Source organism: Ylistrum balloti, unplaced genomic scaffold, assembly GCF_031769215.1.
Source record: "Ylistrum balloti isolate Yb309-2 unplaced genomic scaffold, AGI_CSIRO_Ybal_v1 Utg369572, whole genome shotgun sequence".
NCBI classification, from domain to species: Eukaryota; Metazoa; Mollusca; class Bivalvia; order Pectinida; family Pectinidae; genus Ylistrum; species Ylistrum balloti.
This window is the reverse complement of record NW_026781867.1, coordinates 713839-785927: the sequence shown is the minus strand read 5'-3', so window position 1 is coordinate 785927 and position 72089 is coordinate 713839. Positions and strand designations below refer to the sequence as shown.

The 72089-nt window shown below is 35.0% G+C and overlaps 1 protein-coding gene across 1 annotated transcript; it reads right to left on the bottom strand.

The window, feature by feature from the left end:
* Nucleotides 1-22867: 22867 nt before the first annotated feature.
* Nucleotides 22868-65921, bottom strand: LOC132565175 (uncharacterized). The gene is made up of 18 exons (XM_060229806.1): nt 65415-65921; nt 63732-64021; nt 59650-59712; nt 58620-58694; nt 57831-57879; nt 55581-55777; nt 50180-50312; nt 49730-50004; nt 49200-49452; nt 47495-47751; nt 47271-47394; nt 46134-46307; nt 44412-44570; nt 41876-42044; nt 33734-33884; nt 31281-31536; nt 30590-30686; nt 22868-27547 (listed from the first exon to the last, which is right to left on the bottom strand). The coding sequence occupies exons 2-18, from the start codon at nt 63843-63845 to the stop codon at nt 27220-27222; spliced, it is 2874 nt and encodes a 957-aa protein (XP_060085789.1). The 5' UTR covers nt 63846-64021; nt 65415-65921; the 3' UTR covers nt 22868-27219.
* Between the last annotated feature and the right edge of the window lie 6168 nt (nt 65922-72089).

The window sequence follows — 72089 nt, the reverse complement described above, 5'->3', positions numbered from 1 at the left end:
ACAGATACAATGAACATCATTTGAGTTCAACATTGATAATCACATTACCCGGCAGTCTTGAACATCACCGATTCTGCGTTTGTTTATGAGCGACGTATTTTACGAATAATCGATTCAAACGTGTTCAAAGCCACGGCGTCTTTTCATTGGACAGCAACTTAGTCCAAAATGGTGTAAATGCCAGCCGCTATGGCGCTGTGTTCATGCTCAAAAAGCGCTTCTCTCGTTGGACTACTAATATCATATGTATCATATGTACAAAGACATTTCTTTGAGTAATGTATACTTTTTGAAAATTTTAAAAAGTATTTAAAACGTTTTCAAGAAGTCGTTTCAAGTCAAAGCAATCCATTTCAATTTTCTAATACGTCCAAATAGGCATCGTCCTTGAGTTAAGGAGCAGAATGATCTTATCTTAACTGAGCTAGCCTGTTCGAATGTTTACTCATATAGATAATGTAGGTTTACATTTCCAAAGCTACCGCTTTGGTCGGCACATGAACTCTATACATATATCTATATATCAATACTGCAGCAGGTTTGCTCAGACATGAAAGAGTTAAATTTCATGCACGGAAATGTCTTGTTTTTTAATGCAAATGTATTTCCTTTGATACAAATTGGCCGGGTTACATTACAGTGTCGCGGTTTCTGTTTGTATTGGACGGGTAACTGTATGAATGGTACGTGATATTGGCTTGGGTTTAGCGTTAAACATTATTTTCTCCGTCAATAATTCGTAGATATTAATTGACGTCATCAAGAAAAACAAAACTTGTCAGTTATTTTCTTACACTTTGGTTTTCCCTGATTGCCAATGTGATAGCGAGCGAGTAGCATACGGAAATCGGCCGTAAAACTCGGTGAGTCTGTATACTTCTGGTCATAGCACTCTACCGAACTATATGAACGTCATTCTGTAATGACCCCTGCGGTTTTGAAACTTTCATCTGCTTGATTTCAAATCTAAGACTGGATAGTCATACAAGTTACCTATCATTGATGATAAACATAATGTAAACGGTCATAAAAGAAAACAAGACAAAATTTGACTGAAATGCGTAGTACGTACCATAAAATGTTTCCTTAGATAGTCCTGAAAAGTAACACAATGACCAGCTGTCTCAATGCACATTGGTGAATAATAGATTCTTTACAGTGTCTGCCATCATTTTAAAAGACCAATATCGATATGTGTCCTCCTCAGTCTGCTCCCCCTCTTGCTGTACCTCCTCCTCAACGTCAAAATTATGACCTGTTCTGGTATTGACTGGTTTTGTGTGTGTGTGTGTATGTGAGTGTGTTTGTGTGTGTATGTGTGTGTAAGTGTATGTATGTGTGTATGTGTGTGTATGTGTGTGTGTGTTTGTGTGTGTGTATGTGATTGTGTGTGTGTGTGTGTTTGAGGGTGTGTGTGTGTGTGTGTGTGTGTGTGTGTGTGTGTGTGTGTGTGTGTGTGTGTGTGTGTTTGTTTGTGTGTGTGTGTGTGTGTGTGTGTGTGTGTGTGTTGTTTGTTTGTGTGAGTGTGTGTGTGTGCGTGTGTGTGTTTGATTTTTATTGTTTTGTTGTTTATGTTGTTTGTTTTTTGCATAAGTAATAGACATATAGACAAAACATCTGGCTACTTTCTATGTTTATATGAAAAGAAGTTTGTGTTTCCAATGATGATATTAAATGAGATATCAACACATGTGACGACAGAGAATATCTCAACATACCATTTAATTATTGCAATCATGTGGAAGTCACTTCAGGCCGAGTCTGAAAGAAGTTACTTCTGCACAACATTGACAGCTTCCAATAGCCACTTGCTTTGAGAAGAGCACCTTTGTGTCTAATGCCTCTTGGCGGTCGGTGGTACAAGCTCAAGTATATCATAGGCCACTTGAACGTTTTTGATGTTTTATGTCGAATTCACGAGTTTGATATTAAATGTCCCTATTGACCTTTTCATTTATTGTGTGAGAATCATCTCATTTATCACGTTAACTTCATCAGCACACTGCGTATTTATGGTAGGTAGGCTATTACGTACGAATATGTCACGTTTTACATCCCGTTTTAGACAAAGGACAACCTTGATTAATTGAATGCAAATAGTTCTATTGATAGTTTGTAGGGCCCTCGAGGTAAAAAGTATTTTATGTCAAAACATTGATATGTCTAGACGTTAAACTGGTATTTTTCCTGTACGTTCGTGCAAGCATATTCGTTCATATTAACATTATATAAGAAATGAATGATCAAATTCATACAGACCTATTCAAACTTGCTGCTGTAATAATCATTGATCAAACGTTAATTACCAGTCCATAAGATTGAAAACACAATCTAAATACGTGTCCACTCAAAAAATCCTGTCATTAAGATAATTATTTATCACTAAGATTAGCATGTCTGAACATCTGATTGGTAGAACGCCTTAAAGCAGTACGAACAATAGACAATGCTAAAAACCTGACATTGTATTACAGATTCTAGCTCTACTTCGAAAACATACGTAAACTCCACCGATGCCCGAGTGCTAGCTTATCATCTTTTATTATGAATCGAAATGCACCATTATTGTTCAATTGCTGAATTTGCCGTCATGTACGGTCATGTTCCTTATTTTAGAGGAGTGTCCATAGAGAAACATAGGTAAAACCGTTTGTTTTCCTCTATTAATCCAATTTATAATTAGCCTTTACGGCTGTGAAAAACGCAAATTTAAAAGAACGATTCACTTATCGTGGTTGCAATAACAGAATCACCATTTCATAATTCTGTATATCGAACAGCAATGAAACAGCTTACATTTCTCAGTTGTAACAACAGGATTGTATATTTGTATATTGACCTTTGGAATTCCTTATATTCATACTTCATGCACTCATCCGCAGTCAGAAACTGTACGTGGATAACCTATTAGGATTGCTTGTGTTTGACGTATACTATTTAAACCAAATCCCAATATAATTATGCATACGTGTTAAAGTGCAGAAAAGTGCACATTATCAGTTAAATTTATTGGTAAATTCAGAACAAATATCTCTCTGATTATTGTACGACCAATCATGATACGATACGGAAAGATTTAACGTATCCTCCGAGATAACATAGCAATATCGGTCTCACTTTAAGAAACTTTACGGAAAACCTCGTATGTTGAAGGGATAACAGCCGTGTTTTTGTTAGTAAATATTAGGAAGGTGTCACAAGACCATCTGTTTGGTATCTTATACTTACAGATCGTTCCCATATTGAATATTGGAGATTCCGAGCTTCATTTTTCACCTACTTCGTTTCCAGAGAAACAGACATTAAACCGATAAAACTACAATTCCGACAAACGTTTTCTGTTTTTTCTTGAAGTGACTGCAAGCCACGTACAAGTAATCTTACATAGGGTAAAAATCGGTTGATAGATAAATTTTCATCATTAAAGTTAAAAGTTGTTCCGTGGTGATAAAATACCTCCTAGCTTGGAAGTGTGAAGCAGGTGCGAGAATTCTTTCCGTTATCACTCCTGAACAATATATGCATACAAAGTGACCAAAAACTACGCCAATGGCATGTTTTAAAACTTCCTGAAATAAATGCTTAATGTGGTTTTATAAATTATGTATCTTTCTCAACACAAATATATAATTAAGTATATGGTTTAAAGTGTTTCTAAACTTCAGATAAACGCTACTCATTATAATTCTGTCTACGGCCAAAAGTTGCCAGGTAAACTCTGCAAAACAGATAAAGCAGAAACGGCATGGTATGAATTTATCTGCACACGGGATGTCCATAGATGACTGCGATATCCCAAACCATCAGAAAAGAAATCTCAGACCATAAGTGATTCTTTATGAGGCGAACTCGAAACACTTGACCCCGGAGCATCCTCCCATATTGCTGTAATTACTAAATCAATGGAGTTTCATCTGTATTTGGCTATCTGTAAGATCGTGTAACTGTTTATCAAGTAAAACGTTATCTTCAGATTTGACTATCATCACTGCTGTCTTCAGAAAGAGTACTGACGGTCTTCCCTCTGTGTATGATCATGGGTTACAAATTGGCCATCATACCCTAATGACTGTCAGGAGCTCGGTCCTGCAATCAAAAGCCAAGATAACTTTGTGACGTCGTGTCTTATGAAAAAAATCCTTAAAGCTAAGTGGTATCTTGTAATTTTGGGCCTTAATGCCTCTTAATACACTACATATGCTTGCTCTCCTTATCAACGCTCGTTGGGGTATCCGATTTGATATACGATTTGGCAGTTTGATTTTTTGAAATTAGTCTTGAAGTTTGGAAATGTTTGAGGGCAAGGAAGGACTATTACTAATTTGTGGCTCTGATGTATCTGTTTTTATGTCTAAAAGGGTGGGTTTCTCCCTCGAGCTGTGTGGTACTTCACCTGCATTGTGGATGTAGGGCAATCAGACGATATAACGACCAAAAAAATAGAGTTTTATCGACGTCAGCGGGAGTATCATTACCCCAAATTGTGTAACCCAGATATATGGCATCTGCCCATTTTGGATAGGTCATACACTGATCTTCGGCTTCCATCATTAAACCAGTGCTGCACACTTCAGTAAACGGTCCTCCAGGAACTATACTCATGTTCAATAGGTTTACCATAAAATTAATGTTCTTTTATTTCACCCTTCAATATTTGATTCTTTTAACTTATCTTACTTATTCTACGTACAAGTCTATTCAATATTCGTTTCTGTTATTCATGTATTGCGTAATTCTGGCTTAATATATGTACAATAACATTTCTTTTTAATATGTGATCGTGAAACAGCACATCGGTTTTCCATTTGCACTCATTAACCATGCAATGGAAGGAATTAATTTAAAAATCGAGAAAATGACATCATCGTCATGGCATCAGCATAGAAAAATATGCATTTGCAGTCGTACGAAAGAGTTAAAATACAGTAACAACTGAAGATATCAGGAGACCTGGATATTTCCAATATTTTAAATCGCATCTCAATGATATATTTCCACGTCTCTCGATCTAGTATCATAGTATGATTTAAGATAAAAGTTCTAAGCTGTCCTTTTTTTCAGTAATACATATCATGGCTTTCAATGTGACAATCTCGTCACAGTGTTAAAGACAATATTATATTGGTAAATACTGGATTTGTTACTAAGTTATTGAAATTTGATATGATTTGATTTGAATTCGAAATATTATTTAGAAAGAAAATCAAGGTATAAGAAACGAGATACCAGGGACACTCTCTACTTATAACAGTGTTTTCAAACTCCGTCAGTCCCTTCAATTTGCATTTTCACTTACAAAAATTAAAATCTCATATCATGTCTGTATTTTCTTACTTGTAAGTAATTCGAATCCATCTTTTGAATCGTCATCACGTTGGGTTTCGTAAATTCACGTAATTCAGTTACCTTATCATTCATGAACACTTTAGGAAGTTTATTTGCAAAATTTCGTAGCATGTGTATGGCGATATTTGAATGATATCGTACTAGTTATTTCATTACATAAATACAAGTATGGTTTGTAATGATATGCATGTAAAATGTCGTTTAAACTTGAAAATATTTGAAATAGAATTTGAAATATCTGCTGCTGATTATCAAAAGACAGTACACTATTATCTTAAATTAACACACAATTCCAAACCATTGAGGTTACGAAAGCTCCGCCGGTAGGTTATCGAACATTGCAGCCCTTTGTGAAAAGCCGGTATGTTTTGGTCGTTGTTTACTCGGCGCGGGTTGCGTTTCAAAGGAAGCTGAGATAACGTAAAGTCCGGGATGTTGTGTCCTTGGCAAGGCAATTGTTAAGGACGTAGTTGTTCCCCAGAATGTTGTTCATTGAGGTAACCACGAGTTTGACCTTAGCTGACCTCTAGGCAGCAACCGTGACGTTGTGTAATTTGAGTATCAATAGTATTTCTAACATGAAAAACATCGCTTGTTACTATGGTTCTTAAACTGACCCAAAACTTATCTAACATGTACTACTGTGACTGTATTTAAGACGTACACATTACATAGCGATACCAGTAAATAAAAGATTATCGATTAAGTAGTGTTTATATCGTAAATTCAGAAATTCTTTCAATATACTCTCAATTCTTACTCCTTTACTATTTACTTTCACAATCACGTTGGTCATTTCCTTATTTCAAACATTCTTAGATAAATTATAGATCGCATTACTTAAAATGCATTATTACAATTAGTCGTTAATGTTAGCTCTTTTCATATTTTCAAAACAATCCGTTCCCTGATAATACCAGAGTGATTCAGGTACTTATGTATATACAAGGATACCAATTGGCGCTGAGAAGGCGAAATGATGCTCGCTTTCAGTATCTGAGTCCAGGTAGGCAATTGTAATGCAATAGCGCTGAAATACTATGTGACGTATGATATTAGGAGCTGTTCATCTCAAACAACAACAAACATGTTAAGATCTTTTACAGTATACAACTGGTAAACAATGTGACGTATTCCACCTCAGCAAAATATGCGACTTGGGGCTCATTTTAAAAAGGTATTTACTTAAGCAGGAATTCGTTGAAATATTTAGAAAACGTTTCATGTGCTTATCATCCATATAGTTTTGGCAACCATTTATTCTACCTGTACATAAACATGTGACCCTCTGCACATTTTATATCAGCCAACATATGTACCTTACCTGACCTACTGAAGGACTTTATCGCAATCCTCATCAATGTTTCCGCGGAGTTCCTCGGAAGCTATGGAGTAGATGTATGAATTCGGTTAGATCAAGTTTAGTTGCTCCAGCAGTGAGAATTGTACTGTAAGATAAGAAATGGTGTAGTATGAATTAAAAAAACCTAATCATTCTGTGGATTAACAAATTTTCTTGCGCTTTAAAGTGATGGGATACTGTCTCGATAGCAATGCGGTGTGTGGTTTCTAGACAGATGGCCTACACATACCGTTTTGAGCTAGATAGTAGTACAACACCACACTAACAAGTGCGAGAAAAGCTGGAAAACCTTATATTTTCAAAATATGAAGCTTTTGTTGCATGCTTTATATTACAGTTATTACAAAGTAATTAATTGTACAATGTACAGTATATTATTTGTATAAAAATATATTCGTTTTTTCTCATTACAGTAAACATTGTATCTTTTATTCTTCAAAATTACTATTTATAATAATACAATATATAACTTAGAAATAATTAAATTAAGTGGATCAACGTTGATGAAATAGGCCATACCGCGACTCGATTATTTCTGTAAAAGTTTTGGACTCTGACATCCATTGACATCAAATCGAAATGCCAGGTCAACCGAACGGGCCCGCCTAGGTGTTGATAAATGTCAGCACATAAAAACATCACATGTATCATATATACAACATCAGCCAACATTTCAACAAATTTTCACACTTTATCAGAGTGTTCCATCACAGTGAGGCACAGGCAACCCGGGCGGCATTCGTACGGCCCACTAGCAATACAACCGCCATTTGGGTAGTGTCACCTCAATCAACTGTACCAATCTCTGCCCTAAAAAAATCCCTGTCAGTGACGGCATTCAGTAAACTAGGAACTTTGCAACTTTAGAAAAATCAAAGAAATCCATATTAAATATGATATTATTTGTAAAATGCGTTGAAATTCACAATTTTATCCTCCGATGCTAACGTTTGATCAGTCATACCTGTTACCGATATTTGAAGAGGGGTTTGGCTACACGTTGTAAATAATTAATAAAATAATCTGATAAGTCTTCTCAGTGTGAAGAATTAGATATAATTACTCCAAGCCTAACAGATAAAATAGGTATCCTTTTATATGTTTTCTAGTTTTTGTACGTAGAAGACACTAACTGAAATACTGCACATAGTAATTGCTTGGAATCTATTCCTTTATTTTCCTCTTTTCTCCGCGTCCAACTATCTTGCTATGATGATTCTGCTCTAGTAACTAGTCTTTTTTCTGCTTCCGATTCTCTTTTCGATCGTACCTCCCTTGGAACACGTCTTTTTTGTTCTGCTTCCGACAATCTTGTTTTGATGGGACCCCTCCTAGGAACAAGTCTTCTATGCGTCCGATTTTCTTGTCCGATGTTTCCTCCCTTGGAACAAGTCTTTTCCATGGGTCCTCCCTTGGAACACGTATTTTCTTTGCGTCCGACTCTCTTGTTTCAATGGTTCCTACCTTGGAACAAGTCAATTTTCTCCGTCAGTCTTCGTCTCTTTTCTTTCAATGGTTTTTCGTGGGGAACGTTTTTACTCCGTCTGAATCTTGTTACAGTGGTTCTTTTGTGGACTTAATATGAATTAAGCAGTCGTGAGAATGCTTAACCAAGCTTAACCATGTATGAAAACAAATCGTATGGTCATATATCAATGGTTATTTTGTAAACAATAAGAATAAGATATTATCCTGGTATAGCTTTACCTAACTTTAAATGAATTCTCTATCAAATTGTCATGGCAGTATCCTTCAATAGAAATGGTCTTTGTTGCGTTTCATTCCATTCAACTTCTGGAAACATTATTAAAAAGCAAGACAAAGTATTCGTCTCGAAGAAAATGACAAAGATCAAACAATATTTCTATCGCATTAAAGTTCTTAAGATGGGTGTGCTCATGATATTAATTTTTGACAAAATGTGTTTACTGTAGAAGCATACCATGGACCATGTTAATGCTAACTTATCAATTTAAATAGGTTTAACTAATACTGTTTTAGGCCATATTTTAGGTCATGCTTAGCTGCTTCAGTGTTATCTCTTCCTCCTACCGACTGTAGACACACGGTAACCATACGCCACCTCTTTGTGATAAGGGCCGTCGTTTGCCTGTGTAATGCGGCGAGATATGACCAGACAAACTCTCGCGAGAACAGGGGTTATCACTATTAACTATCTATTTCAATTTGCGACGTCCCTGTGGTAACGGTAGGAGGGACTATGGACATGGATATCACACTTGATGAAAAGACTTTGACAAATTTTGATAACCATGACAACTGGTGCGCGTGCCATATATATTTATTGTTTTTAAAATGGTGAATAGGCAGCTGCAGAAGTTTAAGAAACGAACAAACACACGTACACAATAAGTTTCAAACTTGATAACCTCGATGTCTGGTTAAAAACAATTTTATTATTATTACAAAATACCCCTTGTGCACCAAAACCAATACCAAGAATGAATGTTTAGACCAAAGACCAACACTTGACCTCCTGTGTATGTTACACTATATGAAAGCCTTCCCCTTCCCCCTTTATCGTACTTTCAAAATATGTAAGCATTGGCCAGTTCGATGGTGAAACGAAAGCATGATTTTATTTTGTATATGAATTGTCCGTACGCGTTGCTTCAATAACACTTTATATGCAAGGTTTTGAACGTTCCACGTTAAATAGAGGTCACCTGTCAGACCATACGGTAGCATAATGCATATGTTTTGTTAATGAATTGTGTGACTGACGTAAAACAAAGGTTATTCTAAATCACACGAACATTCCTGTTTCCAACTTAGACAGTAAAATCTACACCTGACGTAACTTGGGAGTGTTATTCTTTGATGTCGAAAACTCTTCACCAAATGAAAGTTCGTCAAAACGTGACGAAAACTTCATTTCTCGGTAAATTCTTCCACAAGTGGAAACCTCGTAAACGTCGCATTGTAAGCGAGAAGGTCGGATGGTACGCTGTACTGTGTTACCTCCTCGAACAAAATATGAAGAAGATGGCGAGAAAATATCACTAAAACAGGGTTTGTAATCAGTATTTGTAAATTGTAAATTCTTTCTTGAGCCTTTCCACCCATGATCTTGCCAATGTTTGGATTTTTGGACCGAGGATGTGCTTTAAGCCGATCACGGAATAAGATACTACAAATTACTAGGCAATTACGCTGGCAACAACAATTTGTTGTGATTGGTAAGATGTCTGCGAGCGAGTGATTTCACTATAAAGGAGTGAAACGCTAGTAACACACGCGGCATCGAGCTTAGGCTGCAAGGAGGAACAACCATTAAAATGCTACACGATAATATGACTGCTTCAAGGAACTGGCAGAGCTTTTAGCAGCCATGGGCGTGTCTTTCCTTTATGAAGCTCGTGTAAGTCAGTTCGATACTGTAATCAAATATGATTTAGTTTTTTCTGTTATCACGCAGGCCAATATTGACTTTCTGTGATGTAAATCGATACAGATAAGTGAAGTGGAATGCCCTATCTTTAGCTAAAACAATAAGATAAAAACACGCTGTAGGTAAGATTAGTATACAATAAGTACCCAGAGACATGCGTACAAAACGCTTCCACATTTAAACACTCCAGAGCTCTAGCGCTACTTACAAATCATAAAAGGACAGAGCGTTCTTGTGGTACAACACGTAAACCACATGAAGTTCAAATTACATAATGTATGACGAGAAACTACCGCGATACAGGTGTGTAAACTCTGCAAGAGGGGTTAAATATGTTGAATAGATCAACATGTAGCCATATTCTAGTGATGGTGTATCAGGTTGAATTCATGGACAAAGAAAGAATGGTACGTCACATAACTAAACCGATTGTTTTAAAATTATATAAAGTGGAGCCAAGTTATGAATTCAACATCAAAAATTGAAATACAGGATGCGACCCAAGGAAATTAGAATTAATGCAAATAAATGTATTACTACATGTAATACTAGCTCCATAGTCAAATAAATTTTACATTTTCATAGTGTTGAATTATTTAAATGAATGTCAAGTATATGTGTGTATTCTCAACTGTGACTTAAGTATGTCTGACTGTATATTCAAATTGAGACAAAGTTTACTAGTTAGTCTCTAAGGAGATGTCTTCTACAGGAATATTTTACCGACTTATTCTCAAAGTCAATTCCTTTTGTCCAAAACCTTTTGAATATGTAATATTTAATACAATATACGTGAACTTAAAAAGGCACACTAGTCCATCCTATCCAAAACACAGCACACTTATCCATTCTTATGACCTCCTCTGTCCTAAATATAATACACATCTACCCAGAATATACTTACTACGTGCCATCAATATATACACAGCACCACTAGACACTTGTCCCAAAGATACACATTATTACAGTGACATATATTCCAGATATTGCATTACATATGACCTAGATACACAGCATACGTTAAAATCATCAGTCTGGCACATGGCAACGTTTACGTACATTCATCAGCATAGCCAACAACATATTCGACAGAAGCATATAATTTATAATTCTCAATTATTTTTTGACTATCCATTATCATTTGCTGTGATTATTTCATTTTGGTTTAGATTAACTAACTCTTTCTGTTTAAGAAAACCGTTTAACCCCTTTCACTTGTACAGTCACCTTGAAGGAGTACACGAAACCTAATTATGATAAAGTTATAAATATATAGTGCAAGGTACATCTGAACCGGTTCGAGGCCGAACATTTTGACATGGACGTATGGTTTACAGCAAGTATTAGATCAGTTTGGTATCTAGAAAGTACGAACGCCATCAGCTAGTAATAGACTTGGACTGTAAAAGCGTTTACGGATCGGTATTTCTGAAAGATGAGCCAGATTCTTTGAAAGGTGTATTGCCGAACAACACGTGTAGCAAGCTCGTCTTGGACGTCATGAATACACTGCCTACCACAAGATGCATGACGGTATGTTCGAAAGTCCGAAACCGACATCTTCAACAACAGGTAGTTAAACATCTGGTATATTTTAAACACTAAAGCGTATTTTAAAGTGAGAGGGTTTTTACAAATATACCAGTCAGACCAAAGAGAGCAAACCTACTTCATCTACGAAGCCTTTGACATGATAGGTTGCCGAAGTCATTTGATGACTAAATTTAATACGATTGTCATAAAATGCTCTACGTTCGTTTCATAAAAGGACTTTGAATTTCATAGACTAAGGTGGTAAAATTGTGTTTATTTTTATAAAACACAACTTAAATCATCTCAAAAATGCAAACTCTGATACCCCATCAGTCAGTTACCGGAAGATAGCGTTTACATCTCCTATGTTAATTTTTAAGCGAGGTGTTGAAATGGAAGGTTTCTTGCACTATCAATAGCCGTTACCTTTGAAGTGTAAATTGCGTGGTGTACCTGTCACATTTAACAAGGAATGTGTCATTAAAAGTCATAAAAATACAAATCACTATCACTGTTTGTCTTTTTTAATTATCATAAAATCATACATTTTAAAATCACAGTTTCTGACCCACAGATTAAATAACTTAAAATATATATTTTTTTGATAATCACTCGTAATGGACAGGTGGGTGGACAGGTGTCATGGGAGAGAACAATCGTAAAAAGCACAAATACGGAATAAAGAAAAGTATGATAACTAAGCTTTCGAGGATTTTGTCATTTTCGTTTAGTCAACAACATCTATTGAAGCTCTGCCTAAAAACATTAGATGTTGTCGGCCAATGTCACCACGCTGAACTCGTAATGCCATATCAAACTATTGAGTACCAATTTAGGATTCAGTGGTCAAGAGAATATCTAAGGTATTACCGTATATCGGGACAGCTGATAATTTTCACTAGTCAAACCTTTTCATGGTTTTCTTTTAAAACGATTTTTTTTCATGAATTCAAATTTCGCGATCTGGTTGTAAAAGAAGGGCTAATACACACATGTCTTATTATTTCACGGGTGATATTTTCACGATTACGTTAATGTAACGTGAAACAGTAAAACTATCATTCCCGGGAAACATGCTATACGGTATGTAAAAGATTTGCAGGTGTATAACATTTTAGAATGTGGATCATTTGAATGCTACATGTATCAAAGATAGCCCATAACGTCATTCTAAGACCTTTCCGTAATACTAGCGGGCAAGACGTGAATATGGAGAAACAAAATCAACTTTAAGAAACTTCCGAGAATTTACCGAAACGGAGGTGGAAGTATTGGTTTAGTCGATTTGGTTAATCAATTTCTGAATATGTAGTTACTTGGGAAAGAAATTCGATAGCCTTGCAAACCAGAAACATTAGCACAGATAGTAGCCTGGTCGTCTTTTGTGTGATTTTGAATATGAAAATCGCTGAATCGGTGGATTATTTTTTAGACACAGGTGTTCTGCTACCAGAGCAGAGTTGAACGCATCCTTTTAAAATGAAAATACTTCCTTTCTACGCCACAACGTTAAATGTAATCGAAAGTACAACCCAAAGGCGATATTCCGGTGCTTTCACACGATGTATATGTCTATGTATTTACCCGAAAGCAAGATCAGTTCAGAGGAGAGAAAGAGGTGAATGCGAATTCGAACTAATTGCGTTGAAAATGGACAGAAAAATCACCCGGAGGCCTGCGTATTTCCGTAACATTAGGAGTGGAAAAATTAAGGTAGGGACGTGGGTGTAACGTGTGACAAGTCAATTCTCCCGATCTACTAGCAAAGATTTACAATACATATATACAGATTGCGACTCTTACAGATTACAGTATGAGCATTGGTTCCAAACAAGCTGATGCTTTCTTGATTGAATAATGAAAATATGAGATTTATAAAAGTTTTAGTCGCTACCTCATGACAGGTGATTACAAAGTCTTTTAAGGTATGTCTGAAAATTAATTTATATGTCCTGATTGAAATATCAAACATACTTGTATTAATATCAAAAGATAGTCAATGAAATGAAACTTTATTTTGGATAACGTTTCATTTCTGTTCCTACGATTTTATATCAAAGGATGATTGTATCAGTATTCTAAAACAAAACTTCTCTATTACCTAGCATTGTGACCCTTTCGTACTCTGTGTTAGACCTACGAAAATGTACGAAACCGTTTACATATTAAAATTTTCGAATTAATGTGCATTACAAACAAATTTAAGTTATCGTTTTAATGTCACAATTACAAACCGTTAATTAAGCTAATTAAAGCTGTGTCCTTACCAAAGTTAATATAGTCCCGGTTCGATACCCATTACGAGACAATTTTGCCGTTTTTCTTTCAAATTCGAGAAATATATATCGTAGGCACAGGTGATTAGTAACGGAACAATTAAGTATCCGTTATTAAACAAGTGTCATCTGGGCATTGCGTTTAAAATTGCTCAAGTACCTCACGCATAAGACATATAGAGGGATGTTCCCTTACGAGGGTTCGTTATCAAATCCAGAATTCATTGCTAACAATAGAGTGAAACGTAATTATGGGAAAGAATTGCAGGCAGTTCACTGAAAAAGTGGAATTTTGAAATGAAGAAATGAAATTTGAATTTGAATATGGACAGAAGTTGCCGGTAATCAAACTTCAACAAGAGATTAAGGTAACAAGTCTGCCAAGCAAGTTTCCTTAAAGTCTTATTATTCCTTCACAAGATAATGCGAAGAAAGATTTCCCATAGAGTGATCAAAGAAATCAGTCAAATAGGTTACAGTAGCCTCATTAAACATAAGCCGAATTTGCCGTTAATCGAACTTGGTCAAGTGAGTTAGGTAACAAGTGTACCTACCAAGTTTCATCAAAATCCGACCAGTCCTTCAAAAGATATCATACGGAATGCAGCATCCGGACGGACGGAAGTATGGACGAAAGGACGGAGGGAACCCATTTGAATATCCCCCGCCCAATATAAATATAGATATATGAAATTCAAACTTGCGTTCCATATCGCACTGGTGTGAAACTGCAAGACTAGTTCAGTGATAAAGGAACAAAATAATTTCGTAGATACATCAGTCCGTATTTCCAAAAACGCCGTGTTTTTCTTTTCCTCTACTGTTGTTCAGGGGGTGTTGATATATGTAATATTCTGTAGTGTAAATCCCATTACGACAATTGCAATAGTCTTATACCATTATAACACACTAGAGGAAAGTTCAAATTATTCAGAAGTTGCCTGTCTTTCCAGGGAATTAGCTCGAGGTATAGCGGTCGGGAGTAAAGAAAGCACAGCGCTGTTGGCATTTCGTCTTTCTGCCAACATTGGTGACTGAAATGTGAATACTTTCCAAAACATTCTTGATGCACAATGTTTAATGGTAGCGAAACCACGAAAAATTGCGATAAGATATATTGTAGCAAATAGCACATTTACGATACAACTACCCAACGCTTGAAATTTATAGCCAAAAATCATCTCATTATTACTGGATAAAGCAGTTTTTCAATGGGTAAATGTGTATCTTATCAGTGCATTGACAAAGTATGGAAAACGCTTGAGCATACCAGGAAGAAACCGGAAGTTTGGGCGATGCGCAGGAGGTGTGAGTGATTAGTATAAGTGGAGCATGTATCACAATCATATACACCTGTTACTTCCGGCCTACATGTAAACTTAAATACGATACTCTAAATATCTCAAATATTTCCGTAAATTAAACAACCATGCTCGTGATAAACTGTATGCTAGTAGATAAGCCTTTAGACTAAAGCAAGGATGAATACATAACCATGTGTGAAAAGGGCCTGTAGCATTAACAAGTAGAAAAAAAAAAAAAAAAAAACACTATTGGTACTTTCACTTGTATCTTTGTTTGAATATGGTTTCTCCAAACTAGCTCTGGCTCCATAACAGTATTAATTTTGAGTATCTAGACCTACCTTTGAAATAGTTCATCAAAACCATCAAGTAGTTTGGCTTGGACTTAAAGGTTTATATATCAAGAAAAAGCAGAAAGAGTTGGGTCTATGATACATTTGTAAGGTGATATTTACTTTTTTGTCTTTTCTTTGACTTTTTTTTAGATTATGTGTGCTGGTGGATGTAAGTCACTATGGCTGCCGTAACCCAACATGTACTTTGATATTTAACCTTGAGTCACGGGTTAAGTGCATCTCCTCCTCTACAGTTTGATACAAGTTTCTACTAAATGACTTTTTTATTCCCCTTTTGTATAAAGACATTTCAGTCCCTTGGTATCTCTGACGAGTACTAAAAGGAAAAAAGGTTTGTATGATTCAGTTTGATTCATCATTCGGTATATATATATTTGTTTCTAAAGTTATATTCGAAGATTCTATTCATTTGTGTGTGTGTTTGTGTGTGTGTGTGTGTGTGTGTGAGGGTGTGTGTATGTGTGTGTGTGAGGGTGGTGTATGGTTGTTTGTTTGTGTGTGTGTGTGTGTGTGTGTGTGTGTGTGTGTGTGTGTGGTAGGGTGGGTGGTTTTGTGTTTGTGTGTGTGTGTGTGAGGGTGTATGTGTGTGTGTGTGTGTGTGTGTTTGTGTGTTTTAATCCTTTTGAAAAGTTACACGATTCATGTTCCTATTAACAATACAGTTGTGTCTCTCTCTAATGTTGTAAGGTAGTAGAGATTCATTTGCCAAAATTAGTGTATGCTGTATAAATGATGTAATATACCTGACATAAGTCGAACAGATCCACGTTCTAAAATCTGTTATCAATTTACTGAAACCAGAATAAAATGAAAGGTTGAGACGATAATTATTCCATTACATGTAAATGCTAATACATTGCGGTTTCCATTTCTTCTATTTTTATCAAGCTTTCCTTTGAGCATAAACTTGTCATCATATCAATAACAAGGGTTTAACATTACTCGTCGGGCTTCATGTATAGAAATTTAATATTGATAAGCGTTGTTACTCCGCCAATTAATACAAAGACACTATAGAACATATGGCATTTCAATAATGAGATTGTATATAATTTTGTCATAATGATATCTTTTATGATATTTTGAACCAATATGCAAGTCATAAAAATCACGTCGACTTTATATTTCAACAGGTTCAGAAAAACTTCGAATTAATGAATACGATCCGTGTGACGTAATTTAGGCAATAACATTCTGTTTATGATCAAAACAGATATTTAATGGAATGTAAGTCGTCCTCACCTAGTTGGAGATTGGGAAGATTGGGGAGATGGAAGATATCAAACCATAACACACGTAATATTTAGGTATTTTTAAGAGAAAAACAATAACGCTTTGAATAACCCTGTTGTACTCGTGTAATTACATTTAAAGTTAATTTGAAGATCTATATGTTTTGTAATTAATATAAAGCTACGGGCAAATTCGTTTGGTGATGAGAATATTGTCGTAACATCATACATACGATATTGATATTTATATAATGTTTATGACCGTTAACTAATTCTTACGTAGTTTCACTATAGTATTAGTTGCCTTTGTAGTATTTGTAAAATCGAAAATCTCTAAAATGCATTCCATATCTGCGTTTGACAAGCTAAGAAATCTACTTGTTATCTATCTGCCATCGTTGTTATTACACTAAGTCTGAGTCAGTGAAGTGTTTGTTTCAATGGACAAGAAAAAAATGAGCGCGCTTGTGAACAAAATGGGAACATGAATCTCAAACTAACCGTACAATAAACTTTTAAAAAAAATTGTCACAAACAGAAGATCATGTGATCTTCGTTTAGCCAATGAGAAATAACATTCAATCTAGAAAAATATGAAAAAGTTATACCGATTTATGCACAGATTAACATCGCAGGATTGATAATTCGTAATTGTTCCTATTATATATTGGTATTCATGTATACTTGTATATACACTTTTCATGAGATTTTCGTTTAACGTAAAACTGTTTGCTGAATATTTATTTTCGTGTTGTCTTTATTGTGTTTGGCGAATTTAAATCTACAGCGAAATTATCAAATATATAGAACTTGTTCAAAGAAATTTAAATGAAGTGAAAAGAAAATCGACGGTTTTTTTTATATAAGCTTGAATGATTTAGAAATCACGGAAATTGTATATCTAGATGAAACGGAAGAAGTAGAGGATAGAGAAGCTTATACAAAATTGGAATTTAAACTCGAACTATGGAACAAATAATCATTAAAGGATTGTCACATCACCTTCACAACTACTGATAACATTTCCTTCCTTCCTTGTTGTTTTTTGTTATAAAATACATATATTGTAAACCGATGGGAAAAAATAAAAAGTCATAATGTCAAAGTGAAGATCTCAAAGCCTTTATTCAATACCCTATGTTAAAGTTGTTTGTAAATCTCTCACGATTTTACGAACATAACAAAAAAATCTTGATCACTTGAAAAAAATTGATAAATAAAAAAGTCGTTTACGTACATCGGAATATCAAACCCAGGAAAGAAAGTTTCTTTTTCGTTTGACATTCATTACGTGCGAATTAACACGTAGAAAGAAAAAAAAACACATTAGGTGATAAAGATGTTAGGATCCTTCCACCTGCTTAGCCTCAAGAACACACCTGTTTCTAGATAACTTTTGGGAGGTAAAGCGAAAAAACACAACTTTAGACAGCCAGGTAAAAAATGGAACGATTTCAACTGAAAACGGTTAAATTCAGATTATCTCCATCTGGAACAAAGCTGTTGGGGTAAGAAACACCAGCTATATTGGAAATGAATTACGGCTCGCACAAAGACTTTAAACACTGTGATTACAGTATGGACAGCAACCGTCCATTTGACGTGAAATGGCCATGTCTAATGTACGCAGCGTGCTCCACCGCCCCGCTACGTAATGCATCGCGTTTTTAAACTGACGACCATTGCGTCCAGATGTGGGTGAAGGTCCAAATCTAAAATGTATCTTTCCGATAATCGGTTCCAGCTGTCCAATGGCGGATCTGAGGGGAAGATGATGATGTCTGGGCGGGTAAACGATTCAAACAACATGTGTAATTTTCTATTTCATCAAACGAAAATTTAAATTCTTTACCATATGGATTAATTCCAGTATTTTTACCGTTTTCAAAGGCCTTCAAAATAATTTTTAAAATAGCATAGAGCATATCATGGCTTTTCCATTTCATTATTTCTGAACCATCTTTTTCGTGTTTCAAACATTTACACTTTATAAATAATGCAGAGGATCATCTTTGTTGTGTTGCATAGACTAAATCACATGTTCTGTATGCATTTCGTGATAAGATACATTTAAATGGAACAAAAGAAGCTAAACATTCTTTGAAAGTGCTGTCTATACTTTCGACATTAACGTTCTTCATGCTGAAGTAGGAAATACCTTTGGTACTGAATGTGACAATAAAATAATAACAAAAAATCAGCGCAAACAAAAATGAAAAGCACGTGTTTCAACTCGTCCATCAGCTCTGCATGATACGCGCGAGTCCTGTTTGATGTGCTGATCAAAATAACAGTATCAATGGATACAGGTTTCTTTATTAAGGATCAAAATTCACCTCGAGCTCCTAATATCACCTGGTCCTTTCCATCACGATTTGAAAGCCAGACATTGAAATATTTCCTCTCGTCAAAATCACTTATAACAAGTGAAACTCATATGATACCTATAGCAATGTATTGTTTCAGAGGGCAACCTTTCCTTCGTTTTTGTTAACCTCCGGTGCTGTTTATACTCTCTTACATAGCACGATCGACTGTAACGAAGCTGCGTGAAGGTGGACCAGCTGCGACTATTTGCGGAAGGCAAAAGAGCACAATGCGTATGAAATTGTCTCGTTTTTCATTTTCTAACCTCCAAACTATGGTGACATAATTAGTTCACATGTCCCAAAAACGCCAAAAGACATCACCTGCATCGGTCAAGCGATTCTTTTAATTTAAATGATCTCAAACATATTCTTAATACCCGTAGCACAGGTGGTAGATAAAATAGCATGCCAACGCTACGACAATCAAAGGCATGATATTGCCGGAACATTCTAAACCCTCCAACGATAGCAGGAATGCTGTTTGTGACGTCAGTAAAACTAATGAGTAGAGGTTAATATCATTGGGAGACTGAAAATCAACTCAGAATCCCCCTCCTGCAATGATGTACCAAATTAAAGCGTTGAAGTAGATTCCCTAATCCAGGTTGGGCCGTAGATATGTAGGAACCGTCTATTTTTTTCTCTTGGAAGGATTATATGGATGTAATTACGTGTACGAGAATGAGAAGGCACAAAGCATTTACTACTAATTTTCTTAATTTGATTTCATATGTTTGACTGGGACGTAACATATCTGGTTCCAGTAGAGATTCTAATTCTGCTACTTAATTTTCGTCGCTGGGTTAAGTGAATATGGTTTTATGTCGTGCTTGACTTTAAGACTTGTTGTGTTTTATTTTCAGTAGTGACTTCGAGACAACCTCCATCACTATGATGTCCTAAACTCAAAACGAAAACAGTGTTTGATTAGGTTAAGCATACAAGACATATACAAGCACATCCTTTAATAAACGATGTTCATCTTTACACTTCTTGATAGTAATAGAACATGTTGAACGTTATTAGTAATTTGAAACCCTTACATGACTTCAAACCCTGCTGATCGTGAAATACTTAAGATATTACAGGCACCTGCAAGTTGTGTGTGTCGGTAGCACAGTTCGTGCAGCTCGTATATATCCCTATAGCTCCTGTGTACCCTGGTCCGCTGCATGCTTTGGAATTTTTCCTTCCCATATGATCACTTTGATCAATCTCAATCTCTCGTTGATAAGGTTTTAATTAAAAGTTTTAATTATGTTTATGTGATCAATGCCATTTGGTAAAATCGTCCTCAATTTGTTAAATAAGTAATCAATATAAATTTGGATAACTCGAATATGTTATGGACAGTAAAAGATCGGTTGAGAACACTGCAGTTATAGTTTTCCCAGATTTCTCCTTTCATGAAGTCTCTTCATCCCGTATTAGGCTTTAACCATACACTGTATCTAAATATTTATGGAATGATATAACTAAGAATATATGAAATTTTAATACTGAGGCTGATGGAAGATACAAATAAACGTTCCGGAATGGACACCGTCTTCAGTTTCCATCAACGACAGAACATCGAACAAATCAAAGTCGGCACTTTGAAATTACAATACTGCAATGTACACTAAAGAACATGAAGCTGCCTGCTTTATTTTCTTTACAATCTTTTTCTCTGATATGTAGGTTTTTACTTAATACCATAAATCTCAACTTAACGCCTGTAGTTTCTGTATCGTCTGCCTTTTTGAGACCGACGAACTCATTTATAGCCCCCCGCCCCCGCCCCCTCCCCCAACTGTTTGAAACTATTGTGGTGACATAGACATATCTTGTCTGTACAGTTATTCCTGTTCTATTCTGGCTTTTGAAGCTTTTACAGTTCTTGTGTGTAACATGTAGTAGTACTGTACGTTATTGGATGTATATAATTACATATCACAACGTCCTCTGCAGTTTCAGTTTCTGGTGACAATTTCTAGTGAAATAATTTCGGATAGTTCTGATACATGTATCAATTCAGGAAAAACTACGGCAATAAAATGTCTTTTATCATTTTTGTTTTATATACATCGCATGCTACTTTAAACATTCGTCCAAACTGTTCTGATCAACTGATTTTGCTGTCATTTATGAACCTGCATGTAAGGGATGGCCCAATATTGTGCAAATTGCACCCCGCGTGAAAGCTTCAATGCACAGACTCGAAGGACACGTTCATATCCATTACCAACAGACCTGTAACCGTCACAGCTGAAGACCACATTGAGAAGCAATCCAGATTTAGAAGCACGACTGGCATTGTATTCGTGCTAAGGAAAGTTTAGTGTGAGAACAACATACGGGTCCTAATGTCGAGTTTGTTAATCTCATAAAACATTTCACATAGTGAATGTAGCAGATCATGGGAAAATAATATCCATTAATATGATATGTTTATGGAAGTTGTTGCAAATATCACGGTTTTCTTCCAGGATGACGGCAACTGAAAGCAAATTAATAACACAACGTTTCGAAAGATGCAGATTCGTGAAGGTAATGGGGAAATTTTACGGTATTCACAATGATATCACTTGAAAACAAATCTTGTGCGGTATGTAATTGGACATGTTTGATACTCGTTAGAATGACCTGTTGGTTATATTGTTTTTTACTTTGTTCTTATTCGGGAACATGGCATTACTTACTTTAATATACCAATATTTACATGACAGGCGTCGTCGATGAAGATAAAACTTTAACCGTTGAATTAAGATTCTGTTGACAAGACGGCGTTGTTATTGTACTTATTGTGATAAGTCGTTTATTGATACTTGAGATATGGTTTTCTTGTAAGCTAATGATGATCATATGTGGGATAGATACACTATCGATTGACGTATCGGAAGTGTTTTATTTTCCATAAATAGTCATGGCATCAGTGTTTAAAAACGCACATATGGACAAAATCCAAACTCAAATTCAATCATAATAGGAACAGAATAAATAATTACATGTAGACTGCTGAACATAAGATCAGGAGTTCCGGAAGTGTAAGCGCCGTCTGCTTCATCAACGACATCCACCATGTAAATATTGGCCACTTTCTCAAATGAAAACAAGGTAAGCATGTCCAGTTTCATATCGTACAAAAAAATTAATATTTCTCAATGAAATGACCGTGACGATCATAAAACTTCATCAATAATTTTTCTCAACTTGTATGTCTCAGAGTCCTGTGTCATCAGCTGATATCTTACACGAAAGTCATGATATTAGGAACAGGCCCGTGAATATCGAATCAAATGGGAAATTTAGACAACACATGATGGAATGGAGGAATGTTGTTATTCAGAAATGGGAAATTAACAACAGTGAAATCGAAACCATTAAGTATATAGCTTCGTGGATGCAGTCCATGTTGTTTGGTAGGAAAAGATTGAGATAAGCGCCTAATGTGGAAGAGTCTGGTGAGTATATGCTATGGATATGGTCAATAAATATATTGTTGTCTAAAACCAAGACGTCATCAATGTATCTGAGAGTGAAATTTCAGGACTCTCCGAGGTCTTTGTGACTTGTTTTGATAAGCTCTTCGATAAACGTGTTCAATCATATCAACCACAACACTTTTTTTTCTCTCGAGGTAACTGGTCACGAACATTTGACTTATAATAGACAAAATAAAGACAATACTTCAAAGTCAAGTTTTCAAACATTTTATGTAGCTTTACTCGGACAATTCATTTATAAATAGATCACATGATGATATTGTGACATATGTACATGATTCAAAGCTTTAACAGCAACATAATAACATACGTCAGCACTAAAAGGCCGACCATAACTATACAAAATGTTGTATATGATAGCCCAACACTGGCATCAAAATGTAAACTACGGCAGTCGTGAGCTGCCAGAAAGGACGGCATCAATAACTTTGGCGCACAAGTGGACAAATATAGGACTATGGTTGAACCAATAAAATGCGTGTTTATTTACATGGGTATCATACTGGCCATGTATATATATATCATCCCTCGTTTAGAATTGTAACGTGTACCTTATACCCACATATCATCTCTCTCACACACGTGCAGTCACACATATATTACTAAAAATATTCACAGCAATATCAGGAGAAACGTTGCGGCTCATTTGCAACATGTTTTATATGCTCTGGGAAGATAACAGGCTGATTTTGGAATTCTTTGGGTGAGTGATTGGACCATGTTCTTAAAAATCGTTAACATATTTTGATAACAATAAAATAATTCATTTCTGAAATATTCCCTTTATATAAGAAACCAAATAAAGGGTGATAAGTTTGTTGTTTAGTTCTATTGTAATTTACCTGACGAGTTGGCGCTAATATACCAGATAGAAAACATGACGACTTTCAGTAATATGGTCTATCCTGGTTAACGTAATCGTGCTTGTTTATATATTCTCACTTCAGCGGTTGTTTTACTATTTTTTTTGTATTTGTTTTAAATTAGGTATTAATCCAGTACTGGTGGTACCTAAGTTGATACAGCAATACACTAGATGTCTAAATTGCAGTTTAAGTGCGTGATACGAGATAGGAATAGTGAATCTTAGTTTCTATGACGTCATTTTCTGGGTGCTTTGCCTAAGGAGAAAAGGAGATATTTATTTAAAGCGAGTGAAGATAGTACCAACAGACACAATAATAATTAAACATAATTTAGACGCAGACATCTCAACATATGGCGAGGCCACTGACTCACCCCTCTGTGTTATTGCCTTTTCCAACATACTCCGAGAATTATTGTATGAGCAAGTAACATACAACTACCACAAAAACACTGACTCATTGTGCTTTACTTGATGACAATAACCTTGAATAAATTCTCAATACAAAGAGAATGATTCAACATCAATTATCAATGTTGCTTTCATTTAAAATTCCCTTATATTCACTTTACCAATTAAAATTATCGTCTCATTTATATCCAGACTCATACCAATTAAAATTGTTACGCAGTTATGTTTGTTTAAAACAATGTTTGACTCACGTCGCGGATTTGTTAATAATGGTCTATAATTTTCAATGCGATAAGATCAAATTCACAAATGACCGATATAACATTTCTTTTTTTAATCTTTATAACATAAATTATTTGCATTATTTTTTGTATTATCAAAACTCAGAGTCCATGCAATTATCGTAAAATTAAAATAACCGAATATTCAGCTGACGGGCAAATAATGATAATACATTCAAGGCTATATTTTGTATATCAGTTTTGAAATTGCTTTTCTTTTGATGAACACTTTTATCTGAAAATCCCATTTACAACGACAGTGAGAATTTCAACTGCTGCTGTGCCGTAGGAATTTGTTAAAGACTTGGTGATAATAAATGATATTGTTAAGAAAGAATGGCCAAGGTCACAGACACTGTAATATCTAGTAAAGACTACACTAATTACTTCTGGACAATTCCCAAGAAAATAACTAACAATATATTAATAAAATTTTAAACACAACCGCTTATCACAAATTGCTCGACACCCATTTAATTATCTGAAATATAAAGATAAGTGGATAGACTTTGGAGAAGTTTGGCATCAGTTTGTAACGGTCGGTGATAAGAAGAACTACGATGGTAGAAACTTCTACGAGATATTCAATTTTAAGAATATGCAACATATTTCTACCAGATATCAAGTGTCTCGAGCATAATGGACCTTTAAGCAGAATAAACACCTCTGATGAAATATGAGAACGTTGATAGTTTTTTCACGTTGAATAATAGAAAAATCGAATATTGGAATGGAAATATCTAATTCAAAAAGTTTTTTTTTGTGTGTATCAAAATAGATCAAATTTACTTAAAATTCAAATGCAGACATCAACTTTCATTCTGTATATGTACCGTTTAGCTATACTTTATCAAGATATAACCGTAGCATTGAAATTAACAACAGCGGTATACACTAAATAACATTTGTATATAATTTACACATTGTAAGCAATGATGCAAACTGTCCTTTGTACACTTGATATGGAATTAACAACAGATTCTGTTTTTGAGCTGTCATTCTACTTTAGTATAAAATGTACTTAACTGTTACCATGACATTTAATAAAATATAATTGCAATGTAGATTAATCATTTATCGCTTTGCTTACATTTGTCTGCGATATGTTTAATTAGGGAAATATCTAGTATCTTGTATTTAAGAAACAGCCTATAGAAAACATCTGACATATAAGATTTGATTCATTATAAAAGATCCGACAGATACTTTTTGAAATGGTTCCATGAAGCAAGTGCAACATCTGTGGTTAATTATTTACAGTAAAAATTAAACAACGTACATTGCAACTAACATGAGGGATTAAGATGACTGACACAATTCATTGTCGTTCGAATTGCCATTTCAATCGTGATGTTTTACACGTTATTCAATGAATTCTACCTGAGATTGCAAAATAAATATCCATCATATATACACATAAAACATAAAACAATATGGACATAACAATTTTCACAGAAATATACAGAACAAGACATACCATTATCCTTAAAACACTATAATAAGAACACAACAGTATCTGCATTACATTATCGAACATATCTATTCAAAATATTTAGTTCTGAATCTATACAGGCATTTTATAGGCGTTTGTTCTCCTTGATAGTAAGTTTGAAACTCTTAACAAAATTTGATAAGCATCTGACGTCTATTATTCAGGTAAGGCTTTGAACATGCCATAAGAGCCAGCAGGAGATTCAACAGACAAACATATAATTAGGAATGCCCCTATCCAAACATAATTACAAAAATAGGTTTAAGTACATATTCCAATTGTTTCCAACGTATAATTTATGAAAACCATTGCTACACACGGCTTTGTTGTTTGAAATTTATATTACACACAGTACGGAGTAACTAACCAAGCTGCACCTTGTTTTGATGTAAGACATGATTCTATGTTCTATTTTATAATTATTTTCATTTTTTCACGGCTTCCATGTAGAAAATTACATCTCCGTGAAGACTGTAGCAAGCGTGTGAGGATTCCAGCTCCCCAAACCATTCGGTAATTACCACAAAGAAAAAATCTAAACAGAAAAGTGCTCCTACGTAATAAATTATACCTAAATTACGGCAATTGATAACTCACAAGGGACAAGGAGAATTCCAGATTTTTTTGTTTTACAAAAACTGTCAACATAGTAGAAGGTCTCGGAAGATACATGGAGCTGGTCCTTTATCAATTTTCTTTGTTTACCTGAAAAAACTCTTTTGTTTGATTCAAAGAGATGAAATAAGAACCTACCCAAAACTCTTTCCCATGAACAAAAGCTAAACATGAAAGGCAGCAAAGACACTGTTAAATTATCTATATTTCCTTTAACTGGTCATTTCTGTTTACATTATGAACTAATGATAGTTTTATTTAATGACCTATTGCTTTAACGAGTGCACTTACCCAACATTGTGCGCTTTTTACATTAGTTCCCTCCAATCAATTAAACAATAATAAGAAACATCGTCTTTCAGTGGCAAGAACACCACTTGAGAAACAATTTGTGCTTGTTTTATGTGTCCATTGCACAGACATTTAACACAAAGATAATGGTCCAACATGAGACATGTTTTGCCCTCACAACACATGCCAACTATAAATTGACACACAGGTTTGTCCGTCTATAGGAAATTTGACTTCATGTTATTCCCTGCATTCCCACGGTGGTCCAAGTGTCAATATAAAGACAGACACCTGCCTTTTGTACCCTGTCTTACAAAACTGTTTTCTTACCACGGCTACAGTAGATAACTGCTTAACGACTCTTGATATTACATTGTCTGCGTCACGGCAAATTAATATCATTATATCACATTTTGTTTTGCAGGTTCCCTCATCCTGTTCAAAGAGATGTTGGGTAATTGTTTGTTTTGAGTTTCGTCGATATTTTAGATAACTTTCAGGAAAACGTTAATCCCAACGCGCCTTTACAGGTGTAGCAACTTTGGTCTGTGGTGAACACTGGGTAAATTAACACAAGAAAGAAATCATTCAGGACATTGTCTCCTCATCCCGACCCCGAATCAGCCACTCAGTTGACTTTTCAACTAACACAACTCCCGTCGGGGACTCTGGAGGAGGTAATGATATTGTCACTGATTTTTGTGGTTGCGTTGACCGTCCCGTTAACAGAGAAATAGTATCGTTTTCTGATTTAGGAATACTACTAGTCTCCGACGTGGAAAGGGGCACGTCAATGTTTTCTAGCTCCAGATAGTCCCGGTCCCGACTCAGGAGTTGCTCGATCTCCACACGAAGACCAGAAAATGTTAGCCGCTCGGACGGAGACTCCATCCAACAGCGACGGATTATAGCATATCTGCAAGATAAAAAAAATCTTGAAATAAGGTTTCCGAAACAGGTCTATGTTAGAGAAAAGAGATCAGATAATGACGTATGATATTCGTTTCTGATAAATAGGGATCTTTTTATTTAAATGAATAAGATGTTTGCTTATTATGGAAACATCTATTCGCATTACCAATGATCAATTCTATCATTACTGTTTGCTCAACCAAAAACGCATTGATATTGTATTGTAACTAGCGTATGTTTTCGTATATAAGAAACATTTAAATGTTGTTCAATATTTTGTACAAGTACAACAGACAACAAAAGAACTTTTAAAAAATAAATGTGTATCCTCCTATTTCTTCGCTTAGTGTACAATAGACGCATGAGTGAAAAACACATTTCAATAACATTGAAAAGCTTGATACAGTATATATAAACATTGAACTAAACCGCATCATGAATTAAATCTATTGCGTTCTTCCGGAGACTCGTCACTGATGTTAAGGGGCTTAATTTTGAAGCCTGGGAGCCGACTAAGGAAAATCCAGACAATCGGAAAATGTCGAAATCTTGACCGGGATGTGTATTATTCCCATAATTCAATACATTTAGTATTTCAGTCATTGTGTCTTAGTTCGTGATCAGAAGATTTTGTAATATCTTTTAAGTAAATTTTGTACAATCTTAAAAAAACAAAACGTAATGACGCGGTCCTGGACTAAACGGAGGACGGTATTTTGCTACAGAAGTGAAATCTAGCACATGAATCTGCCGAGGTACCGGTACTGCAGGCTGTAGTTTCTTTGAAGTACTGGTCTGGTGTCATTACTAAAATTCTGGCAAATCATCAATTTTTATCAAATGGAAGAACTGTTTGGAAGATTTCCAACAGAAATACATATTCTGTTCATCAAGAGAAAATTTCAAATTAGTTTGAACTTGTATAGACTAGGAACAGTTAATGTACATGTCTATTTTCTTAACTTGTCTGGTTTACTTTCTGGGGTCAAGATAGAGGAATACATTTAGAAAAAAATATGTGGGTTGAAAATAAGATTTATTCTAGGCAATAACACATAGAAATGAAAATTCGTTCAAGACTTGATACACAATAATTTTATTTTTCCTTTTCATGTACGTTTAAAAGGAAACTTTGGTGCACCTTTGTTCATGATATGCTTTTGATCACACTTTCATCATGAATTTGTTGATAATATATATACAGATGTTTTATCAAAATTCGAATCAAAACCTTTTACAATATACATAACCTGCATTTGAATATGATCGTTAATAGGTCGTTCTATGGTACATAATACTTGTGATTTTACTTTATTTCTTTACTGACTACGTCATGCATAGCAAATTGTCTGTTCGAAGCGTTTCACTTTTTGATATGAACCCCAACAAATTACGACTTGATTAAAACAAAAGGGAAAAAACATATCTAAAAAAGAACCCTAATCCAAAATTACATTCAGTAAAACTAGGGTAAGATATGTACAAACAAATGATTTACACAAAGACTCATGTAAACAGTACAAGGAGAGTAAAGCACGTCGACTGCTTATAGTTAAGGGTTTCTGTCTCTAAACTTAATCACGAACTGTTATCAGATGTTTTAAAACTAAAAAGGAACTAGTGAATCTAAATATTGACTTACAGAAAAAGAGTTTCCATTAATTTTGTTTGAGAAAGAACCTGTCAATCTGTAATCAATTTTGAAAACCCTAAAGAAATGGACGCATGTATTGTGTAATGTGTGTTGTCAGTAATTAAAAATAGGATAACTACGACTTTAACCCCAAACGTTCGTATCATTTACCTGGCGATCAGCGGTTGCTGCAGTAATGTTATTCTCTGAACGAAATTATGATGACAAACAATATCATTTGGGACAGGAGTTGACAGGAGGAAGACCTATTGATATATAGCCATTCTCAGGGTGATTACAATTTTGCCTGGGTATTTGCAAGAGGAAATGCTGTACACCGACAGACACCTGCCAGAGATAGAATGCCGCCATGACAACAGCTGCCAATGTCGGAGGAGGTGGAGCCGTGTACACGAGGCATTATCTTAATCTAAAGACGATTTAGATAATTTTTGGAAGAATTTATTTGCTGGTGTTATAGGTATTTGTGTAAAATAGAGCCGATCAAATGATATCGTCTCTGCAGTTATTGCTGACAAGGCTTTGCCAAATCATCGTCTCCATCTGCTATATAAACCTAAGGTTGCACAGTTGTTCACGAAGTATCAATTGCACAAGATTATGTTTATGCTACTCTTCTTTTATCGTCGATTTCTATCGTGATAACCTAGAGATTGTAAACAGTCTGATTTCTATAAATTTTAACAATGTCATAAACATCACGGTCAACAGTTGTCAGAAAAGTTTCAAAACGAAAGTAAAGGTGTCTGTGTTTTTCACATTAAAATTCTAAATAAAATACCGTTTAACAATCTTTCTGTGCTTATCAATAAGATCTGAACAATAGTTACTTAATGTTACTGAAATTCTCATTTGAAGGTACTCGAAACATGTGAGCTACAGATTATTCATTTAATGGATTCAACAAAAAGGACACAAAATTATATCACTGATAAAAGAAAAAGATATATATATATCCTTTTTTTTTTTTTTTTTTTTTTCCTTTTTTTGTGTGTGGGTTTTTTCTTGTTTGTTTTTGATCCTTTGAATTTTTTAGGGACAAGAGGCTGCATTCTTAAACATATTATTGTTTTCAAATTTCAAATTTTCTAGCTACTAAGTGACTGTTTAGAGGGAAATTATCAAACGTCTGACAACTGACTGTCAATACATTGTTGGTCCGACACTACGATTGCTCTGTTGCATTCTCGTTGATACAGATACTGTAAATAAAATTCTCTTTAACCGACAAACACACTTGGCTTATTTTCCGTAATTTTGGTTCGCCTTCCTTACAATATATTATAATACAACTCTAAGTCAAAAGTGTCAGGAGTGCTACAAAAATAGCATTCTGATTGCAATACAGCACGCGAGATTATACCTACTCTCTATTGGATTGGATATACTTACAATTCTTTTGAGCAATTGCTTGGCTTTTCCATTCGGTAACCGTTCGCCAGGACATAGTAAAGATCTGCCAATGCTATGTTGGTATATGGTGAGCCGCCTATTTTATAAAACAAAAACAATTAAACGATCAGTGGCATATCACTTAGCACCAAACTCTCTCTATCTCTCTCTTAAACCTCGACAAAGTCGCTTGCAATTACTATAATCTGCAGACAGATGCAACATCCTTGGCTATAAATCTATCTTTATAATGCAACTGTCTGCTCACATGCCAACGTAAATACCTCATGATACGTTACAACTATTTTCTTGTTAACCTACATTTTAGACAGACTGAAGCTGACTTATTTTTCATATTTCACTGCAATAAAAATATATTTAGACATGCGTTCTACATAAAAATGTCGAACTAATTTATGTTAAAAGTGCAAGGTACAAGTTATCACTGGAATGTTACCATCTTATGGCATTCGTTTTTACTTCTTGTACAAAGAAAAAAATCGTTTTGTGTTACGTCACCCTATCAGTGTCTTATCTGTTAGTGTTACGTTTAGTGAAAAGCAGTTTTAAAAAGTTTATGGTTCGTGATTTAAATGATTGAAATAACCGAAGTGTCAAGAAAAATGTGCAGTGAAAGATAAATAGGATACTTTTCTACACATTGAAAATAATAATATACGACCGCACTCACCCATGGTTACGATTTCCCATAGAAGAATACCAAACGACCAAACATCACTCTGAGTGGTAAAGATACGGTCTCTCAAGGATTCTATGGCCATCCACTTAAGGGGTAATTTTCCGCTGGTCACTTTGTGATACTGATTGTCGTTGTAGATGTCTCTCGACAGACCAAAGTCACAAACCTTGACCACCTTATTGTAGTCTAGTAAAATGTTTCTGGCTGCCAAATCACGATGGACATATTTCTTCTCAGACAAATATTCCTGGGAAATAAATAGAGATAAAGCAATATAGATGTCTGTCCTCATTCTACATATAGAACGGGTCGTGTGTGGTTCAACTTCATACATTTATATCTTTGGATGCATTTCTGCCGATATTTCTGATTCAATGGTTTTTAAATTAACATGAGTTTGTCGTCAGTATAAAGGGTAGTTTATGTCCTCATTTAAAGGGAATGTTTAAAAATGATTCATTAGTCTTCTCGTACTTAAACGAAGAGTTTACTTTTTAGGATAAATGGTCCATGATTCCACATTAGATACATCAACCACTAAACAGTCTTTACTATGACATCTGTAGCCAAATATCAAATGAATTTCATTGGGCGTGAAAGCAAAATACGACCTTTGACCTACAATCTTGCGTTATTTGTATCGAATTTAAATGCCATGAAAGTGGTTTTACGTACGAGACATGCTATGCAATTGCGATTATAACCTTATATCAGTGAATAGAAGTATTTTTTCGGTATCACCTGGATGCACCTTTAAGAAAAATGTATGATGAATCTCTAAACAACACCTGCTAATTTACAAACATCTGTTTTCGATATATTTGAAAGCGTGATAAACAAAAGTAATTAGTTGGCAGAAGCAGCGATAACCTTTGTATAGCAATATCTTTTCAGTGCTTTTATTAACCATTCTCTAATTCCTTAATAACAAGTTCCGCCTTACACATCAATACTTGCATGATCATTATTATATATATTTAATGTCAATTCATGCCAGATGCGACCAAAGTGTCTTCATTTGCAAACAAATGGAAACAAATAAAGACCAGAATAGGACATAGCGTATTGTTTCTCTTAAGATAATCCTGAAAATATGTATAAATTTCATCATTCGAACAACAGTGCGAACAAAAATCTGACGGTCGGTCGGTCAAACTGATGGACTGACCATCATATAACGGCCCTTTTTCTGTGTTTTATGATCTATTTAGAAGCAATTTGCAAGGATATTCTGTATGCACTTACGCGGATAGGCTGTCAGTGTGGTGCGGATTTGGACAAGAATTAAGTTTTGTCTGATTACCAATTGTACTGAAATATATATTTAGCTTAACTCGCGCTTTCAGTAAGGATTCAATCTAACTGTTGAATTGCAAGCAGTATTCCAAACGGGATATCGTTTTTGAAATACAAATTCAGCTGACTATAATCCTGCACAATGCTGCGAAATGTGTTACATTAGAAATTGCACAAATACTTAGCTGGATTCTATTTTCCTTTGGAACAATTTTTGAGCCTTGGCCAAATACACAGGAAGTACCAAGCTAAATCTGTTTCAGTTGGTGAAAACAGCAATAAACGAAACCCTTATAAATGTAAACATGTCTGTGTACTAGTATTTCTATATCCCTCCTTCTCATTTCAACTGATCTGAGTCATTAAACGTGTTAAAAATAGCATGTTTTCAATGAGAGATTACCGTTGAATTGTAGAAGTATGAATGCACCTAATAATCACAGGTAAAAACGACGTACAGGTGCAAACATTAAGAAGAATGCCACAACACCCGTTTGATTTATTTGACTTTTTCTCCTTTGAAAACTGTAAATCTTTCACTGCCATCCACATGTACCTTATAACATTGTCCAATTTTTATTTCGTAACAACTTTTTATGTGTCGAGAGAAAAAAAGACTCACTGTTGGCAATTACGTATGACATGGATGGTGAAGCGAATCTCGTTTGGCACAGAAATGAGTAAGGCTGACATGCCGAACTCCCATGATTGATTTACCATTTGGTGAGATAATCCTAAGGCTACATAATCTCCCAAACAAAGAAAGTTAACAGCTTCTAAGTGATCTACCAGCTGACTTTTAGTGGGTTGCAGTAAATCTACATTGCACTGTAGGGAGGAGGAATGGGTGTCTAAGAGCCTAGGAGGAAGGTAGTTGCGCATGTATTACAACCGGAGGAGGTCAAGCTCAGATGATGTGTTTTATTTTGATGTAGGGTGTGGTACACAAATTGTTGAATGTTCAAGTATACAACATAAACTTCTTGTATAACCGGCAATAATACATCTCAACGTTTTGTATTTCAAATACAATGCTACATAAAACACCAATAGAAAAAAAGTGTGGCATACAAATACAATTTCAAGAATACAGAGAGGGGAAAGTTTTTGTCTCGTTTCATTGCAAATGTTTTACGAAAAATTCTTACCATTGCCATGGCAACTTGTCTTGCAAATGAAAGCATGTCTGCTGGAGTGATGACCCCACTCTCTATTCCACCGTTCACTCCCATAATGGAGTAAACGACCTCACTGGGACGGCCTGCTCGTTTCTGGAGGTCACCTTCCAACCGACATTTCCTGAAAGATTCAAATGACAATTTTAATAGTGTGTTAACATTCACAGCAATTATCTGGATTTTTCAATGTATGATTGACGAAGATATTCTTATCGACAAATGTTTCAGTAAGTTTGTGTACCTAAAAAGCCTTTTCTAGGCCAAAAACACTTTTCCTTATGAACATTTTAAGGTTCTGGCCGTTGTCAATGTTAAACACAATATATTTCTAGTTTACAAAGTTATGCTAAAGAAGTTATTTCTATAAAAAATACATCATTTTGCATACTTTAGATAATTTTCTTATTGTCTTGGTTAAATTTAACCCGAAAAACAATTAACGTTATTTTAGAATTTGAAGGAAAAATATGAGCACATGTCTGCAACAGTAAATCTTGTGTTGCTCAACCTGACAGGTATGTATTGTTTTTGTATCTGTGTGGCAGTGAATGCTCTGACAGAACTTATACAAAGGTAACAGTACTGACACGCCGTTGCTCGTGGTATTGTACATGACCTGTGCATCGGAGATTGCAGTAACTGTTTAGAAGGCAGCGGTCGTGTCGTTTGGAGCAACATTCGCAAAGACGAAGAAGTCATTGAATAACACGCGTAGCGGCATATAACCCACATTAACTGACAGATGATTAATAAAAAGAATATCAGATTCGAGACGACTGTCAAAAGCAAAACACACAACGGCTTCAACATAATCAGGACAAAGTAACAATAAAGAACATTAGAGCGAACAGACTTTGAATTATGAAACATTAAAAAGGGTTAAGTTCCCGTATTATCATATTAAGTCAGAAACATGAAAACTATACATTGGAATCTAGCAATGAACACCCTACAAGGGCAGTGTCTGTTTTGATATGAGACTAGGTTTAGAAGTAGAGGCCTGCGTATACAGATCTCAATCTTCATGTTATTCTCTTATGGTCAATTACACTGACAGGAGCATCGAGTTGGATTTTATTCCAGTTTGCCACCCTCCTAGTCAATCTAGTATCATGTACTCCTGGCAAGAATTAGGATGAAGTATTCTGCACTCAGTGTTGTGTTTTGTGATATGGAGCGCGTTATACGGAGTTTAACTCATCTATAATGCGTTGGAATCGATTTAAGTACTTCGAATTATGTTTTGATTAAATTCACAAGATTATACTTCTTATGCGTCTCTTGAAATTCTTATATCTATTATAACATAAACACAGCCACAGTCTCCAAATACCAGTGTACAAGTAATGTCTACTGAGCCATTCATTCAAGCAATGTTTTGCTCTGAAATATAAGTCTACTTTTATCAACAAAATATGTCTAATATAACCAATGCATGTACAAGATAAATATAAATTCAGTGCTATTAAGTTTCAAATACCGGAAAGAATTCGTAAATGTATCCTGGAGGTGCAGAGGAAATATGCAAGAATTCTGATGATGCTTTCTTTTCGTGCGTCTGTGCACTAAGATTGGTACCAGGCATTTGTTCTATAACTGTTGTGTACCTATGGTGATGATTCCAACGTCAACTAGATCTAAACGCACTAAAAATGATATGTCCCGTTCTTGCTCATGTAGACGGAATTTTAAATGTTACAGAGATCTGCAGAGAAGATAGACATATTGATTTAGTTGGACGCGTCATTTCCTGATGTATTGAACATTTCAGACGGTTCCATAGTACATTTTTACCTAGGAATGGCTCAGTCTTAATTGCCATAGGCATACAATTGTGATATTCCTCGGCAACACAATGGATGTCGCTTAATGTAACGTTGAATAAATAGAAATAAATAGGCAGATCATGTTTAAGACATTGTTGTCGAGGATGGATTCCAGAAAGTATACTCATTATTCGATTTTGATTTTTAAATTAGGTGAATTTTGACATATTTCATACATGTACATGAACTTAATTCATGGTAGGCGAAAAAAAAACTTTATCAAGTAATAAAACTACCACTACTTCTGTATTGTCATAATATAGTTAAAAATTAATCCAAAAACCGACCAACATTGCAGTTGAACAAAGGAGTGTATACAAATATATATATTGACTGTGCCGATTTGGGGAAATCAAAACATTATGATAAAGTATATTCCATTGTTGAAAAGTAGTTAGTACTTAGCTGACTTAAAAACATCAGACACTCACACTACATCATCTATTGCTTTGGAATGACATGTTTTACTGCATGATCATGAGTTATGCTACATAAACATGACAGGCCACACATGCAACTGTTATACCGATAACACTTGACAGCACCACACTAGCTGTACGCTTGCTAGTAAGGTATCATCCTGGTGCAATACATAAACAATTACAAATCCTATCAATTATTTGTGACTTTAAGCTCCGAAAATAGTACCTTTTACCACAAACACGCGTTGCATTCTATATGCTATAATATAGACGTAGATGTGTCCATAATAATCTTGAGAGAACCGACCTATTTCTCATCAACAGTAGCGGCTGACACATTTCTGTTTTCTGTCAATCCAAATCAGGAAAAGATAACCCTAGGTCAATGTATCCCCATCCCCCTTTATCACTGTCGAGTTACTCCATAGTGGAGAGATTTATGTCCATATTGGATGTAGTTTGTGTGTTCCAACTATAGATGTAGATGTTCTAGACCAACCTAGTATTGGCTTTACAAACATATATTATATGAATCCGTAATACGCACAGTTGTAGAAGAAACATAAAAAATATTACATCCATCACGCCACATGTTGTTGAAATAGGAGATGCTTAGTTGTTGTTTATTCCAGTGGAAAATATCTTATAAACAGAAGTAGTAGACGCGATAGTGCTGAAACATTTGTAGGAAAACCTATGTTCAAGACACAACAATACCAGTTAATTCCAAATATTGCAAGTATGTAGTATGGGACTGAAAATTCCAAGACGTTAATGAGCATTCAAGGACACTAATTGGTTTTTAAGTACTCTCCTACCGATCATAAGCTTAGCTACTAAAGAAACTTAACTGATGTTGACCCTCGAGAGTCCTATGTCTAGTTAAGTTGATAATTTACTCTTGAATGAACCTTTGCATTGGCATGGTTCTTTTAAAACATCTAATTTTGATACAATGATAACGGGCTTAGATACATCTTTGCTATAAAACATTTAACTGATACCATATAAATCATTCTTATTTTGTAATTTTTTGTTCTAGTTTTATTGGATTTGAGGTTGAATTATGATTATGTTGACATGATGGTATTTTCTTGATGCTTTCTGGATACAGTACGTCATACTGAAATTTCATTGTTGTATTCTATTGGTATGTCGCTCCAACATAACACTGAGTGTAAACACGACCATGAAGGCAAGAAAAGTGTTAACGGACCATTTATCTCGTTACATATAAAGATATAAAACATTGTAAGGCGCCAAACAGGTCACGGCTATAACAATCAAAAGATCCATAAATAATTCAAAACTTGAAATTTTACAAAAATACACGGAAAGGCAAGTACGCTAAGCCAATCGACTGTGGTGGTTCTGAAAATATTGCATTTCAGAATGGCAGTGATGCATTCCAGTATCAGGTCTGTGATACAACTGTTTATGAAGTAAGTGAGAGATAAAGCGAAAGCAAGACCGTTCTGGTTCTGTTTTTATCTAGGTTTTCTCCGGGAAATATTACCACCTTTTTATGTCTTCTCCATAGTATTTTTGTTATATCATAAAGTGAAATCTACACTCTGTTATCTTGCAAACATTAAACAGGTTATTATATGATGTCTTTATTCTGTATTTATGTTTTGGTCATGCCTTAAGTGTAAAACATTAAAAGATAAATAAAGTAAATTGTTTTGGGAAATAAGGAGTTTGACCATTCTTTTTAAATAATAATAAAATATGTGTTTCTGGAAATATCAACTTAAATTTTCAAATGTTATAAACAAACAAAATAAAATATTGTCAAATTGATTAGAAGGGATTACAAATATTTTTATATGATGGGTGCGGGCGTTAACTATTGTCTTACATCGATCAATTGGTAGTGTAAGAAGGGATAAGAAATATTTTTGACGGATGTGACATTACAAGAGCTCCTACATCAATCAAATGGATACCTTTAACAAAAATGAATATTAAAATCTACCGTACATTCTTTTTATTACTTTTTGGAAACCATTTCAAACAAACCTGATTTCTCTTTTAAATACAAGATCTGTCATGCACATGTTGTAATATTTGGTGGGTAAATGTGTAATGGAAACCTTGAAATAAGAAATTGTTAAGGGTTCTCTGAGAGTGTTAGATAAAGCCTTAATGTATGCGACTTAAAGTACAGTTATTCCCAATGTGTTATATAAACCAAATGTGCGTAGCTTAAACCATTAAAAAGTGAAGAAAAAATCTTTACTAATAGCAAATGCCATATCTCTCAGTGTGTTTACATAGCCGATAAAATATCTTATCTTATTTCAACCTCTAAGGGTCTGTGCAATTTAGGAAGCAGTTGAAAAACTTAGCCACGGGTCTTTTTACTTGAAAGCTATAAGATGAAAATAATTTAGGATTGGTATTAATTGCCTACGTAGGGAACCGTCTTCCTTATTTTTGTGCAAACACATGTCATGAATTATAGGGGTGAACAGTAATTGCCGAACAAAGTGTAAGCAAACGTCTTGACATAATAAAGAATTTCAGGACTTTATCAATTTAATGACATCATAGTATGTTTATATCAGCTTAAACCACTAGGTACCTGTTATAGTGAGGCCGCACGATGGAGAGAGAGAGAGAGAGAGAGAGAGAGAGAGAGAGAGAGAGAGAGAGAGAGAGAGAGAGAGAGAGAGAGAGAGAGAGAGAGAGAGAGAGAGAGAGAGAGAGAGAGAGAGAGAGAGAGAGAGAGAGAGAGAGAGAGAGAGAGAGAGAGAGAGAGAGAGAGAGAGAGAGAGAGAGAGAGAGAGAGAGAGAGAGAGAGGGGGGGGTAGTTCCTTTGAAGTTATCTAAGGTACGCTAACCCATGTTAATGCCACCGAATATAACATTTACAGCTTGTTAGGTTCGTTCGAAGTTACAAACTAATATCCTAGTCTACAGTGTCGGAATGCATATATTTTGCATAGATGTTTTCATAGTTGAAAGTTATATATCACATCAAAACGCAATTTATTACTGACTAGTTCAATTAGTATTAAGAAGTGCTCGCAGCACCTGTTTATCCCCAGTTTTATGCAGTTTAATGCAATAAAATATGTAGACTGTAAAGAATATAACTTTTAACAAGACAATGTTGGAAACGGAAAATAGAGCGTTCATGTACAAGTAAAATATCCGTTACGCCTTTTTGTACTCTAAAAGAGTAGTACACCACATAGCCCATTTAGGCATGACTTTTATTTCGATGTAATCGATGAATGATAGATGTAAATAAACGATGTGCTCTTTATTAGAATGTCAGTTTAAACACGTTAATGAAGCATAAATACTTTGCATGTTTTATATGCTATTTGAAATATATCTGGCATATACTGCTATTTAACTTATTAAAAGCATTTTCTGAGCATTGCATCTCATATACCAACTGTCAGTACAATCAGTATCGATATGATTAGTGAAATGATAAACCGTTATGTTTAATAAACTATTACATCACATGCAGACCATTACCAACGGTTGCTGTGACAACTTTTCAGAGGCTAATCCACAGATAAAAATAACAATATATTTATATACTAAATCAGAAAATACCAACAAAAACAGAGCTTATTCAGCACCCAATGGTCCAACTATTACCAAGGATTTCATTAGTATTATTATCACATAATGGTTTTGAACAGATCAAGCAGTTTCTGAGGCCAGTACCCGCCACATCAGTCAAATCTATGCCAGCAGCTCTCTCAACCTCCCCTGAGTCTGTCACCGAAACACACATCCACTTGTACATAATATGTTACTTGGTTGTTTTCCCGGCCATCCTTTTATCTTTACAACTTTTTTTAACTTAGTCTGCCAACGATTAAGACTCTAAGATCACTTACTTCATGTTGACACCAGGCTGTCAGAATTAACTGATATCAAACATTAGGAACCGACAGACAGGCCAACTGGTAGTACGATTTTCCAAAAAATAAACAGACAGGTATTAACTCCATAGCTAGAGATACGGCCCTCGTATCTCTCCCATTTACATTTGTCATGGATTACCCTTATCCTAAAGACGACATTACTGAGAGGTTTCTGCAACTGATGTGCAACTGTTCCCAGTGTCAAAAGTCAGAGCTTTATTAGCTCAATATACAGAAATTCACCAATTGGCTCCATTGAACTGCCAGATACTCTCTCGCAACGCCATCATAATCTTATCTTTGCCATAGATGGTCTAGAATAGATACACTCCTCATCATTGATGTCAGTTCTTTTTTATATCAATATTTCCCATCACTGTATTAAAATACGTAACCCCAAGACTGTGTTATCAAACGTTTATGTCAGATTTACGTCTTCAATGACGTATTAACATATTTCGTTTACTTCGACTTGGCACAGGGGCCAGTATATGGAAATTGAATCAGTATATTTCTAGTTTAATGATATCTGTGTTGATATAATCAAATGCATTTCTGTACCAGCAAATCACTACTGCGAAGATCATTCTAACTTTCAACTGGTGTGACTAAATGTGATTTCATGCGAGCATTATCGATTGTAAATCAAGCTTTTGATTTGAAATTAGACCTGTATAAATTAAATTTTCCTATCCAATAGAACGACATACCTATTGTAAATGAAAACAACTCTATTATAACAGTTAAATATACATTAAGCTACATTGTACCATTGACATTGATGTGTTCTGATGACAAGGTCAAGGTTAAAAAATATAAACATGACAACATAAATTAATATGAAGATTAGGACAAAATACATAAACAAAAGAAACATTTACATGGCGATTCGAGGTAAAGTTAAAGGAGAATAAGACCAGGTGTTCCGGAAAAGTAATGCGTCTTCTGTTTTATCGACAATACCCAACATGCAAACCTTGGACAAATAGGATCACTTTCTCAAATGAGAACAAGGTATACAACAATGGAGCCAACAGGTACATCCAGCTTTGCATCACACAGAGAATAGATTAATTCTCAATGAGAACACTATGTAAGTAAATAGCGTTTTTAAAAGGTAAAAAAGGATTGAAATATAATAACAACCAATGGAAAAAAGGAAGAAAGAAAATGCCAACATTGGAACAGAATCATATTCGTAACTCAAAATCAAATTAAACGAAAGTGGGGCAAATATGAACAAAAGACAGATGTACACGGAGGGGTCTGCAAAAATACAACGAGAATACGACCAGGTGTTCCGGGAGAGCAATACACCCGTTTTGTAAACCTTGTTTAATTCAAGCGGGTAATGCACATTCCAAACTGAGAACAAGGTATACAACAACTGAACTAACAAGAGATAATAATAACTAATAATACTTGATAAGATACATAATAGCCAAAACACCAAAAGAACAAAATGAACAAACAAAACTAAACAAAAGAACACAAATAACACAGGATATCTTGAAAAAGGCAACTAACAATAACATTAAAGAATTAAGTTGTTTGAGGTTAACAAAGGTTGTCGGACTTCAGTTAGAAAAGTAACAAGTCGTTAACACAGATAGCAGGTGTCCTAAAGATTAAAAAAATATTCACAAACTCGTATTAATCCCTATAATTTATTCTTGTCTGTGTTTTTTTTTATATTGACAAGGCATGCTACCAATTGATGTATGTAAAATCAGATCTACTGAACAAACGATGATGAAAAAAAACATCAAAGGCATTTCAATAAATTCTCTATAAATTTTGAAGCATGTTATATTCAAGCAAATGTAGCAATCAATTTAATCTTAATAGTTACCAACTAAAACTACACAAGGACGTGCATCACCTTTGCAAAGTAGTAAAGTATCATAAAACAGAGAATGGTATCACTGTTGTCATGCTGTCTTCAAGGATACACATATATGATCTACTTACTTCAGGAAATTCTGTAGGTTGCCATAGGGAACGTATTCCATCACCAATGCGATTGGTTCTGTCAAAGTGCAAGCTCCGATCATAGAAACAATGTTTGGATGGGAGCCTATTCTCTTCATTAGATTGATTTCCGCAAGCAGGTCCTCTTTGTAGGACAGAGGTGCACTGTCTGTAAATGTTTGAATGAATTGGTATGAAGTATGATAATGCAATAGTAGAAATATTAATATACCAAGTAATAATATTCAGATGCATGTTGAGTTTCTCTATTATTACAAAGATTTCAACTAACAGTCATAAAAATGTTCTGATAAATATATATGAATTTTTTGTAAAGCATGACATAATGTTCTGTTACCGTTATAAATACAAAGATAAAGATTTCATGTTTCGAAAATTTAAGATTTATTTAATTGTAGCCATTTCTATAAAGAAGTAAAAATCATTTTTGTGGATACATGTCAGATTAATTTTATAGCTTTTCGTGTAGTCTAACTTACAGCTACAATCCATAAGGTAAATTCAATATGCGGTTGATAAAAAAATAACGCGAAAAGGAAAAAAAATCTTGATAAATTGGTTGTTTGCCAAAATATTTCCGTATTAAATAAAGTAAAGATATGAAGTCTTGGCAATCGTTTTTCATATTTCTCATCTGTTTAGATTTATATAACAACATCTGTATTTCACACCTTCGTACTTCAAAATACTTAGACGGATTTGCTTGTATGCAAGTTTTCATCGAGCAAGTATTAATACATATATTCTTTCTGTAAAGGATTTGGTAAAATTCCAAATATGAATAATATGGTATTAAGTATCGTAATGCAGAAAGATCTCTCAAACATAATGCTGCGCAAATTACAATTTAGTATCGGAAGCATATAAAACACTTGAATCAGTTTTCATCAGCTGTGTACAGCAATTTACGAGCAGTGGAATTTTTATCGCTGAGGCAGGAAGAGCAAAGTATATTGAAAATTATCAGAGGAAAGTAAAAATGAGTTTCAAAAGGATTTCGGTAATAATGCTTCCAATTATGTATCACTTCAAAAAACAAGTTTTCTTGATGGTAATATGGAACACCCTTATGATATAAGCTTCTCGCCTCTCCCGGCCTGGCCCGATAACATGAGTTGTTATACTCAAATATTATTTGCTTAACCACTTTCATCTGGTCATACGTAACGTTATTACAGCTTAAAACTGATATAAGGATATATCTATCTACACTGTAACTTGTTATAAAATCACCTCAGATAATTCGAGCACCTGTTTTATGCAAACGTAAAAGGAATGTCGGTCATTAAAATATTCATACCTATAAGTATATAAAGATGGGCTCTCATGTAGTGACCTTATTAAAACTCACTTGTGTTATATGATAAGCCTATGTATAAAAAACCAGCTGTTATAAAATAATATACAAATATGTCGTACATGTTATTTAAAGAATTCATCCCATCTATTAAACAACAACGGTGGTTTTCACGAAAGGAACGTCTGTAATCATAGACATCTCAGTAAACAATTTGTGTCCTGCTCTGCGTTTTAACCACGGCAGAACAAAGGCAAACAGTAATATATTAATCAATACAAACTTCTAAACTCAATATTCATGTACCAAAATTTATTTTGATAGCACATTTGCCCCTCTTATCGTCAAAAGTGTACTTTTTTATGATTCCATAATGATTGACTCCTCTAAGAAAACATAGACTTGAGTACTGCAAAGTGTGATAACCACTCATATCCAGCTGTTATGCACAACATTACAACAATGTTATAGCGTATGCCCTCGCAATACCCTCTCTCTCTGACAATATCAAACACTTAGTAAACTCTTATGACCAAGCACAATGCTATTGTCAGCTGTTTGATGTCGTGTTTTCACACACGATTAGGACATATGTACTCCTGTGTAGCATCTCGAGCAATGAATTGGTGCATCTCCACTGTTGTCGTTTGTCGAATTCTGTGTCGTACATATGCTTGTTTATAATCACAGTTTCGCAAATGCTTGTGAAAGAAAATGTCCGGGCTATTACTGAGAGTTGATTTGTCAGAGAATCTAAAACCCAAAAGACCCTGTTAGCCATAACGTTGTTATGTAACGACCATGTCAGTAAATTGACGGCGTTTGATGTATTGAATGACTCCACTTACTTAGTCATAAAATGACTATACTAATATAGCATACAGTGTTATCTTATAAATCACATATGTAACTGTATGTTTGGTCCTCTGTAACATAAGGGTCACTTGCCTGATAGACATATGGCTTCTATGTACCTACTTCTGAACATTTGTATCTTAGTGTCTTTGTCAACCCAAAACATCAAATACTCACAGAATGTCTGTTATAGACATCGATACAACCTTATTCTCCCCTTGCACTTAAGTACTTCTCATACCTTCCACTACCGATGACAATGAAATCCTTTTTAATCAGGATTCCAGTTATCAAGTTCTAAAAAGGAAATCATAAAGGTCAGTTTTTGTTATTCCTTTGAATTCCATTTCTTGTTTTACCTACCTCTGACAAGTTTAATGGCGACCCGCGACTCTTTATAATAGCCCGTGACGACTTTTCCAAATGCACCTTGGCCGATCGGACTGGCGAACTTGAGGAATCGTGGATCCAATTCCCACTCGTCGCTCATTACCAACAGCTGGTTAGAATAGTCTACCTTACCTGTAATTAAGATAAATGGGTCGAATAAATATAATATCAATACAACTTAGATTCTATAGTAATGTTATTGAAAACTAAATATACTTCTGTTATTTAAATTTATTTTGTAACAATGTAGCATAATTGAACAAAAATGTGTATCGATAAAATGAAACTAAATCTGTCTGATGACGATATTGTTTTCGTCATCTTGTAAACTAGTTACTCTAAAACGGTCACTAGAACAGAGGAGAGAGGGCTTGTAGCCAGTTTGATAAAAATAAGCTACTTATTATGTATGTATGTATTGCTTTCAAATTACTTCTTAAACTTCGCAATAATCATAAGAATTTGAACGGACACTATAAATATGACCAGTTTAAAACAGTATCTAGTGTATGGACATGACCAAAATACCGTTCAATGACAGTCAAACTTAGATAGGATAATTTTGTTTTGCTCAGATCATCATTTGAGTTACATAGATTATTTGTAATAGTGCTCCTGACGTCTGTCAAGTGTTGTCATTCTCTCATTCTAAGTTAGATTTGGTTACCTGGAATTATCGAACGAACCTGTCCTAGTAAGGGGCTAAATATATGCCGACAAAGCTGGATCTTACAAATACTTTTTATACCGCTAAATTAAGACATTTCAGTTTATCAGAAAAAAATATGACATGTCATTTTCCTATTACATTTCGTTCTATAGTTCGGCATTAGTCAAATCAGCTGTAAACATAAAGATGTGTCCGGTACAGTAAATTCCTCTCTTCGTATATCCGTGTTTATCAAGCGTTTCTCTAACAAGGGGAAATCTAAACTAGTAACGGCAGCATTCCAGGGAGTAACAGTCCATGGACTAGTACATGTCTACTTCACGGTGTATCAGGATAACAAGATACTTAAATAGAACATTTGGACAGCTGGTGTACTGTGTGACCCTGGGATACAGAGACTGGGAGAGTGAGGATGCTTCAGAGATAGATGCTGTCTAGGAGTAGCATGTGTTGTATAAAACACTTTTGACAGTGGTAGTGATGATGTATAGGGCATACTTAATCCCTCTACACTTGTTTCCCATACAAAAGTGAAACTACGTAAAAGTTTATCTGGTACAACAAACCTAACACAACAACCTACACAAACAAATCTAACATGTTTTGTTCAAGAGCTTGAACATGTCTTGTTCATTAGGAAACCTAGTTAACGCACGCATGAAGTTCCAAGCACTGCTTACTCTCAATTAATAACACTAACCGACTTGAATGGTTGGAAAAGTAAAACAGTAATTAGTAATTTTTAAATAAACTCTCTCTTTTTATTTTCTTTTATATCATGAAATGATCCTTTCTTTTCCCTCTTTAGAAATATTGTTTGAGTAAAAGCAAATTAAATATTTTAATCAGAAAACAGAATCACCGTTAAACTCCATTGCTATGAAAAGGCGTTTTTTTATAGTTGTGAAGACCCTTTGCCGTTTTTATCTGAATAGTTAGTTTAGGCATTGGAAATGTTTCATTTTCCATTTTGATGGAACTACAATCAGTTTACGCGGTACTTCATCACGTGACAATGTACTTACATCCAACGTTCGACTTGTAACTGTTACTCTTGGCCACGGCTGTTTTGGATATGATTATGTCCTTGAAACTCTGACGTTTCATGTAAATGAATAAGACTATCAGGCTAACCATGACAACCGTTGCTATACAGGTGGCTGCAACCACAATATCATTCAGGTTCTTCCAGCTGAGATCTGATAAAATGATTGTGAAATTAAAATCAATTAGATACTCGAAGAAGAGCACAGATAAAATACAATGAAATGAAGCTACTTTGATTAAAAATAAAATTAAAAAAGCATAGCCCCCGTTTTAACTGTGTGAACTAAACACAGTCTTAGTGTACTTTCAATATACAAGAAATTATATTGTAAATCCTTGTCAGAGAGTGAAGAACACCAATTGTGCATAGAGTTAAATGCTACAATGTTACAACTTACAAATTTGGAGGTTTGCCAGAGGAACTATTAAAAAATCAAAGGCAGCATTATGTTGAAATAATGGTAGTTATTATAGATTGCTACTTGCGAGGAGAGCCTTAATCGTGGAGTAGAATCTAATTGGACTAGAAAATGAATACACGGAAGTAAACTCTATATCTAATTCGATAAACTACAACAATATGGAAAGGCATTTTGTTCAGATGAAAACAGCTTTGTAGCGACAAACTCTCTCACAAAATTGAGAGTTTATATACCGTACAGAGACTCCATTATCGTGCAGGTGATATTTACCTGTAGATACATTAACTTGGAATAAATTGCACAGTTATTACAGGGATAAAGAGGAACATTGTGATCCTAGATTTTAATTGCATATACGATTAAACAAATTTATATAGATTTTAAAGGCACGTGTTTTGAAATATCTGAAATACTTTGTTACCATTGTCTATAGGTAATCCAACTATACAGGAAACACTGATGACTGTACCCATGTGAGCATTGCATACAGGTAATTATTGTTTAAGGTGATCATTGTACACAAGTGACCAGGGTACACAGGTGGTCACTTTATACCAGCCTGTAGCCTTTACAGTCTCACTTCTATTGATGAATATACAGACGACCGCCGTCCTTGGGTGTGTCCTGGATAGCAATATATATATGTATAGACATATGTTTTATTTTTGTTCATGTTGATTACACAATATTTACCTCTACTATCTGTAACTCGTTGTGGTTCCTTGTACATGGCGTCGGTGTTATTGGTATCAAAGTAAAGATATTCACTTGTGTAAGTCTGAATAAAGCGGTCGACATCATAGTATTTCACTTTCCCCTAAAATAATACAAAAATAAGAAGTCTTGTTATTGGAGAAAAATTATTCATATAAACAGATTCACGGAGAGACATCCACACATGCTCCATGTATACTTACCACCATAACGTAGTTCAGATGTGGTTTAAGTTCCAGGTTGATTAGCGCAGTATTGAAGATGGTTGTTGTGAAATTACGCCTTCCTCCCTCTGTGTATGTTTGCTCAGGTGTCTCTTGTACTTTCCAGAAAACTTCATAGTACAATATATTAGAATTGTTGAAGGGCACTGTCCAGTTGAAAGTCGCTTCCACATTCTTGGTAATTTCATTATACATCATCTGAACCAAACGGATGTTCCAGAGCAAGTTTTCTGTTTCTGAAAAGGTGATGAAAATACGCTTCATAAAAACATACATTTATACATGATATGTATATGTAAGGGACCAGTTTTGGGATATAACAAAGCTATATTTGCTGTTATCAATAAACCAGGAATTAGATATCGATAAGTGTCGAATTAAACAAGTTTCACAATATGTATTTTTAATCTTTATATAACGAATTTTATGTTACATAAGAGAATTAGTTTTAAATAATTTTATACTTTTGATGAAAATCAGGCGTGTTACCAGAAATCAAATTGAAAAATCGGGAGCAAGGTGTCATAACTTGAAATCACTTGTTACTTACTCGTTATTTTGTGATTTTGTTTTAAATCTAAAGCGATTTAAAATTAAACTCGGTTTTTAATCTATCAAAAGTGCACTCCAGGAACTAATACTTTAAGCTCTATCAGCATAAAAAGCGGTGCTGAAATAAATCCCCTGTCTTTTGATCTCGAGACGTTCAGCTAATGAAATAAAAACCTCACGGTGCAAAACATAAGCACCTATGATTCACATCTTTATCACAAAAGAGTGCGTACATGTAAAGATCTAGACAGACCTGGATGTTCTAGTAGTAATGACCGATCTAAGCAATTTCAAAATGCTACGATCTCAAAAACAGTACTTCAATTGTTTCTTGTATGTCTTCACTACATACTTTGTCACTGAAATGCTTCGTTAAGCACGAAACATCAATCTAATTTGAAAGGGCGGTCCTACCATACGGTAGGTAAGTTCTATATTTCATGGATCCCAAGCACATAAATGTTTGCCGAATCCATGCTTGTCATGTGCGCTAATTACATACAGACCTGCCGTTTTTGTTAGATAATCAATCCCATTATTTCATCTACAACCACCTTTTACTACACAGAGGTGTACACATCACATAAAACGCCATAATAAGTTCTACAAAGTTCAAACTAATCTGCTACGCCTCTTTACAATCCAACACAGCTCTGTAGCTTTATTGACTAGTATCTTTTATCTTGTTCTCTTTAACATGATGTAACAGCAAAGAGTCGTTTGACATATTCTACACAGCCAAGCAGATACCGCCTGTTGAGTTAAATGATTTTGAGGAAATGTTCTGAGTATTACGAAACTGTATATCATTTGTACTGTAAAGGTTGTTTCCCGATAATTTAAATTTCACTGACTAACTAGAATTTTGAAATTTTGAAGTGTTCTTCATCGATATTAATGAGCGAAGTACATTCAATCTTTACATATTTTATATTTCTTTTTTTTTTGTGAAATTTTCGGTCAGAGGACAAATTGTTTATGTTTTGGTTTTTCCTTTCTTTGTTTTTTGTTTTGTTTTTGTTTTGTTTTTTTTTTTTTTTTGTTTCTTTATTTTGTTTTTGAAAATAACACAGCAGATAAATGTTAATCTATTAAATACGTTATGATTGTTGAAGGAGGAAAGAAAACTAACCTTCATCCGAATCATCTGCGTTAGGGATATTGGTAGAGGCCGACGTATCTGGAGGACAATCCGGATCATCTGCGTTAGGGATATTGGTAGAGGCCGACGTATCTGGAGGACAGTACTTAAAAGTTTCCTCGTCCACATCAGGACAGAAGGGCGTAAGGAAGTCTTTGTCCTGACTGAACACTCCTGACTGGTCTTGGTACTCAACCATTACCATGTACTGGGCATTGTACATCACCTCAATACTCGACGACGGCTACAACCAATCAACGACAATTCTTCAACAGTCACGACATGATAAAATGTGCTAGCAATTCATTTTTGAACAACTTTGCATTCAAAAAGTCATGTTAGTATCAAGTCATTAATGTCAAAGAAATATTTAAAATTAATCTTCAACTGGTATTTCGATGTGATTGTGACAAAGCTTGAAGCTTAAAAGAACACGCAAACAAAATACTACATGATAAAGCTTACCGATGAGATTATTTTGTCATAAACGATATTGAAGTTCAATATCACAAATATTTTACCTTGTCAGAGAAGCGAAATTCCACTTCATATTCGAAATATTGGGGAGGTATGTTGCAGTGCGGACTGTCCTCAAAGATCCCACATTCTTGCAGAAAGATGTGGACAGCGTACGTTATTTGTTGTTCCCCATGTGACTGGATGTGAGTCGGATGGTTCCATTCGATTAATGCTTCAACTTTACCGTCTATATGGCTCTCTAGCATTTTGACAGTCAAATTCAACTTTCCTGTGGACGCTATCCCCCGAACTTCGTCAACATCTTTCACTGTCATTGCTGTAAATAATAAAACAATCAAGAAGATTATCAAATAAACCTCCTTTTGTCCTTGTGTTAATTTAGTTATAACGGCTGTAATTAAAATTAAATTCTGCTCCTATTATTCCAGTTACTGGTAAATGGTTTTACCGAATGAAGAGATATATTTAAACTACATAGACAACAAACTTACATCCTTCTATAGGTGAATAACCTGCATCAACAAAGTTATCTACTTTAGTCCCGTTCTTGTTTACCGCCATGAGCCAGAATTCAGGTGAAAAAGGGAGCTCGGTCTGAGCTAGAGCAACAGTTTCTGACGCAGTCTGTAAAAGAAATGTTAATCTTAAGAAACACTAAAACATGATATCAACATTTTGGTTCAATCTTCTATTGTACGATTATTTCTTTTTTCTGTTTTTCCAACGTTAATATTCAAATACATTTTAAAGGTTTGAAATATAGCCTTGTCCTATTCTCATCATTCATCGGAACGCGTTCAACCTGTCAAGCCTGGGATTATGTTGGGTCGGATTAACTTTCTGTGGTATGGTTTAATGGGTTTTGTAAGATTAATATACTATTACCTATGCTAATACACATTTCTTTCACGACAAACATTGTTTTAAGTATTTTGAAAAAGTTCAAGTGCTTGGAATTGAAATCCATACTATAAGAATGAGTACCGAGGGAAATATTTAAATTTGAAATATAGATTCATAAAACAATTTACTTTATGTTGATTCATATGCATAGAGATTGCAACTTTTTTCTGTACTGACTGGAACACACGGAATGTTCTAAACTACCAACCACGCCAACTGTAAACTAGGTTCCTAAGTGCAAGACAGATGTTAAAACGCTGCATATTAATCAAGGTGGTGTCTTTGTACAAATAGTTAAAACTTTATACACTAATGAGACGACAGTGTATGGGTTGACCACGTTTTGTGCACATAGACCGAACTAAGCTTTTCTGCACAGTCCACGTTAAAGAGTTCTCTTCTGTGTAATTTCGAGTTAAACTCTCCATGGTTGGTGTAAACTTACTGAACTGTGCATGTTTCTGGTGTGTTCTGTGTTCGAGTAATTACCAACTCCCCCTGTACTCTGTATACGGTCATGCATGCATTTACCGGGATGATTAATTTTTCATATGGATGTAATGTTTTGAACACATTTTTTATATGTGGTGTCTTCAGTCAGGAACTGATGATCTGTTTAGTTGTAGCATTTTACGTCTCACAAAACATCAATAAGGTATAAGACCACCAGTTCGGTTCATAAGTTAATGGAGCGTGACCAAAATGGAAAGTAAACTCCTTAGACTTAGAAAGTCTCTGAACACAGACCTAGCTTTGACGAAAATAATGTTGTGTTTCATATAAAGTACGTATTGCACAGTGTCTTAACGTGCATCTTTGTGTATGCTTGTCCTAATGAAAGCGGTATCACGGTCAGGTGTAAAGCAATCAATACCCGTACTTCATTATTCTGCCTCACATCTTATGGGATTAATCGAGGTGATATAAATTGGTAGAGACAAAATAATGGATTTTTTTTTGTTGTTAATTACAAATTTCAGCCGGGAGCAATTTTTACCTGATGAACACCGATAAGAAATCCTTACACACACGTCTGGATGCATGACTTCATAGACGCATTTCTGTTCGCTCGTTTTCATTCTTCGGTAAATACTTACATATAACACCAAAATAACAAAACAAAAAAAACCCAAAAAATCAAGTTTGTGATATCAATATCATAATTACGATTTTGAGTCTATAAATCTGTTGATTGTTGATTGATTGCCAAAGAATAGGCTGATTAACAGCAGGCGTTTCCAAATTGTGTTGTCTTTGACTACTAGGACTAAAGAACTAAGGAACAACGATATAAAACATAAATAAATAGTATCTTTAAATACAGATACGTTTTGTTGTTAACTAATTTTCAAAGGGTCAGTACATCTAGATTTTTACTTTTTTAAACACAAGCTCTTAAAATTACTAAAGAATCTTAAAAGGATAAATGATCTGCTCCATGCAGTTTAATTCATAAGTTGACTTATCTAATTTTAAGTTGATATAGAAAACGATTTTATTTTGTGTGCCCTTAGTGAAAATTTTATCGAATAAAATGTCATTTCCTACGTAACCGTGCTGAAGATATATATATCTAAACAGCACAGTGCAAACTCTCTGATAGCCATAGACAGTGAATATAGACATGTCTCGCATTTTAATTAGACCAAATAGTTACAAATTCCACACGCTGAGGCATCTCAAGCAATGGAATTACCCCTGCATGGTGTTCATCATCATCATCATCATCATCATCATCATCCTCATCAACAGGCGGTGCCAAATGTTCTGTGTTGTAGTAAACTCTTCAGTAGATAGGTATTTTATGTCAAATTTATACAGCGCTTACGTGCCACCTTGTTTATTTGTAAACAGATTTATAATTTTGAATATTAGATACTTTTGACGGTCTCTTGTATTTCATTTTCCTCCATTATAGAGCGAGTGTTTCAAAACTAGCGTGTGTTTTAGAGGGGCATCTGGCAATCTAGTGATGGGTTGGTTAAACCTTTATCGTTAAAGAAGCGAGCCCTTGGCACAACTAAGAGGGAATTCCCAACTGATTATATATAGGGATACCGATTGTGTAACCTGTGTAAAAGGAAGAACAGAAATAAGCAAGTGTGTACCTATCTGATCTGTGCGAATGTTCTCTAGAACAAGATGTATTGTGGTTGTACCGTGCCATTATTAACCAGAATAAACAAATAGTATCAATAATTTGCTTAGAGTACACATTGTAAGTACTTATACACCAGTGGGCTAACACACAGTGATTCCAGGCGTCAGAGGCTAGTGTTGTCCCAGGTTTGTGGTCATAGATTACTACCTCCCCTGTGTTTTGGTAGTTCTGGCCAAGGCTATATCAATATTAGACGTAGAAAATTAGAATGCAACCCAGGGAACACTAGGTGCATTACCTGCATGGCTATGTCTACTTCGTGAGCAGTCACTGACAGCTGCCTTTGAGCTTGTGGTTTTCCCATGCACAACAATAGTAAACATAGCATTCCTTGATATACAGACTGTTTGTCTTGTTATTTATGTAGACGTGACCTTTTGTACAGTACAGCAAGATAACATATTCTTACGGTTCATCCTTAAACTGCATATACCTGTGCATTGGTATTCGTAAAATTTGAGTCGAATTCGGAAATATTCCAAAAGATTCTACGACCACTACGGCTACAAATTTTCTGAAATATGTTGTCAAGATTTAGATTTTCACAAATATGGATTTATTACAGTAGAATAAAGCGTGAGTTGTAGATGGTCATTCAAACATATATATATATATATACATATCAGTATATCATGAATGCGATTTCGGTCTCTCGACATATACCACATTCATCAATACAACGAAGATGGTAGACATCACTCAAAACTCTGTCAAAAACGGCGGCTGTATTTACATGATGGTGTTACGTAAGTCCTGTGGATAAGTCATACACACAAGCATGTCGACTGACTACAACAGATGGTGAAGTCATCACTCAGTTTTTCTACCCACTCATACGCCTAGCGCATATACATCGCGGTATTTTTTTATGTAATAATATCTAAAAAACAAAAGTAACTGTAACAAGAAGTAAATGCCAAGCAGATTTGAAACGAATTTATGTTTTATTCAATATGGGATATAACTTGACTTCATTTTTTAGCTGATTAAGAAAAATTCATGTTTAATGAAATGAGTATACTACAAAGCCAAATGGAAGCCCTATTTTATAGAAACCATGGCAAACTAACTCACTTGACATAATTAAACCAAGCAGCTTCCATCTGCACCAGTCATTTCTCTAGTCTAATAGGGGGTCACACCGGGAAACATACAGGCACTTACATATCCTTTGTAACGATTGGATTTGAATTGTTCAACACATATCTTTACACAAATTTGTTTAGCACTTCAAATATAAAACATTTCCAATCCATGTAGGAGAATGAAGTTTTATAAAAGCGATCACTTAAACGTACCTGTATAATATCAATTGTAATAATGGACACCACATAACTTCGTTATGATATATTTCCATCGACAAACATACAACAGAGTTAACTTGTCTGCAGGTATATATGGTATATTCTTCAACAAATATAAAACTGATGTTTTATATCAAAACATTTCAATTTAAATTACACTATTTTTCTCCATGTGACCAATACCCAACAATCAGTAAGTTAAAAGTGCACATTTTCCCACCAAACAATAAAATAAGTAAACGTATCCCTGTCAGCAATGTACTTTTAATTTTGATTTGAATTTTGTGATTTCACTTTCAGAAATGTCTAGTAATGGCTTTATATGCTTTTTATTTGTGACTTCATTTTCAAAAAGGTCTAGCACTACTTATATTATAATGCAAATAAGCGTGTAATCTTATCTTGTGTTGTAAAACAAATAACAGAAAAAAACAGCAAAACACTGGTGGGAAAACGTATAATCCTAGCCAGTGTTGTGTACCGGTAATCTTGGCATCAAAGTTAGCCTAAATGTGGGTCATTTCAACAAAGATAAGATTTCTAGTAGCTTTTATGAAGCTGATACCAAAGCTCGATTAGCCAATAATTCTAGTTTATCTGATGAAATTTGCCCTACTGTAGATGTAGAATTCATGGCTGTGGATACTTCGGCGTTCATCAACCCTCCTAGCAGTAGGAGTGGAGTAGTAGATGGAAATTGGACGACCAAGGCAGAGTCAAGAGTTACATTCTCGAGAACTAAATCTAGCACCACAGGAACAGAAGAGATCTCGAAAAGCTCAAGTTCATTTGGTTAAAAACCTTATCGTATATTATTTTAGAATCAAAAATAATCTGTACAGATCCCAACCGAGTTTTAATCATAAAAAGTTTTAGGTAGCAAAAGAGAGTATTATGTTGAAACAGATGGAAATACGCTATTATCAGATGGACTTTCAGATAGAATAAGATCATCTTATGAAGGGCTTCGTATTCATTTAAGTGATTCCCATTTAAAGATTGGGGGTGATGAATTCAGTATAGAACAGACTAGAGTAGGTTAAACCATACATGCATTTCAACCTCTTCAGATAGCTTGTGATCACATTGAATTTAATGTTTCATTGAAGTGGTATTGTACTAAAAACATCAGGCAAGGGTACTGTATCAACAAAAAGTTGATCACACGCAATATCCTTTCTTATAACAATTCAAATCGGGAAAAAAGTTTTAATTTTCTGATAAGACATTAAATATTTTGTTGCATTGCATGTATGATATACATAATTTAATTCAGTGTACTATAACTGATTCTCCTTAACCAGGTGTTGGATTGTTTGTTTGGATGGATGGATGGATGGATGGATGAATGGATGACAAACAAATGAAAGGCCAGTCTTGTCTGCTTTCCCATATAGCATCCACTTATTGAAAACAAAATTATGTTAACCACCTATATATAGAAAAGCATAATGAAAAACCAATACTAAATTGTATTGTTAACGTTTCAGCAAAATAAACAGTTGTAGAACTGAAGTTATTTACCTGACTGACTTGTCTCCAATGGCCGTCTTTTATAGTTGAGTCACGTGCCATAAGGATGTACACAAACGGCGCCTTTCCCGTGATTGGAACAGATGGTACAGGACGGGACCAGAACACCTGACACCTCTGTGTGTCTCTGTACACTTCAAGAAAGGGCTTCTCAGGAAAATCCCAAGTTATGGTCTGATTCTTCGGAACTGTGGAAAAGTCAAAAGTTAAGCAAGATTTTCAGGATATTCACTGCTTACATAATGATTAATTTCTGAAATCATAATACATTTTGAAAACGTTTGTCCTTGTTATGACAACCATTTCTGTGGTGTCAAAATTCATTTTCAGAATATACAAGCTATTATCTTGTTATCTAATACAACACTACTATCGCACTGATTATATAGATTGTATTCCAGTGTCATTGCTTCATACATAACATATTTTCATGTAAAGTCAAATAACAATGTCTTGAAAAGTTGGTATTCACTTTGTTTTGTTCATCATTAAGGGTATGTCAGTTTTAAATATAGTCAGTAGCAACAGCAAGTGTAATTGAAAAGAAAAACACATTACCAAACCGATCATGATATTGAAGTTGTAGCGTATACATACAAGTATTATAGGGATATGATTTTTAAAGATTTTATCGCTATATGTAAATATTTCTTCCGATAAGCACAGAACGGTACATTACTGGGTATGAATAAATTTTAAATAATATTTAATGGTAAGCAGTGTCACTAAAACAGCCGCGATGTGTTGATGAAGTTTCAATTACAGCTGCTCTCGTTTCACAAGATATTACTAGATACGTGGATAAAGGTTTCGTTTAATCTAGCCCATTTCCTAAATCACTGCAGATGGAAATGTACATCAAATACAAGTTTCAGAAGACCTTTACACAAAAATATAGATAAAAGAACTTATCATAATTATTTCATACCATTTTTATTCGGTGTAAATCACCTGAAATGTTACTTGAAATGAAGTTTTTTCTACGTACGCATATTTTTTGCTAATGCTGAACTCGATTAAAGCGAGCAGGTGCGCGGAGAAAATCGATATACGTCACTAAGTTTTCTTTGATGATGTTAAGTTAAATCTGCATAAGCTTTTGCTTTAGTTCAGTTATTTCTTATACCTACAATAAAACAACGAATACGAAACATCAAGGAAACAGTATGCAATATTGTCTTAAGTTAACAGACATAAATTGACAACACAAGAGGCATTAAAATTAAATTTTGAAAATATTGACAAAGAAGTTCGGGGAGATAATGGGTTTCTTCATTGAAGACGTTCGTCCTGTAAACCTACTTAATAAAAAAATGTCAACCGAGAGTAGTATTTACAACAAAGCTGAATTTTTCATGTGTAAGCAAGACTGTTTTGGCAGTAATCTTCTAAGAAAACGGAAGGTAATACTGACATGTAAGTTAAAGCAAGACAATATGCAATCCCATATCGTGCATCGTAAAATCAATATTGGTGGACAAAGAATACCAAAGATATAAACAAAATGTCAGGTGATATGAGTTTATGATTAATATTTCACATATATTAACGAACTGTGGACATAGTATGTAATGTAGGCTTGGGTGAGGCTATGATGGAAGAAAGCCTCTTTTATTAAAACATTATGAACATCTTGGTTCATAACAGAGTGTTTATTCATATTTGTTTGATATAACTTTGTGAGACAGCCTTTTGATTCTCATGATCATGAAAAATCATCGTCTTGTTACCGTTGCGTCTGATGTAATGATTTGGAGTGGGAAGTGATTATTTGCCGTCTGACTCGGTGATAGTACAGATAGATAATTTTTATTAAGTGTTCCGTGGGTTGGAGATAGAGTAAGAGATAGTATGACAACATGGCACACCTTCTCCATCTAATCAACACTTAATATTGGCAACGATACACATGCATGCGTGTGCGAAGTGTCGTATCAACATGTGTGGGAGTTTCTTCTTCTGTATAAACTACATAACCCCAGAAGTTTTAAACTCAGAAGTGTTTATTTGTTTGAAGAGCATAGAAACCCATCCTGAAAACATAACCCGTTCTGTCTTCTTTAAATAAACAGAATATGGCTTCTAAGCTTCAAGGTATCCCAAGAACGTATAATGTTTATGAATTTTGATAAAATCGTTTTCTTATGGGTCTACATATATAAACGAGTTGAAAATAAATAGGTTTTGGGAAGGCAGGTGTGGATGTACCTCGAGGGAAACCAGTGCAATTGGGAGCCTTACCTGTCGGAACTTTATGCTTGAATGCGCATGCCGTTTTGCATCCTTTGTACTACAAAAGAAAAAAATGTTAGAGTTAACATTGAATATGAATCACAACGACATGGCATTGTTTCCATCAAAAGATTAACAGTGAAAGGTAATAATATGAAAATGATCAGTGGACAAATAAATGTGTTTTAACGCAAATGCATAGGTTATTTTGTAAGCATAATTGAATAAACTAACTCAATTCTGAAAATCTTTCCACCACCCTGAACAAACCTATCCTTGTATGAACAGTTATACTTTCCTCTGACCTAGTTGTAACATATTCTACTAACACATCCTTGTATGAACAGTTATACTTTCCTCTGACCTAGTTGTAACATATTCTACTAACACATCCTTGTATGAACAGTTATACTTTCCTCTGACCTAGTTGTAACATATTCTACTAACACATCCTTGTATGAACAGTTTTACTTTCCTCTGACCTAGTTGTAACATATTCTACTAACACATCCTTGTATGAACAGTTATACTTTCATCAGACCTAGTTGTAACATATTCTACTAAGACATTAACACGACGAATTTGTACCATATTAAGCGTATCTCAACTAGTTGTGACAATTCATATTTACATCTGACCTATTTATGACGAAACATATTCATATCTGACCTACTTGTAGTGCATGATACTAACACGGTAAGCATCCTTGTGTGTGTACCCTATTATATTTACATGTCTGACCCAGGTGAAACATATGATACCAACACTCTTAGCATCCTTGTACCATGTTATACTTACACATCTGACTTGGTTGTCACATAGAGGCCCCCACACGTCATAACTCCTGAACAGATATGGACACAGGTCCCAACACTGAAACATTCCGAACAAAAACCAATACGAGAAATTATCAAAATTAGATCATTGTCTATCGTTGACCTTAATTTATCACATGTCTTGAGATCTTTCTGTTGTGTATAAACAATGTGGACATGTACAGCATACTCCGATCTAAAGATTTTGTACTCAGTGAAACTTGATGACAAAATATATATATAATCCTTACAGCTGATGGCTATACTTTTATTGAATTATTGATGGCTAGTCATACAAATTGTAGTTGGGTAATTTATCTATCATAAAATCGGTTTATTCTAAAAACGAACGACAAGGGATTGTCGAAAAGCAAAAAATAGCAAGCATAATACATATATGTTAGTATCGACCTATGCTATGTGATGCCTCATTTTAATATTCACTTGTGTGCCTTTTGTAAAATATTTGTTATTACAGGTGGTACACATTGCTTTTGGCTTCAGTCCCTGTAATCAGCATGCTAGATTTTAATTCATTCCAATATACACTGTTCATAATATACACTGTTCAGAATGTAATAATGTGCTACATGTTATTATCCAGTATTTAAATTCATATATCTTGAGACTCCTGCACCGCTCCATGTGATTTTGTACATTTATTCTCTCGATCTTCTCCTACATTTCAGCAATTTAGTCACTGACGCGTTCTTGAAGGACTTGAAGTACAGTTGTATGATGTACTTCACTATTTGAGTATAATGTATCTGATAATAAATCTATATTGAAAGATGTTATTCACTTATGTGGTTTTGTAGAATCTCCATAAAAAGCAAGGAAGCATTTTTGTGGTTCGTTTTTACCTTCGAAAACGGAACTTTCTTAATATCTGTTCTACCATTCCGTTTTAGCTTTAGATATTTACTTTGTACTGAATACAAGAGAACAATACGCCAGTATTTTTGTAACATAAAAAGACACATATAAGCGGGAATCAAACTCCTTTAACTTACCATCCGACAACTGTTTTTCCGTTGACAAACTGCATCATCTATTCGGGCATTCCTTTTCAAGGTCTGAAATAAACCAACCGAAATTCAAAACAATTACATTAATAAATTCACTAGAAAAAAATACACAATTGTTTTAATGACTTTTGCAAGGATCTCTAAAAGATTTTAGAAAGGAAGTTTTCGCTGCCCCCCTAGGGAGAGTGCTGATGTAAATCTAGTTTTTTTTTCTAGTTTACACTAATCAGGCGTTTTTCTGTAAGGATTTAACACAAATTCTTCTATTTGATGATCCGGTAAATTCCTACGGTGCTGCTATGTCTAGAATTTCCAACCTCCTTTTCATAACCGAAAGAGATCTCTCTGCTGAGAAACACTCCCTTTTTCAGTTCCTCATAAAAAATAGAGGTTGCAAATATTTGAAAATTTTTTACGAAAACAGATTAACACAAAAAACTTGCATCAGGGATGCTACTTACCATTATATATACCATTTCAAAACTATTCGTGTTTTAATCATGGTTTTAAAGGATATCTGGTATTAGTATGCACTACCATATGTGTTTCATAGCAACCTTGTAAAACTTGGCAGGTCGAAGGATTTATATAAAACAGGCTTTACAAAGTGGACATTATCACAGCTAGATATACATATTGGTTTCAAAAAGTAATTAACGTGGCATTAATTTTAATAACATGATGACTACCTTCTTATATTGCGACTAAGACATGTAAAACAATGTTATTTATTTATATATGTAAATTCCTGTCTATAACGTACAGAATATAATATAAATTTCAGCTAGTGTCTACATACAGTGTACATGTAACAAGCCCCTGTCTTTAAAGGAGAAACTATGTACTATAATTAGCGTTAACATACTTGTAACGAATCTCTGTCCGAATGAAGGCAATAAGTGTACATTGAGTGTGATTAAAGTATATATATATGTTGTAGCAAACACTTGTCTATAAAGAGCATGTATACATTAGTGTAAAACGTACCTGTTTATAAAGGACAGAGTAGGTGAATAATAAATATGTCTTGATTACAACACTTTATAAAGTCTACTTTGCTGACATTGTCGACCGGACATTCTGTGTATTCTGAATCATTATCAACATCAGAGCGAAATATGAAAGACTTACACCAAGCAGTTTTCTAAATAGTTTCTACTGGTGAAAAGAAAATAAATTTGGAAATATGAATTATTACACAGAAACATTTTGGGTTGAGGTGAGGAGAATTTGTAATAATGATCACAATTTATTTTTTATTTGTTTAATTTTCTCAGTTTATGATTCCGAAGGAAAATACATATATCTAGCATGTAGATAGTTGGAATATGATTAATCAGCTTATCGTTAACATCAAGTTTATCATAACCATGATAAGTGTAATCGATATTCTGTCATGTATACGTATTGTATAACTACAATTAGGTCACTTAAGTCTTATATAACTAGGAACACATTGACGTATTATGAAACCGTCTTACTTGTATAAGTGAGGCGAGTGCTCTGTTAGCGAAATTTTATGAAGAGAAAAAAAGCCAATGTGATGAGTGGTCTAAATTAATGACACTCGACTACTAGTTACCTAGTTAAAACACACATGAATCATCATTTATATATACATGTATATACTTGTATGTGTGTATATAATGACACCTGGTCCTCTTTAAATTTAATATGTTCGTGAGTGTACATCGCATGATATGATCTCTCAGCATTTAGCAGGGAGCGATGATCGAAATATCGAAGTAACACATAGAAAAACATAAAAGAATCCATACCGTCGGCTAGAGTTTGTCTTATATTTGTAGACTAACAAGAAACAAGACAATTCAAAACATAATTACACATACAAAAACATACATGTCAATTACAACATCTTTCAACGGTCTCATTCGACGAAAGAGCACTTGCCACAATATTTAAACTTGCAATCTAAGTAAGCAAAATCCATACCTATCACTTATCTTTTTTTCTAATTGAAAAATTTAAGTATTCAAATCCACTTAAATTGAACATGAAAACATTCTGTGGGAAACATGTGTTGATGGCGTAAGGTTGGACCATACTACCGTTAAATACTCAAGATAGCACAGGCACTTTTAGAGTGTGGAACATGCCAAACTGTTCAGGTCTAATTCACCTCATCAGCATCATCATCCAACAAAAATATCAAGGGATGATGTTGATGTTTCCCTGTGGTTATTTCTGTATTTGTGCAGGTAATGCACATGCACTGTTGTTCAAACAGATAAAATAAACTTTATGATAGCTGTCTTTTTAACAATACACTCGACAGGAACAGGGAAAAGTTAGTTAATGCATTTTAACAAAACTACTTGGCAATTAATCAATAACATCAACAAACACGTACCTGTGCTACATTGGTGATTCCAGATATGGCATATGTTAATCAACATTACAGTCAAGATAACAGGAATTTCCTTTAATGGGACTTCTATTCGAGATATTTGATACTCTTTTATTCCAGGTGATATTTTATTCTTTAATCGAGATATTTTATATTAATTAAGTCTTTCATTCGAGATATTTGATACTCTTTTATTCCAGGTGATATTTTATTCTTTAATCGAGATATTTTATATTAATTAAGTCTTTAATTCGAGATGGTTTATATGGTTTTATTCGTGATATTTTACACTCATTAATTCGAGGTGTGTTTTATTCTTTTATTCGAGATATTGTATATTCTTTTATTTGAGACTATAAGTATCCGGAATTATATATCTAGTATGTAGGTAATGCCCGACCGCTTTTATTGGAATTACGATTTCCAAGCTCAGCTATAGAACGCTATCATCTTCTTTAAACGTTTTTGTTTTCTGCAGAAAAACAATATATACGACATCAATATTTGTGTAGGGCTTGCCAATAAGCGTTAATATACACAGGTAAAATATTGGACCGAATATACGTATAGATATATTGTAAGGTAGACATGATGGCTAGTCAGAACACAAATGAAACCTCTTCTTTATATCACATATAGACTGTAGTTTGTTTTAATTTTGATTGTGTATAAATATTACAATAGAAACATTGAATGGAATTAGTTACTTTACTGCAGCCTAAAGAAAGTAAATATAAACATATGCAATACAGATGGTCGGACAAGGAGATTTTACAAATCGGAAAATATATGAATGTAGTCTAAATCGAGCCAGGGAAATGTGTTTCTTGTTTAAATACAATTCCATTCAACTTTTTTGTAGCATGAAAAACGTGCGTTCCAAATTAAAGTTTCGTATTTCTCGTTTAATATATACCATCAGCGTCATAAAATCTTTCTTTACAGAAATATTTACAAACACTCGATCTATTTTTGTAAGCAACAAGTGGGCATCGAATAATATGTTTCCTTTTCTCCAAGTGTTTCTCGTAACTTACAGGAGATGGGGGCCCTTGGCTGATGAGCAATGGTGTGGCATCGTTCGGCTGTAATACATGCTCTAGAGCTAGTCATATTTCTAGTTCAGACTATCCTGATCCATTAAACATGCATATAACGCGAAAGTTATATACCGTGACCAAAACTTTCTTCAGATCTTCTTGCAAAAGCGTGATGGCTTTTTCTTCCCCTTTTATTGTCAATACTTCATTTTATAACAGTACAACATGTTGTTTGAAATGCGTGCTGGTAGAAAATAGATACAGTGTACCTGCTGTCATCGAATATTCCTTTGAAAACTTATCAATCGTTTAAAATGTGTTATCGTTTGATAAACATTGTACGTTTTATTCTTTTGTCACAGATGTTTCTTGTTTGAAATTATATGAAAGACATAAGGCACCTTCGAAGAGCATAAGTCAACGGCAACCAACGACACCAAAACAGATATGCATATATATATAGGCAATTGTTAAAACTCTTCTCCACATGTCACACAATAAAGATCACAAAATCACAATAAACAAGGAACAGTCCAGAACAGCCCCAAATTAGCACTAAACATATATATATATAATCATATAACTGCTTTAATTTCATTCGCAAGTTGGAAGTTTTATGATATTTATTTCAACCATTATGGACATTTTTAAAAACTTACCACTTGAAGACAATTAACGCGGCACCTCGCTATGGTGATGGGTGGGCCAAGGTCTCCACTTGTCAGGTGTGAACACAGAAATATAGGTAAAATACTGAGGAACACAAGGCTCATGTTGCCCTAACCGTGTCCTCAACACTTAGGGATGACAATGGTAGTATCCAACACATACACGGAATCCTAGAATCCCAAGCACATTCTGATTAGTTTCATCCGCGTCTAATCATTTCCAGGTGAAACTGTTACAGGTGGGTTTGATGTACGTCCAACAGGTAGAAATCCAGAAACACCTTTGAAAGTTACAAAAAAAGCGAATTGAGTTAATTAAGAAGTAGTCATACCATGTTACTATTCACGGAAACTCGCGCACCGAGCTCGTGCTCGGGACTTATCTGTGTTGAATTATTTATAATCATTTCAAAAGTAATCGATACAACGATAGTATTGATGGATGGAAGGTTGTGGCTAAGCACGGATCATACTTTGCATGTTAAAGACGGTGCGGATATCACCACGTAAGTACGAAGGTCATTGATTCGAGTGGAAACTGAAAAAAGGACAGTCCTCTTTACCATGGATGTACCCTTAAACTGTTGTATTTGATTAAGAACTTTATAATAAGCCGTTCTTGAAGTTGCGATGAACATTACTGTCTTTGAAATGCAATAATATTTCAACGATTGGAATGCCGATTAATCTGTTGATATTTTCACTTGGCATAACTAGGAGCTACATAAATGAGAAAGACACATACAATATCAAACAGATGATTAGTTATTAGACTGGCTTTTGATACAGAAAATATTGAAAGTGCGAAACTGTAGTAAAGGCTATTCCAGTAATAGCGTACACAGATGTTGGAAGGTCTTCTTTTAATTATCTAGGTCGTTTAGAAAATTTCTACCGTCACGACACATGTTCACAAGGGAAATCTGATATGATTCAAGTAATAAACATTCTAAATTAGCATCATTAACGGTTTTAAAACAAGTAATATCGAAAATATTTTTAGATAGACGCTAATTTTGCAATTTGAAAATTTCAGGAAACGAAAATTGTGTAATAATTGCGGTGATTAAAACTACATAGGAAAGCTAGTCTTGTATAAATAATTTATCGATACAAAAATAATAACAGCTACGTAGTCAGTAAATTACGACATCGTCAGTGCTCCTGCACCAAACATTGTCACCAAGCCAACTTTCGTCACCTGTTGTTTGGATGTTTTGGATGCTGTTGTGTATTTTGGAATCGTGTGTGCAACATTTGGCATATAGACTAGTATGTGTTTACATGGCACGGGTGAACGTTGTAACCGGTCGTTGTCAAAGGTACGCTTGATGTATTGCAAAGTTGTTTTGGAAGGGTCCGACGGAAAAATAAAAAAAGGAAGGGATGGGGGGTTCGGGGGATGACATGTGTGTATTGTGTAGTATCTATGACCTGAACAAAGAGTTCAATAGCCGAATGAACACCTCGTATTCAGTAATTAAAATAAAAATAAACAGTTTATCTTTATGAGCATGCTAAATGTTTGCCAGTACACCGTATTAATTAATTTCTGTGTCTCTAAAGAAGCGATTTAATAGCAAAAAGAACTTTTGATATTCAGGCAAAATAAAAATAAATCAAATTTTATGTTCTATTTGGTAGTTCGAATATATTGTAAATAAGTACACTTACCTGGGGAAAAAGTTCCCACACGTATAAAGAATAGTAAGTCCGAGAGTCCAACCGTTTTACTGGTGGAACTCAAATCAGTAAAATTCCAGATAGAGATGTACACTTGGTATATATTACTTAAGCTACCTGTGAATGTTAATCCTGTTTTTACAATAATAACACCATATCCGATATAGGATTATGATACAGCATTAACTCGTGTGATATGATCAGGTAAATTGTCTCCCATCCTTTTGTTCTTGGTGAGATTTCTGAAGATAATCCGCAAATCCCTGACAATCTCAGACACAGGTTGCCAGACACAGGTTAACTACAGTGTGCACCAACAACAACAACAACTTCAACAATTTAGGCACCGGCGTGTTGTTGTTTGTATCTATTTATAAAGAACATATAAATCGCATAGTTTCCCCTGTAAAATTACACTGTCCGTGTAGAAATATCCATACACAACTTCAATATCCTAGAAAAAAGTTTTGTAAATCTTCCATCTAACAGATTGTGCACCAAACTCCAACAAAGTTGAGCAAGTTTTTAGAACTGGCGTGTGACTAATGTGTACAAAGTGATGTAGGCTCCCTCAGCTCGCTGTAACCCGAACTCCTGCTATCATTGGGGGAAGGATTCCATGTTACTTGGTGGAGGCAACAGATATATATACGTCGGCAGAGGGGATATACGCTCCCCAGGCGCTAGTACCCAGTCTCACCAAGTCTCTAGACCATAGCATATACGACTTATTTACCACAGTACAGTTATAGAAACAATCTTTCGAACGTTACATAGTAAATATATTTAGTTGTGATAATAACCGTTATAAATTTACGTTGATATACAAAACGTCACCTGTACACCGTATGAAACAGTTTCCGTACGTTTCGCTGAATGTTGAATAAATTAAGCTTTTATTTCGTTTAACATTTTCAAAACCTTTATTTTTTCATGACACGATCGCTGATTCGATTTTATCTTCTACCCCCATACACATGATTAATATATATCATTACATTAAATAAAACAAGTTTCTTAAAGATATGGTAGGGCCGTTATCAACATAAGATGTCCGCTTTTTTAACAAAAAATACATATGTAGTCTTAAAATGTCGTGCGAAGTTATTTTTCTTATTTCATTTTTACGGTGTTAACTTCTCAATATGTATATATTGATATTTTAACAAATATTCTGTGTTTTTTTTTATTCAATTTTCACACGTTTCAAATCTGTTTCAGTACATAAGAACAGTCTTTATATGTTATGGAATAAATAAAGTATCATTATAATATTTCTATATTCGCATATTAAATCAGAGCAGTTCGTACTCGCCGGAGATTTCTTGATGAGATTAAATACTTTGGAACTTGAAGCCAAATTTTCATCGCAAAATGTAAACCGTTTTACAGAATATCGTGTGTCAGGAGTAAGGGTTTTACTTCAAATCGTCACGGCATAGGTCAAACTGAACACCGCACGCGGTCAAATCTACAGAGAAATCAGCTCGATCTTGTTAATAATCTAACTCGGTAGCACCTTAGTCCATACTACATGAACCTGTTTATATTATGGATATGGATATTAGCTTAAGGACGCCGTTAATTAATCCATCAAAGCGTACCAGGGAGATGCCTTAGACACATATTAGTTTTGTCCCAGAAAATTATAAAGTAGTTTTCGTCATAGATCATACATACACACGTACGTGGTTACGTGCGTAACCATAGCAATGCAATACAAAATTAATTTCCTCAATTTTTAGCATGAAATTCCCAAGGTTAATAATGACGTGCACAAAGCATGCACTGTAATCGACTGAATATGTGTTTGATGTTAGAGTACTGATGTTACAGTAAAGAAAATACATATGTATATCAAAATGACTTTTCTTTCTTATAGCGTTTACCTGGTAGTGGATTATACTCAAGTACGTGCATGGATTTTTTGTTTTGTTTTTGTATTTACGAAGATCGTTTTTCTCTCTCGTTCATGATATCCCTCTTTACATTATCTATTTTTCCTTTTCGATCCATCCTTCTTTCCTCCCCCTGTCTTTTATATGTAACTTTGATTTGATAGCTACATGTACCGCACGAATTGTTATCACGTGACGACTTTGTAAGATAACTACCGTCTCGTAAGGTTCAGGAAACCCCGCAACAGGAGTAGCGATTGAGTACGGCGCTCTTGTGAAAACGACAGATAGCTTATAGCGATAAGACCCTAGGGGAAGATAAATACCTGTAGGCGGCTGACCTGTCCCCTCCCCCTCTTGTAGTAATGGGGTGTGGCCTCCACAGGAGATATAACTACTTATCTTTACCCCGTGGGTACTCCAGATCTACGCTCGTATCTAATTCCTAAATACGATATCTTGGACAATCATCATTGTTAAAGTGTTCGAAACTACCACAAAATTCAACACATTAAGAATACATGCCACGTTCTATTTAATACTAGTGTCCAAAAAAACTAGATTTTAATAGAAATTGCTCGTTTTCCGTGTTTAAATTGCATGTAAAATTATATAACTACCAGTATGTGGCCAAGATGGCGTCTGTGTTTCGTATATGATTACGACTACCTACCATATAGTTGTTGATTGGTGGAAGATATTTAACTAATATCATGGGTGCCCTGTGTATTTTCTATAAATCCCTTCTGATGCTTGGCTTCCTCGGCGAAATGAGAGAGTGCCTTGCTCTGCGGGAGTCTTGAAAAATGGCTCGCGTTTAAGCTTTTCTTGCTTACTTGCAGTTTCTCTAATTTTTCGATTTTATTTGAAATTCTTTTTACGTGTCGTGGATATCAACATATTCGATGGTATCAAAATGTATTTTATTAAATATTTATAAGATATTTGGAAAGTAGAGAGAAAACAACACGTATGTACCTGCTGAGAAGCTGGACGATATTACCTGTCGATATTTTACATGACATGTAAACGTCTATTTATGTACTTGTGCGCATGCAACGATATTTACATGTAAACCATACATATGATAACTACTAATTTAATTTAACTGTTCCGAAGACCACACACAACAAACATGGACATACCCCGATCACTAGACGCTATGACGTACAAGTTAGCCTACTTACATGTACATACATATTTACAATAACAAACACTTGCATGACCTACTATCATGTTAAGTACACTTAATTACGATGCTGTATATAATGTATTCAAAGTTTACGTTGGGGCATGTCGGTATGCTTTCACTTACGTCGAGCACGTGGACATGGTAACACAATAACGCTCTCATAGGAGAATTGTTTAGTAATCTATTCCGTTGATTATTTCAAAGTACATGTCTATCTATTTCGGCTTAGATACTATTTCTACTGCTAACGATTTTATATTCAAAAACATTATGCTATTGTTTATGTAGTTATGCATTGTCGAAAATGAATAAATAAGAATAGATAAACTGGCGACATAAAGATATTTGTTGCCTCTGCCTTATAACATAGGAGTATGAAGTCACGCCCATGTGACATTAATCTGTGTGGTGTTGAATTACATAATCTTTGTAACTTTGGCCTTTCGTCATTTATAGTGTAATGAACGTGAATACTACGTGTGTTGCCTTGACCTTTGACACAATTGCTAAGTAGAGCGACCTCGATCATATCAGCACGCGAACGATTGGTAGATCATTTCGCGGTAGTCAAAAGGCAATGAGACCATCTCAAATATCACGAATTAAGTTGATTACAAACACGTCAAAGTTGGCTTCATCTGTTATCGTGTAATGCGGCGATAAATTAGTTATGAGTGTATGATTAAAATGGAATGTACAGGCACTAAATTATAGCTGTAGAAAGTCGTTCGGTAGATTTCGTCTAATTTCCAGTGAATCCAGTGTTAGGAAAGGAAGGCACGGTGATTTTTACTCATAATGATCTTCGTGTATAATCATTCACTTTGCAAACACGAAGAAATTGATCTGATCCCAAAGAGTAAAACATGGATATGATTAGAACGGTTCTGTCTTGGACTAACATGAGCACATCAAACGAATTACATGATTATAACTTATTGGATTTCGTGACTGAGTTCATGTTTACATTTCTTTCATTTTGGTCTTGTCTTTACTGCTCCTGCTGTTTGTCGCTGTAATGTTTTTCTCTGATTCATTCTGTCTTTCCTTTTATTTTGCTGTCTACTTTGCTGCCAATATCGTTTGCTTTTCCCCATGTCTAATGTAATTTGCTGTCTTCCTTTTTATAATGCCTTTCTCTTGTGCATTGTAGCTTTTTTGCTTGGAAATCTCCGCTGGAATTATTGTTTGTTATCATGCTGTTTGTGAGCCCCCTCTGCTGGTATTATTGTTTGTTATCATGTTGTTAGGGAGCCCTCTCTGCTGGTATTGTTTGTTATCATGTTGTTAGAGAGCCCTCTCTGCTGGTATTATTGTTTGTTATCATGTTGTTTGAAAGCCCCCTCTGCTGGTATTGTTTGTTATCATGTTGTTAGGGAGCCCTCTCTGCTGGTATTATTGTTTGTTATCATGTTGTTTGAAAGCCCCCTCTGCTGGTATTGTTTGTTATCATGTTGTTAGGGAGCCCCCTCTGCTGGTATTGTTTGTTATCATGTTGTTAGGGAGCCCTCTCTGCTGGTATTATTGTTTGTTATCATGTTGTTTGAAAGCCCTCTCTGCTGGTATTATTGTTTGTTATCATGTTGTTAGGGAGCCCTCTCTGCTGGTATTATTGTTTGTTATCATGTTGTTAGGGAGCCCCTCTGCTGGTATTGTTTGTTATCATGTTGTTAGGGAGCCCTCTCTGCTGGTATTATTGTTTGTTATCATGTTGTTAGGGAGCCCTCTCTGATGGTATTATTGTTTATAATCATGTTGTTAGGGAGCCCTCTCTGCTGGTATTGTTTGTTATCATGTTGTTAGGGAGCCCTCTCTGCTGGTATTATTGTTTGTTATCATGTTGTTAGGGAGCCCCCTCTGCTGGTATTATTGTTTGTTATCATGTTGTTAGGGAGCCCCCTCTGCTGGTATTATTGTTTGTTATCATGTTGTTAGGGAGCCCTCTCTGATGGTATTACTGTTTGATATGTTGTTTGTGAGCCCCCTCTGCTGGTATTACTGTTTGTTATCATGTTGTTAGGGAGCCCCCTCTGCTGGTATTATTGTTTGTAATCATGTTGTTTGGTAGCCCTCTCTGCTGGTATTATTGTTTGTTATGTTGTTAGGGAGCCCCCTCTGCTGGTATTGTTTGTTATCATGTTGTTAGGGAGCCCTCTCTGCTGGTATTATTGTTTGTTATCATGTTGTTAGGGAGCCCCTCTGCTGGTATTGTTTGTTATCATGTTGTTAGGGAGCCCTCTCTGCTGGTATTATTGTTTGTAATCATGTTGTTAGGGAGCCCTCTCTGCTGGTATTGTTTGTTATCATGTTGTTAGGGAGCCCTCTCTGATGGTATTATTGTTTGTTATGTTGTCAGAGAGCCCCTCTGCTGGTATTATTGTTTGTAATCATGTTGTTTGGGAGCCCCCTCTGCTGGTTTCATTGTTTGTTATCATGTTGTTTGGTAGCCCTCTCTGCTGCTAGTATTGTTTGTAATCATGTTGTTTGGGAGTCCCCTCTTCTGGGGTTGTTGTTTGTTATCATGTTTCTTAGCTTTTCCTTTGTTGTCTACTCTAATATTCCTGTAATTTTGATGCCATTGGTGTCTTTCTTTCTCGTTTGTTGTCTGTTCCCCACTTTTTGACATTTGACCTTTCGACTTCAGTGTTGGTCTTTGATTAGTTATTGTGCTCGTTCCCACTGCTTGGTGTCTCCATGGCGCTTGCTGTCTCCACTTCTGCTTGGTGTCTCCTCTGCCTCTGTTGTCTTTTATGCTTGTGTGTTGTTCTGGACGTCTCCCCTAACTTTGTTGCCTTTCCTTTTGTTTTGGTGTCTCCCATGACTATGTTGCCTTTCCTTTTGTTTTAGTGTAATCTTTGCTTTTGCTGCCCTTCCTTTTGTTTTGGAGACTTTATCCTATAACTACTGAAGGATTAGTCCCACCTCCGGAGATTTGTTCCCGTCATCAAATCTTGTCTTATTACAAGAAAGTTGGTCCCATCCCTTGATGTATGGCCTCAGCAATTGAGACAGAAAATGTGTCAAGATAAAAGAACATATTCTTCAATCACGATGATACAAAAGATAACAATCAGCTTTTTCCTTCAAAATATTCAAATTCCTTCTTAAATCTGTATAACGCGTGGTTTTCAAGCATGTGCGGCTTTGTCACTTCCTGTCTCAAAGATTTAACAGAACATGTCTTTGTGAGATTCACCAGATAATACACTTATCAGTGAACCAAGAACAGATTTGTTTGGACAGTTATATTGTTGTAGATACTGCTGTTCTCCACGGGTTAGTGAAAATCCACATGTTCCCGTAAAGGTACCAAGGTCACAAGGGTCACAGGGGGAACGAAATAGCAGTCGTTTGTTACAGTTCCATCTCCAAGTCACAGGAGAATTATCTGACGATAAACCAGTCAACACGTGAACATCGGTTGTCCGCCGTTATTTACGTTGCCTGTTTGTTACCCCCGTCATCTCGCGAGACGTGACTTCATCAACGAGATTGATGAGGATGTGAGGAAATAAAAAAAATCGCAAATCATAAGGTCAATAATAAGGACTTGTGAAAAACCTTTTTACACACAAT

Bases quoted from the DNA above. Each gene is read 5' to 3' on its own strand.
- LOC132565175 (XM_060229806.1), bottom strand. From the start codon at position 63,845: ATGAGCCTTGTGTTCCTCAGTATTTTACCTATATTTCTGTGTTCACAC. The intron at 55,778-57,830 runs GTAAGGCTCCCA...ACTTTTCCACAG, and splicing joins CAAGCATAAAGTTCCGACAG to TTCCGAAGAATCAGACCATA. The intron at 47,395-47,494 runs GTAAGTATACAT...GTATTATTTTAG, and splicing joins ATCTGAACTACGTTATGGTG to GGGAAAGTGAAATACTATGA.